General features: G+C 43.8%; 1 protein-coding gene across 4 annotated transcripts; it reads right to left on the reverse strand.

Moving 5' to 3' along the window:
• Positions 1-31,315: 31,315 nt before the first annotated feature.
• On the reverse strand, positions 31,316-60,729 carry LOC112252636 (protein LSM14 homolog A). Of its 4 annotated transcripts, none has more exons than XM_024424064.2 (10): positions 60,520-60,729; positions 52,858-53,021; positions 44,594-44,786; positions 40,640-40,774; positions 38,632-38,919; positions 37,557-37,736; positions 33,759-33,924; positions 33,567-33,608; positions 33,161-33,398; positions 31,316-32,891 (listed from the first exon to the last, which is right to left on the reverse strand). In XM_024424064.2, the coding sequence occupies exons 1-10, from the start codon at positions 60,638-60,640 to the stop codon at positions 32,838-32,840; spliced, it is 1,581 nt and encodes a 526-aa protein (XP_024279832.1). In that variant the 5' UTR covers positions 60,641-60,729; the 3' UTR covers positions 31,316-32,837. The 4 variants fall into 4 exon arrangements, with proteins under 4 accessions (XP_024279832.1, XP_024279833.1, XP_024279834.1 ...); XM_024424065.2 differs by having other exon boundaries at positions 44,627-44,786; positions 60,520-60,728; XM_024424066.2 differs by having other exon boundaries at positions 38,749-38,919; positions 60,520-60,728.
• Between the last annotated feature and the right edge of the window lie 840 nt (positions 60,730-61,569).

Here is a 61,569-nt window from a genome sequence, read left to right on the forward strand (position 1 = left end):
CACCTAGAGGAATAGATAACTCAGGGTTTAGTGGGATGGGAGACCCAGGGCCTAAAATTAGGGCAAGATATTTAGCGTGTAGCACTGAGGGAGCTGACTGCTTGCTAACTAAGGCTGTGGACCAACTGAGGGCAGAGGCTGCAGACCTACCGGGGAAAATACCTTATAGCCTGGCGGAACAGTAGACGGAGAGCCGACTAGAGCTGGAGACAGCAAAACCAGAACGACTGAAGGCTGGGAGACAAGTGCTGATAACATTGGGCCAGACAGGGAAACTGATTCTGGACTTGACAGGGAAACTGACTCTGGACCTATCAAGGAAAATGACTCTGGACCTGACAGGGGCAACGACTGAGGGATAGGAGAGCACAGCTAGGACAGCAGGAGACTGAGGACCTAGTGCTAGCGAATGAGGGCCAAGGGGGGCTAAGGACTGAGAACCTAGCACAGATAACTTTTGGCCCAGCAGGACAGGAAGCTCTAAGCCTGGTAGGCTGAGGAACCGTGGAGACAGCAAGCCTTGTACAACAAGCTCTGGGCCTAGAATGGAAGGAGGTCCTAAACCTAGCAAGCTCGGCAAGTGCCTACCAACTAAGTCAGGGGGCTGCGATCTGAGCAGGGCAGCAGACTGCAGGCCTGACGGCGAAGCAAACATGGGGCCTAGCTGGGTAGGGTGCCTATGGCCTGGCAGAGCAGCAAACTTAGGACCCACTAGTGCAGGAGACTGTGGACCTAGAACGGCTGAGGACTGGGGGCCTAGCGCTCTGGCTGGGGTCTGAGAACCCAAGTCAGACAAGTTTAAACCTGCAACTGGGGCCTGAGACTGAGGGCGGCCCCTCTGGTTCGTGCCATGGTGGAGATCTTTGTGGGCTATACTCAGCCTTGTCTCAGGGTAGTAAGTTGGTGGTTTGAAGATATCCCTCTAGTGGTGTGGGGGATGTGCTTTGGCAAAGTAGGTGGGGTTATATCCTGCCTGGTTGGCCCTGTCCGGGGGTATTGTCTGACGGGGCCACAGTGTCTCCCAACCCCTCCTGTCTCAGCCGGCAGGGCTAGTGTCGGCAGGGCTAGGGTCAGTCTGTTATGTCTGGAGTATTTCTCCTGTCTTATCCAGTGTCCTGTGTGAATTTAAGTATGCTCCCTCTAATTCTCTCTCTCTCCCTCCCCTTCCAGAGGACCTGAGCCCTGGGACCATGCCTCAGGACTAGCTGGCCTGATGACTCCTTGCTGTCCCCAGTCCATCTGGTCGTGCTCCTGCTCCAGTTTTAACTGTTCTGCCTGCTGCTATGGAACCCTGACCTGTTCACAGGACGTGCTACCTTGTCCCGGACCTGCTGTTTTCGACTCTCTCTCTAGCACACCTGCCGTCTCTAACTATGAATGCTTGGCTATGTAAGGCCAACTGACATTTATTCCTTAGTTGCTGACCTGTTGCACTCTCTACAAACGCTGTGGTGATTATTATTATTAGACTCTGCTGGTCATCCATGATAGTTTGAACATCTTGGCCATGTTCTGTTATAATCTCCACCCGGCACAGCCAGAAGAGGACTGGCCACCCCTCAGGATACTTATAGCATAGACACTTTACACCTGCCAAGTAGGCAGAAAACTGAAACTCCCCTACCGGAAAAGAGAACTCTGATCCTACTGGGAGGCAAATGTGTTCAATTATAGCCATGGTATAAAAGGAATAATCAACTCGGGGCTCTAAGCGTTCTCTGGAAAATAATGCATCTCTGTATATGGTCAGTTCACACTTTCCCCGTCGTTCATTATTTTCCATAGCACAACGTATAGCCCTGTGTTCATTATCCCTTGCATACAGTGCATTCTGCAAGTATTCAGACCCCTTGACTTTTTCCTCATTCCGTTACATCCTTTTAAAAAAAATGGATTTTAAAAAATGGCCCTCAATCTATACACACACACAACACCCCATAATGACAAAGCTACAAATGTTAGCAAATTCACAAAAGAACATCTCATTTACGTAAGTATTCAGACCCTTTGCTATGAGACTTGAAATTGAGCTCAGGTGCATCCCGTTTCCATTGCTCATCCTCGAGATGTTTCTACAACTTGATTGGAGAACACCTGTGGTAAATTCAATTGATTGGACATGATTTGGAAAGGCACACACCTGTCTACAGTTGAAAGTCCCACAGTTGAAAGTGCAAACATGTCGAAGGAATTGTCCTTAGAGCTGAAGGGACAGGATTGTGTCGAGGCACTGATCTGGGGAAGGACACAAAATGTCTGCAGCATTAAAGGTCCCCAAGAACACAGTGGCCTCCATCATTCTTAAATGGAAGATGTTTCAACCACCAAGACTCTTCCTAGAGCTGGCCACCCGGCCAAGTTGAGCAATCGGGGGAGAAGGGCCTTGGTCAGGGAGGTGACCAAGTACCCGATGGTCACTCTGACAAAGCTCCAGAGTTCCTCTGTGGAGATGGGAGAACCTTCCAGAATGACAACCATCTCTGCAGCATTCCACCAATCAGGTCTTTACATTAGAGTGGCCAGACGGAAGCCACTCCTCCGTAAAAGGCACATGACAGCCCGCTTGTAGTTTGCCAAAAGGCACCTAAAGAACTCTTGGACCATGAGAAACAAGATTCTCTGGTCTGATGAAACCAAGATGAAACTCTTTGGCCTGAAAGCAAAGCATCACTTCTGGATGAAACCTGGCAACATCCCTACGGTGAAGCATGGTGGTGGCAGCATCATGCTGTGGGGATGTTTTTCAGCAGCAGGGACTGGGAGACTGGTCAGGATTGAGGCAAAGATGAAAGAAGGAAAGTACAGAGAGATCCTTGATGAAAACCTACTCCAGAGCGCTCAGGACCTCACTGGGGCAAAGGTTTACCTTCCAACAGGATATCGACCCTAAGCACACAGCCAAGACAACGCTCAATGTCCTTGAGTGGTCCAGCCAGAGCCTTGACTTGAACTGGATCGAACATCTCTGGAGAGACCTGAAAATAGCTGTGCAGCAACGTTCCCCATCCAACCTGACAGAGCTTGAGAGGATATGCAAAGAAGAATGGAAGAAACTCCCCAAATACAGGTGTGCCAAGCTTGTAGCATCATATCCAACAGTCTCAAGGCTGTAATCACTGCCAAAGGTGCTTCAACAAAGTACTGAGTAAAGAGTCTGAATGCTCAATATGTAAATATGATATTTCCATTTTTATTTTTTTAAATTAATCAGCAAAAATGTCTCAACCTGTTCATGCTTTGTCATTGAGGTATTGTGTGTAGATTGATGTATGGAAAACATATTTGATGCATTTTAGAATAAGATTAATGTAAAAAATGTGGAAAAAGTCAAACTGTCTGAATTCTTTCCGAATGCACTGTATCTGAGAAGTGAAATGTATTCATGGATGCCAAGGGAAACCAGATTCCCCAAATATTTCATCAATAATAAAATGTATTTAAAATGTTGTTCTTCTCTCTCTGTGTTTTCATAACTTTCCGTCAATTCGCAAGTGGCTGATGCTCACCAGAGAAATCCTCAGAGCGAGCGAAACAACTCCCATCTGTCTCAGTATGTGTAGCCCATGTATCTGATAATATCTGGAACAAAAGAGTATAACATGTTGACACCATAGCATTTGATTGATTGATACCAGCAAGTACTTGGCCTACTTTGATAAAACATTTTGAAAATAATTAGCCAATCAGTTGAGCTGAGCTTTGGGTTGTCCTGGTGAATCTCACCGAAGATATCACATGAGTGAGGTTAACAGCACCCCTCTGTCTCAGTATGTGTAGCCCATGTTTCTGATAATGTCTGGACCAAAAGAGTAGAACATGTTGCTACTGTAACATTTGATTTATACCAGGAAGTATTTGGCCTCCCTTGATAAAATAAGAAAATAATTAGCCAAATCAGCATTGAGCTGAGCTCAACTGTGGGTTGTCTTGGTGCAGCAAAACACCCCCCAAAGGAGGCCAGTTTGGATGTGGCTTCAGACCAATCAAATCACTTCCTAAGCAAAACAAAAAAAAAAGAAAAACATGTCTGTTCCTTGTCGGCTTATGTTGATGTCTGGGAGTAGCTAGCTTTCTAAATCATTCCTTTCCTAAACCATAGATGGAGACGGGGATTTGGACTTGTGGTTTTGACTTAATTCTCTGTACAGGCCAATGATTATGGCGATTCGGATCTAACCATGATTGAAAATGTTGTGCCACTGGCTTGAAATGATTAAAAGTCACTATGTAGCCTAGATGTAGCCTAGTAGCCTCATGTTAACTAGCTAGCTAGCTAACTTAGCTGGTTCACTGTTGCCCATGCCAGGAAGATAGGCTACCTAGCTAAAATGCTTGCTAGCCTATGACAACAAAAACTAATAGTAATGTATGACAGAGTCATAGACCGTTTTTGCCAGTATGAAAGACAGGAGGATGGCATTGACATTCAATTAGTCTACAAGTAGGGTGAGTCAAAATGTTCTGCGCAAACAATTGTCAAAGACTCCAATCCCCCCTCGCCCATCTTTTTACTAACCTGTACCCCCGCACATTGACCCCTGTATATAGCCTTGTTATTTATTTTATTGTGTTACTTATTTTACTTTAGTTTCGTACATTTTTTCTTAACTAAATTTGTCAAAAAACTGCATTGTTGGTTAAGGGCTTGTAATTAAGGATTTCACTGATTTAATCTTTCACTGTTGTATTCGGTGCATGTGACAAATCACATTTGATTTGATCTCACTTTTAAAGTTTCAAAACATCAATATTCTTTGATGGCTAAAACCATGATTTGGGTCAAACAGTAAAGTGCATTATCCTTGTGTAATGAAAGTGTCTGCCCAGCCCCTGGGCTAGATTCGCAGGGGCCTGTTCCGCTGGGGCCTGCTGCTGCTGCGAGCCATTTGTTGTGTGCTCCGGGAGATTTTAAAAAATCCAATACATAGCTTTGGAAGCAACTATTGTTGTTCTCTTCCTGTGAGTATGCTTTTAAAATGTGTAATCTCTTAATATTGAGCTGAATAGCAACTATTTTACAACAGACTTTTGATATGGCTTTTAGATTGCCATATCGAAATATTGCGAGAGCATAGGATAGCAGGCTACAACTGCATTTTTTTTAGGACATTTCATTTACTGTTAGATTAATACACGACTAGTAGCAGTGGGTATTATCTTTAGAGTTAGGGATGTAGCTAATTTGTTTTGTGTTTAAACGTGGTGAATAAGCCACAAAAGTAGCCAATGATATTTGTTCACATAAACATGTAGGCAAATTCATCTCTATTGAACAAAATTCAGAAAATAATGGAGCCCTATTTCAACAGCAAAATATAACAATAAAATGTGTCAGCTCACAACTCACTGGATTATCTTGCACATCAAAATATTTTGAATAATGCATTCCTGCTTGGACTTGTTAGATGACTTATTTATTTAATAGTGTACCATCTTAGTAAACTCAGCAAAAAAAAGAAACGTCCTCACACTGTCAACTGCGTTAATTATCAACTAACTGAACATGTGTAAATATTTGTCAAAACATAAGATTCAACAACTGAGACATAAACTGAATAAGTTCCACAGACAGAAATGGAATAACGTGTCCCTGAACAAAAGGGGGGGTCAAAATCGCAAGTAACAGTCAGTATCTGGTGAGACCACCAGCTGCATTAAGTACTGCAGTGCATCTCCTCCTCATGGACTGCACCAGATTTGCCAGTTCTTGCTGTGAGATGTTACCCCACTCTTCCACCAAGGTACCTGCAAGTTCCCAGACATGTCTGGGGGGAATGGCTCTAGCCCTCACCCTCTGATCCAACAGGTTCCAGGCATGCTCAATGGGATTGAGATCCGGGCTCTTCGCTGGCCATGGCAGAACATTGACATTCCTGTCTGAAATCACACACATAACGAGCAGTATGGCCGGTGGCATTGTCATGCTGGAGGGTCATGTCAAGATGAGCCTGTAGGAAGGGTACCACATGAGGGAGGAGGATCTCTTCCCTATAATGAACAATGTTGAGATTGCCTGCAATGACAAACCGCCCCAGACCATGACGGACCCTCCACCTCCAAAATCGATCCCGCTCCAGAGTACAGGCCTCTGTGTAACGCTCATTCCTTCGACGATAAACGCGAATCTGACCATCACCCCTGGTGAGACAAAACCGCGACTCATCAGTGAAGAGCACTTTTTGTCAGTCCTGTCTGGTCCAGCGACGGTGGGTTTGTGCCCATAGGCGATGTTGTTGCCGCCGGTGATGTCTGGTGAGGAACTGCCTTACAAAGGGCCTACAAGCCCTCAGTCCAGCCTCTCTCAGCCTATTGCGAACAGTCTGAGCACTGATGGAGGGATTGTGCGTTCCTGGTGTAACTCAGGTAGTTGTTGTTGCCATCCTGTACCTGTCCCGCAGGTGTGATGTTCAGATGTACCGATCCTGTGCAGGTGTTGTTGCACGTGGTCTGCCACTGCGAGGACAATCAGCTGTCCATCCTGACTCCCTGTAGTGCTGTTTTAGGCATCTCACAGTATGGACATTGCAATTTATTGCCCTGGCCACATCTGCAGTCCTCATGCCTCCTTGCAGCATGCCTAAGGCACGTTCACGCAGATGAGCAGGGACCCTGGGCATCTTTCTTTTGGTGTTTTTCAGAGTCAGTAGAAAGGCCTCTTTAGTCTCCTAAGTTTTCATAACTGTGACCTTAATTGCCTACCGTCTGTAAGCTGTTAGTGTCTTAACGACCGTTCCACAGGTGCATGTTCATTAATTGTTTACGGTTCATTGAACAAACATGGGAAACAGTGTTAAAACCCTTTACAATGAAGATCTGTGAAGTTATTTGGATTTTTACGAATTATCTTTGAAAGACAGGGTCTTGAAAAAGGGGCATTTCTTTTTTGCTGAGTTTAGTATATTACACTGTCTAAAGCACTGCCAATTATTTTATAAGGTAAATAACATTTTTATTGCGTGACCTCCCAACAAATTAATGGTGTGATCAGGTCGAAACTTAGTGTTTGCAGGTTCCAAGGCAGCAGATGGTTGAACCTTGGGCGCCTGAGCGTCTGCCTCGACTAGCAGGGGATCCCCACTGGGAGGAGAGGACGACTCCTCAATGGCAACCAGAACAGGCCCCATGGCAGCAATTGGGTGTGGCTCCACGATTTGAGCGGTAGTCTTAACTAGGGCTAGTTGACGCTCTGGCTGAGGGGGGCGCAGAAGCAAACCCAGCACTTCCTTGGCCGGGGGTTCTCTCTCTTAGAGAAGCTAATAGATTAACTTTCTATGAGCTCTCTCCCTCTCTCCGCTCTGATAGACATGGGCCGGCAACTCTCATCTCTCCAGCCTTGCACTTCATTTATTTCTTTATAGAATCCTATCTGTGCGAAGGGTTCTGGAGGAGCTGCATCACCCCTGATAAATTGAAAAACATTTGCCAAAGTTATAGATAAACTGCTGTCGGTTCATAAATATACGAAATCATTCAGAATAGCCTACTACACCATGAAAATGCCCATCCTTTAGCCACAGAGGATCAAAATACTATTTTTTAAAAGTTGCCTAGCTGTGGATTGTGTGGCCCAATAACAAGGCATAGCCTAGTCGGGAACACGTGGCAAATCATTCAGTGAACAGCATGCACACAAAACAGGCCTTTCGCTAATATTTCAAATACAATCACGGGAAAACACAGGTTGGAAACCAAACGGCGCCTGCTGAAAAGAGAAGACTAATCTGTCTGCTCTAGGCTAACAAAATATTTGATCAACTTCCAAATATCGTTTTACAAAGTTAAACAAGAGCGAGATATAGGCTTTTGTCACGAACACATCGGCCATCAAATCAAATCAAATCAAATTTATTTATATAGCCCTTCGTACATCAGCCGATATCTCAAAGTGCTGTACAGAAACCCAACCTAAAACCCCAAACAGCAAGCAATGCAGGTGTAGAAGCACGGTGGCTAGGAAAAACTCCCTAGAAAGGCCAAAACCTAGGAAGAAACCTAGAGAGGAACCAGGCTATGTGAGGTGGCCAGTCCTCTTCTGGCTGTGCCGGGTGGAGATTATAACAGAACATGGCCAAGATGTTCAAATGTTCATAAATGACCAGCATGGTCATATAATAATAAGGCAGAACAGTTGAAACTGGAGCAGCAGCACGGTCAGATGGACTGGGGACAGCAAGGAGTCATCATGTCAGGTAGTCCTGGGGCATGGTCCTAGGGCTCAGGTCCTCCGAGAGAGAGGAGATAATTAGAGAACGCACACTTAGATTCACACAGGACACCGAATAGGACAGGAGAAGTACTCCAGATATAACAAACTGACCCTAGCCCCCCGACACATAAACTACTGCAGCATAAATACTGGAGGCTGAGACAGGAGGGGTCAGGAGACACTGTGGCCCCATCCGAGGACACCCCCGGACAGGGCCAAACAGGAAGGATATAACCCCACCCACTTTGCCAAAGCACAGCCCCCACACCACTAGAGGGATATCTTCAACCACCAACTTACCGTCCTGAGACAGGGCCGAGTATAGCCCACAAAGATCTCCGCCATGGCACAACCCAAGGGGGGGCGCCAACCCAGACAGGATGACCACATCAGTGAATCAACCCACTCAGGTGACGCACCCCTTCCAGGGACGGCATGAGAGAGCCCCAGTAAGCCAGTGACTCAGCCCCTGTAATAGGGTTAGAGGCAGAGAATCCCAGTGGAAAGAGTGGAACCGGCCAGGCAGAGACAGCAAGGGTGGTTCGTTGCTCCAGAGCCTTTCCGTTCACCTTCCCACTCCTGGGCCAGACTACACTCAATCATATGACCCACTGAAGAGATGAGTCTTCAGTAAAGACTTAAAGGTTGAGACCGAGTTTGCGTCTCTGACATGGGTAGGCAGACCGTTCCATAAAAATGGAGCTCTATAGGAGAAAGCCCTGCCTCCAGCTGTTTGCTTAGAAATTCTAGGGACAATTAGGAGGCCTGCGTCTTGTGACCGTAGCGTACGTGTAGGTATGTACGGCAGGACCAAATCAGAGAGATAGGTAGGAGCAAGCCCATGTAATGCTTTGTAGGTTAGCAGTAAAACCTTGAAATCAGCCCTTGCTTTGACAGGAAGCCAGTGTAGAGAGGCTAGCACTGGAGTAATATGATAAATTTTTTTTGGTTCTAGTCAGGATTCTAGCAGCCATATTTAGCACCAACTGAAGTTTATTTAGTGCTTTATCCGGGTAGCCGGAAAGTAGAGCATTGCAGTAGTCTAACCTAGAAGTGACAAAAGCATAGATTAATTTTTCTGCATCACCATCACCATCCAGTGAGCTGCACATCATTGGGTGAGTTAGTGAAACTGGAAAGCATTTTTTCAGACTATAATTTCCACCTCATATTGTAGCCGACAATATGTGTCCCCACACAACTAGGCTCAAACCGTTGCGCGTGGCACCTACTACCATACCCCGTTCAAAGGCACTTCAATCTTTTGTCTTGCTCATTCACCCTATGAATGGCACACATACACAATCCATGCCTCAATTGTCTCAAGACTTAAAAAGTCCTTCTTTAACCGGTCACCTCCCCTTCATCTACACTGACTGAAGTGGATTCAACAAGTGAAATCAATAAGGGATCATAGCTGTCACCTGGTCAGTCTACGTCATGGAAATAGCAGGTGTTCCTTATGCTTTGTACACTATCTATATAGGCCATTGTTACGTACGCCTCTTGGACGGAACGCAACACCCTTCTACAATTCAACTCCCCCGTGGAGTGAAAAATGTATGTGATTGTAGGTGCAGGTAAGGATGAGAGGCAGAGCATATTACCGTTTACAGGGAATTTATTTCTTTAACACAGTAATGTGAAAAGGGGCTGGACAGAACCAAAGAAAATCAAGTAAAAGTTAAAGTCCCCTCTCCTACCTACATATTTTAGCACCCCCTGGCAGGCTAACCAAAATACAGGGGGTGGTCCGCCCAGGTCTTAGTTTGGGTAGACAGTAGATACTACAGGTTATGTATGTCCGCAGGCCTCTTGCCTAAAAACTCTTAAGGTGACTCCCCCCCGGGAACAAAAACAGATCAATTACTAACTTAAAGTGACAATTTCAATAATCACAAACACAGTCCTTTTGGCATGCAGACACCTCAGAAGTAGCAGCTACAAAAGACTTTCAACAAAACTGTTACTAGGCAACAAACAACACAGGACATCAAAGAAGCTCTCTCTTCCTGACAAAGGAACACGGGCTTTTATCCAGCTGGAGAAGGAGTTGGTAATTGAAAACAGCTGTTTCCCCTGACGAGAGGGAGGGTTCAGAGCTCCAATCATCGATGGGGCCGACCAATCAGCTGCTTAGAATCCAGGAAGCCATTTCCTGAAATACACACATACAAACCCAAAACAACACAGAAACTGGGGAACGTAACAGCTATAATGAAGGTATACAATTGGAACTGTAGGCTACATAGCCTATCATTGGAGACACATTCACACTATAGATAAGGTGTCAACATATTGGGGAAGAGAGGCTAATTACTGCTGCCAGTCACGATTTATGACCTCTCTCCAGCCAGCTAGAGATCTTATCTAGTAGGCCACAAATACAGTGAGCATGTGCAAGCTCACCAGGCAGTCGACAATATTCTACTGACTTAGCTGAAACATAACACACTTTCTTGCAGTAATAATAGCAATCACATAATAATAGTCACACACATGCAATTGTTACATTAGCTGGCAATTCTGTCCTTAGGTGATAGTATGCATTAGCTGAACAGGTAAACAATGCCAACATCTGGCGACAGAACACTATGTTTAAAAAAAATATATATTTTAAAATGGAACCTTTATTTAACTAGGTAAGTCAGTTAAGAACAGATTCTTAATTACAGTGATGGCCTACCAGGGAACAGTGGGTTAACTGCCTTGTTCAGGGGCAGAACGACATATTTTTTACCTTGTCGGCTCGGGATTCTATGTAACAAGATAACCAACACTAGTAGGTTTCAGTAGCATGTATTAATCATCATCAACAATATGAGGCCCCAACTTACATTGCGGCACGCACAGTTCTATAAAACACACAGAACTTGGTCCACAGCCAAACTTCTCCTTCATCTTTGTAATCTGGTTGGCGGATCGCATCCAGCTTTTAGGTGCATACACCGCCACCTACTGTACTGGAGAGTGAGGCCAGTCACGGCCAACCTACTGTACATCAAATTCTCTCCATTAGTCCGGTTCCTCTAAGAATTTGAAAAATAGCCCTAAACACCACCACCTAGACTCATTAAAAACCCACTACCCCATTCCACTACTTTGAAACTATCTGCTCCTGCACCATGCCAACGGCTCGGGAGGACGGGACACCACCCCTCAACACGCCCTGTAACTCTTCTGAAGTCAAATCTTGTATACCCAAATACATCTTTGCAGCTGCCACCATAACATCTATTTTCTGTGATTCACATTCCATTTCTGCGATACAGTTGATAACCATTGCTATGAATGCTAAGGAGCCAACCTTACTGAAGCATAAATCACTCGTTGACCTATCCCTCTGTGCTGGCACAGATCAACTACTCACAGGGATCCTCCCAGGATCCCTCACCCTTGACCCACCTTCCTCTGCTTTCTTCACTGTCTCAGCATATGACACCTTCTGCACTACTCTGACTCTAGCCACTTCAACCTGCCTCTCTTGCACCGGACACTTCCGATCCCCAGCAACATGGGCACCCCTACAGTTAACACCACAACTTTATCCACCAAAGCTAAACAATCCTCTGTCCCATAAACGTGGCACCTGAAACACTGCAGTGGATTCGGCACAAAAGCTCTAACAGGACAACTGATATATCCTAACATGAGCTTGTCTGGTAGAAACTGACTCAAAACTCAAAAAGGACTGACAGTGACTACTCTGTTTCACCACGCTTTACAGCAGGTCTGCAACGCACCAAACGGCGGGCGTCACAAACACCAACAATCTTCACCTTCAATTGCTCCAACTCCACACTTAAGGCTACCCCAGAAATCACTCCTTTCAATGGTGCTCTATTCCTAAGAACAAAGGAAGAAAGAGATCTTGACCAAAGTTGCGTGACACTGGGCACCTACTCCCCCTCGTCAGAAAAGACACAAACAAATAGCACAAGTCCCCTACTTGTTACCTTCACTGATTCAACTGCACCCAAATCCTTTCCCACCCACCCTGAAACCACAAATGGATCTGCCAAAAGGCAGGGGTCCACTTTCTCCAAAAATGTCACTTCTATTGGACCATATTCTTCTTTATCATGTCCAAACTCAGCAGTCCTCACCGCAGGTACTTCATCCTCACTCTCGTCAGGTACCATCTCTGATCTACTGGAGCACAAGCATTTCGCTACACTCACATTAACCATGTTTATGTGACCAATACAATTTGAAATCAACTGTACATTTCGGTGTTCCTCAAGGTTCCGTTTTAGGACCACTATTGTTTTCACTATATATTTTACCTCTTGGGGATGTTATTCGAAAACATAATGTTAACTTTCACTGCTATGCGGATGACACACAGCTGTACATTTCAATGAAACATGGTGAAGCCCCAAAATTGCCCTTGCTAGAAGCATGTGTTTCAGACAAAAGGAAGTGGATGGCTGCAAACTTTCTACTTTTAAACTCAGACAAAACAGAGATGATTGTTCTAGGTCCCAAGAAACAAAGAGATCATCTGTTGAATCTGACAATTAATCTTAATGGTTGTACAGTCATCTCAAATAAAACTGTAATGGACCTCGGCGTTACTCTGGACCCTGATCTCTCTTTTGAAGAACATATCAAGACCATTTCAAGGACAGCTTTTTCCATCTACGTAACATTGCAAAAATCAGAAACTTTCTGTCCAAAAATGATGCAGAAAAATTAATCCATGCTTTTGTCACTTCTAGGTTAGACTACTGCAATGCTCTACTTTCCGGCTACCCGGATAAAGCACTAAATAAACTTCAGTGGGTGCTAAATACGGCTACTAGAATCCTGACTAGAACCAACATTTTTTATCATATTACTCCAGTGCTAGCCTCTCTACACTGGCTTCCTGTCAAAGCAAGGGCTGATTTCAAGGTTTTACTGCTAACCTACAGCATTACATGGGCTTGCTCCTACCTATCTCTCTGATTTGGTCCTGCCGTACATACCTACACGTACGCTACGGTCACAAGATGCAGGCCTCCTAAATGTCCCTAGAATTTCTAAGCAAACAGCTGGAGGCAGGGCTTTCTCCTGTAGAGCTCCGTTTTTATGGAACGGTCTGCCTACCTATGTCAGAGACACAAACTCGGTCTCAACCTTTAAGTCTTTACTGAAGACTTATCTCTTCAGTAGGTCATATGATTGAATGTAGTCTGGCCCAGGAGTGGGAAGGTGAACGGAAAGGCTCTGGAGCAACGAACCGCCCTTGCTGTCTCTGCCTGGCCGGTTCCCCTCTTTCCACTGGGATTCTCTGCCTCTAACCCTATTACAGGGGCTGAGTCACTGGCTTACTGGGGCTCTCTCATGCCGTCCCTGGAAGGGGTGCTTCACCTGAGTGGGTTGATTCACTGATGTGGTCATCCTGTCTGGGTTGGCGCCCCCCCTTGGGTTGTGCCATGGCAGAGATCTTTGTGGGCTATACTCAGCCTTGTCTCAGGATGGTAAGTTGGTGGTTGAAGATATCCCTCTAGTGGTGTGGGGGCTGTGCTTTGGCAAAGTGAGTGGGGTTATATCCTTCCTGTTTGGCCCTGTCCGGAGGTGTCCTCGGATGGGGCCACAGTGTCTCCTGACCCCTCCTGTCTCAGCCTCCAGTATTTATGCTGCAGTAGTTTATGTGTCGGGGGGCTAGGGTCAGTTTGTTATATCTGGAGTACTTCTCCTGTCCTATTCGGTGTCCTGTGTGAATCTAAGTGTGCGTTCTCTAATTCTCTCCTTCTCTCTTTCTTTCTCTCTCTCGGAGGACCTGAGCCCTAGGACCATGCCCCAGGACTACCTGACATGACTCCTTGCTGTCCCCAGTCCACCTGGCCGTGCTGCTGCTCCAGTTTCAACTGTTCTGCCTTATTATTATTCGACCATGCTGGTCATTTATGAACATTTGAACATCTTGGCCATGTTCTGTTATAATCTCCACCCGGCACATCCAGAAGAGGACTGGCCAGCCCACATAGCCTGGTTCCTCTCTAGGTTTCTTCCTAGGTTTTGGCCTTTCTAGGGAGTTTTTCCTAGCCACCGTGCTTCTACACCTGCATTGCTTGCTGTTTGGGGTTTTAGGCTGGGTTTCTGTACAGCACTTTGAGATATCAGCTGATGTATGAAGGGCTATATGAATCAATTTGATTTGGTTTGATTTGATTTGAAAGATAACAAAATGCTAATAACAGTCCTATAGTGTCTTAAGCCTCAGTTTGTTGCAAAACCGTCTGGCCTTGTGACTCATCTGAAGCATCTGCAGCCTGTATGGTACAGTTAACTTCCTCAATAAGGAAGTAGCATTAATACTGGCAATTATCACAGTTAGTCATCAAGAGTCTACTCTCTCTGGCCTCATACTGGCAGGTAGGCTAAACCACAAGTGTCACGCCCTGACCGTAGATTTCTTTGTATGTTTCTATTTTTTAGTTTGGTCAGGGTGTGATGTGGGTGGGTATTCTATGTTGTATGTCTAGGTGTTGTGTTTCTATGTTTAGGCCTTTTATGGTTCCCAATCAGAGGCAGCTGGTTATCGTTGTCTCTGATTGAGAACCATACTTAGGCAGCCTGTTTTCCCACTATGGGTGTGGGTAGTTGTTTTCTGTCTTTGTGTGTCCATCCGAGGCACACATTGGCTGAAACCAGGAGGCTGTGATAGACAGCTGAGAAAGGAAAAGTCACCCTAAAGGGACTGTTGGGAAAGTCACGTGCAGAGGCATGGCCTTTTTACACAGATTGTCTGGTCAAACACAATCTTATCTTTTGTTGACATTACAACTGGAAATGAGGGTATAATAGCTTAAATAGGGGAAAGTTGATACAAAGAAAATGAAACCCTGGTATTAGTGATTACAAACATATAAGATATAAGTAATGCTATTTGTAGATTAGGACTCAGGGAGCAAATTTCAAAATATACTGTAAATACGTAAGAGTAGGTTGCAGTCTTTGTCAGTTTGCAAAATATTTCACTGAATTAAGAGACAGGTGAAGAGAGGTTATATAGTAGTGAATGTGTTTACTGTTGTCAATCACTAGGCTACATTATATCAACTGTGAAGTAGTTTACGTGTCAAGGAGAGAAGGATAGACAACGGTAATACTATATGGAAATAGTATCAACATCAAACAAAACCTTGAGACACAGAGTGAGCATGAGAGAGGCGCGGGATTCCCCCAGCATTTCCCTACGGCTCCATTTTGGCCTAATGCTGCATTCATAACCAAGTGGGAAGGTGGTAATAGCATAGTGTCCCATTTCATTCAAAAGTAGGGATCACCTGACCATAAGAACATGGACAGTGCCACAGGAAAAGCTGCAAGACATCAGCGAGGGGCCTATTTGAATCAGGGGAGCAGCAGAGGTAAGCCACCCTAAAAATAAAGCTGCATTTCCCCTGGTTGTGAAACTTAAAAAGGGAGAAACATTGCATTTTCCCCTAGTTTGAACGAAAAGCAGTGATAGTGAAGAATCATTGATGAATTAATTCCATTAATATTAAGTTAACTATGAATAGACAGAGACAGGGCTCCACAGCTTTGACTAGTAAAACCCCTTCTGTCTATGGCCTCTGCCTGGTCTTAATTGAAAGAGTATAGGCTCAGTATATACCACAGAGGGAACCTTGTTCTTTCTCAGCTGGGACCTGTATAAAACGGTTAGCATGTTATTTCTATGACTCACCGGTGACATGACTGATATTCCGTGAGAAAGTTGGATACTGATATTCCGTGAGAAAGTTGGATACTGATATTCCGTGAGAAAGTTGGATACTGATATTCCGTGAGAAAGTTGGCTCCTTCAAAACAAGCTTGAATCGTTATAGGGTAAGAAGATACCATCTCTTTTTTTGGCCTCACATAAGTACTCTGAAATGATTCAATAATGCGACTATGTTTGAAATACCAACACCAGACAATGAACAAAAAACGTTTCATAAATGTCCTTTCATTTAATCACGGATATTTCTTGTTGTACGACAACCGTTGTTACATAATTACAACCAGTGCTATTGGAAATACGCCCCATGTTATGTAATTAATGATAGCAGCATGGTACGTGGAGAAAGTATGAGGTCATGTTCATCATGTTCATGCTGTGAAGGTGCCTTGACAGGTTTGTTGGGATGATCTCTTGGTCAAGTCCAAAGGTGGACATTTCATGAGGGGACCAGACTGGAACAGAACAATACCGGGTGTGAGGTTGCAAGGTTTTTCAGACTAAACACAGGCATGTCTCTCTTACCTGGTTACCATGGGGACATGTACTGTACATGTCAAAACATGGGACAATATTGTCATACCCTGATCTGTTTCACCTGTTCCTGCGATTGTCTCCACCCCCTCCAGGTGTCGCTTATTTTCCCCTGTGTATTTATCCCTGTGTTTCCTGTCTCTCTGTGCCAGTTTGTCATGTATGTTTAGTCAACCAGCGTGTTTTTCCCGTACTCCTTTTGCTATTCTCCTTTTTTTCCAGTCCTTCCGGTTATGACCCTTGCCTGCTCTGGACTCTGTACCCACCTGCCTGACCATTCTGCCTGCCTTGACCACGAGCCTGTCTGCCACCTGGACTCTGATCTGGTTTTGACCTTTAACCTGTCCATAACCATTCTCTTGCCTACCCCCTTTGGATTATTAAACATTGTAAGACGCCGACCATCTGCCTCCTGTGTCTGCATCTGGGTCTCGCCTTGTGCCTTGATACAATACTCCAGTTCTAAGAGAAATATTCCACCACCAACAACAACAAAAATATTTATTCCATTGTTTTGATTGAGTTAGGAGTTAGGGGAGGGTACATTAAAGGAGTAAGTTAGTCAGTCCCCCCCACCCCCCCACATCTGTAACTGCTACAGCTAGCAGTGCTTGAGGGGAAGTGACAAGTGAGGGCAGTTAGTGAAATGGTATAGATAATTATCTGTCAACAACTTGTCAAGTCATCATGGTACACCGACAGCAACATCTCACCAGTCAAATCAGTCATACAGGTGCTTTATCTTTGCAACATGCAATCATTCTCAAAGAGTCTTTGCAACCGAGCTGTATGTCTGTCTCATTGCAAGCCTCTGTAATAATAATAATAATAAATTATTATTATTATACCTTTATTTCAACAAGGAACACAGACTGAGACCAAGGTCTCTTTCACAGCTGGGCCCTGCGTATACATGTTTACACATACAGTTTAGTTACAATGATTAACAAACTACACAAGACAAACAAAATTATCACAGATAACAGAAAAAAATACATTTACACACAGGTTATTCCCCGAAAAGCACAAGAACTTGCATTACCAGAAACAGTTACAAGCAATACAAAAATAAAAATCCTCCAATAAATATTTAAAATGGGCGACAGGGAGGCAAGAGGCTCAAGTTTAAGTTGAGTCTGCAGGCTATTCCATAGGCAAGGAGCTTAACAGGAAAAGGCAGCCATACCCAACTCTGTGGAGATCGCATGGGCCTCAAGTGTAATCCATGCTTCAGACCTGGTTTTAGGAATTATAATTCTAATGTTGATGAGTGATGATAAATAAGAAGGTAGCTTATTCAGAAGTCATGGGACAAAGTTCCTTTCAATGAGACGTGCATCTCAGGTGTCTCAATAACAGTTACTGTCTTACTGTCTGTCACACCCATTTAGAATGCGAGAATGACATCTTCAAATCGGCAAGCGTATGTTGGAATTGCTTTGGAATGTTTCCACCTGATTTCCAACTTGACGGTATCCAGAACTTAAGCCCAATGTGTTGGCACCAATGAATCACTAATGAATCAACAAAGACAAATAGGAGATAGAATAAGGCAATGGTATACTTGAAAGATAACAAAATGCTAATAACAGGCCTATAGTGTCTTAAGCCTCAGTTTGTTGCAAAACCGTCTGGCCTTGTGACTCATCTGAAGCATCTGCAGCCTGTATGGTACAGTTAACTTCCTCAATAAGGAAGTAGCATTAATACTGGCAATTATCACAGTTAGTCATCAAGAGTCTACTCTCTCTGGCCTCATACTGGCAGGTAGGCTAAACCACAAGTGTCACGCCCTGACCGTAGATTGCTTTGTATGTTTCTATTTTTTTAGTTTGGTCAGGGTGTGATGTGGGTGGGTATTCTATGTTGTTTGTCTAGGTGTTGTGTTTCTATGTTTAGGCCTGGTATGGTTCCCAATCACAGGCAGCTGGTTATCGTTGTCTCTGATTGAGAACCATACTTAGGCAGCCTGTTTTCCGCACGGTGTCCCCGGTTCGCCAGCACAGCCCAGTGTGGTCTGTTCCACCCGCCGCACTTTCCGGGCTACTGGGAGTATCCAGCCAGGACAGGTTGTGCAGGCTCAGTGCTCGAGACCTCCAGTGCGCCTCCACGATGCACCAGGCCTCCTGTGGCAGCCCCACGCACCAGGCTGTCTCTCCATCTCCTCCGTCCAGGTGCTCCCTCCTGTCCAGCGCTTCCAGAGTCTCCCTCCTGTCCAGCGTTACTGTCTTACTGTCTGTCATTCCATTTAGAATGCAAGAATGACATCTTCAAATCGGCAAGCGTATGTTAGAATTGCTTTGGCCCACTGGTGGAGACCACCAGTGGGCCAAGAATCCTGCACTGTGAGCTGTTCTGGCTCAGCCAAGAATCCTGCACTGTGAGCTGTTCTGGCTCAGCCAAGAATCCTGCACTGTGAGCTGTTCTGGCTCAGCCAAGAGTCCTGCACTGTGAGCTGTTCTGGCTCAGCCAAGAGTCCTGCACTGTGAGCTGTTCTGGCTCAGCCAAGAATCCTGCACTGTGAGCTGTTCTGGCTCAGCCAAGAGTCCTGCACTGTGAGCTGTTCTGGCTCAGCCAAGAATCCTGCACTGTGAGCTGTTCTGGCTCAGCCAAGAATCCTGCACTGTGAGCTGTTCTGGCTCAGCCAAGGCTCCTGCACTGTGAGCTGTTCTGGCTCAGCCAAGGCTCCTGCAAAGTTACTTACTGCTTGTGTCAACACTAGGTGTAATTGCAGACTACCAGTTTAGATGTTTTCTCCCACTCGTAGGATGCATATCATGATGATGAGTTAAAACCTTTTCCTCAGTCAGTTCATTGTAAAACATGAACTCAGCTCAGAGACAGAATTCCACTTCCTTCATACTCAGACACCGGCTGTGATGTGTGGGGCAAGGTAATCTTGGTTAACCCAGAACTAATTTCATACTCACACAACGGCTGTAATTTGGTCAGATCCTGTTTACCTAACCTGTCCACAAGAGATTAGAGGCAAGGAAGAAAGAACAAGAGTCTGTTTGAGCTGAGTTATTCAGGAGAATGGAAGGTTGTCGATCTGAGCTCAGTGTGACAGGATGAAGGGAGGAGGCTAGAGCCAAGACTGTATCTGTTAATAACAGAAAGATATTCTTATTCTTAGAATCAGAAACAGTCAAAATGTCAGGAGTCTGGTAATGGGTATTGAATGGCACATCCATGAAAGAGTATATATAATTCTTCAACAGAAAGGGAGACCTTCAGCAGAAAGGCCTAGACTCAATCTGTTATTTACATAATCTGGATAACATTACTGCAGTAAGTAAATGTACAAGTAGTAAGAGTACGTAGTCTATGAACTAGAGGACGACCGATTAATCGGCATGGCCGATTAATTGGGGCCGATTTCAAGTTTTCATAACAATTGGTAATCGGAATTTTTGGACACCGATTATGGCCGATTACATTGCAAACCACGAGGAGACTGCGAGGCAGGCTGACCACCTGTTACGCGAGTGCAGCAAGGAGCCAGGGTAAGTTGCTAGCTAGCATTAAACTTATCTTATAAAAACAATCCATCTTAACATAATCACTAGTTAACGACACATGGTTGATGACATTACTAGTTTATCTAGCTTGTCCCGCGTTGCATATAATCAATGCGGTGCCTGTTCATTTATCATCAAATCATAGCCTACTTCGCCAAACGGGTGATGATTTAACAAGAGCATTCGCGAAAAAAAGCACTGTCGTTACACCAATGTGTACCTAACCATAAACATCAATGCCTTTCTTAAAATCAATACACAAGTATATATTTTTTTACCTGCATATTTAGTTAATATTGCCTGCTAACATGAATTTCTTTAACTAGGGAAATTGTATCACTTCTGTTGCGTTCTGTGCAACAGAGTCAGGGTATATGCAGCAGTTTGGGTCCGCCTGGCTCGTTGCAACATTTTATTTCTTCTCCAACACTGTGCTTTTGCATTATTTAAAACCAAATTGAACATGTTTCATTATTTATTTGAGACCAAATTGATTTTATTGTTGTATTATATTAAGTTAAAATAAAAGTGTTCATTCAGTATTGTCATTATTACAAATATATATATATATATATACACACACACACAAATCGGCCGATTAATCAGTATTGGCTCTTTTTGGTCCTCAAATAATCGGTATCGGCGTTGAAAAATCATAAATCGGTTGACCTTTACTATGAACAGCCATAAGAGTCACAGAGATTGTTAGTTGTAGTATCTCCATGGTCTGTCAACTGCAAAAAGTCAGTAATAGAGAGAGTGGAGATGAAAGGTCATGATACTAATCAACTGTTACAATATTGGCAAGGCACCAACAAGCGTGCGCACACACACACACACACACACACACACACACACACGTTTTACTATCCTTGTAGGGACCAAATAATTGATTCACATTCAAAATCCTATTTTCCCTAAAGCTAACCCTAAAACGAACCCTAATTTATGGTCCCTATCAGGATAGTAAAACCAAACACACACGTAATACGTTGCAGCGTCTCTTCAACCTCAGGAGGCTGAAGAAATTTGGCTTGTCACCAAAAACACTCAAACTTTTACAGATGCACAATCGAGAGCATCCTGTCGGGCTGCATCACCACCTGGTACGGCAACTGCTCCACCCACAACCGTAAGGCTCTCCAGAGGGTCTGCACAACACATCACCGGGGGCAAACTACCTGCCCTCCAGGACACCTACACTACCCAATGTCACAGGAAGGCTAAAAAGATCATCAAGGACAACAACCACCCGAGCCACTGCCTGTTCACCCCGCTATCATCCAGAAGGCAAGGTCTGTACAGGTGCATCAAAGCGGGGACCGAGAGACTGAAAAACAGCTTCTATCTCAAGGCTATCAGACTGTTAAACAGCCATCACTAACATTGAGTGGCTGCTGCCAACATACTGACTCATCTCTAGCCACTTTAATAATGGAAAAATGTATGTAATAAATGTATCACTAATCACTTTAACCAATGCTACTTTATATGATTACATACCCTACATTACTCATCTCATATGTATATACTGTACTCTATACCATCTACTGCATCTTGATGTAATAAATGTATCACTAGCCACTTTATACATTGCCACTTTATATAATGTTTACATACCCTACATTACTCATCTCATATGTTCGGCCATCACTCATTCATATATTTTTATGCACATATTCTTATTCATTCCTCTACACTTGTGTGTATAAGGTAGTTGTTGTGAAATTGTTAGGTTAGATTACTTGTTAGATATTACTGCATGGCCGGAACTAGAAGCACAAGCATTTCGCTACACTCGCATTAACATCTGCTAACCATGTGTATGTGGCCAATAAAATTTGATTTGATTTGAGTCTCCGGTCAACATGAATAGTTTCCCAGCTCTTCGGATGCATGATGTCATGGGGTAAAAGGTAAACACTGTAGGCTAGCTTGGTTTACTCTAGTGTGTACTTTTCTCACACTACAGCCATAGCCGTGAGAAGTCGGGGTGCTGAGGGTGATGCAGCAACCCCTTGATAAATCGGAATGAAAAAAAATATACACACATTATTAGATTGTGAACCAGGCCTTTATTACTCTGAGTCGTTGTGTTTTTTCAACTAAATCAGTGAAGTAGGCCTTTATTATTCCTGGTAACAGGGGCAGGCCAGTAGAATGGTGATGGAGGGGCAGGCCAGTAGAATGGTGATGGAGGGGCAGGCCAGTAGAATGGTGATGGAGGGGCAGGCCAGTAGAATGGTGATGGAGGGGCAGGCCAGTAGAATGGTGATGGAGGGGCAGGCCAGTAGAATGGTGATGGGGGCAGGCCAGTAGAATGGTGATGGGGGCAGGCCAGTAGAATGGTGATGGGGGCAGGCCAGTAGAATGGTGATGGGGGCAGGCTAGTAGACTGGTGATGGGGGCAGGCTAGTAGACTGGTGACGGAAGGGCAGGCTAGTAGAATGGTGACGGAAGGGCAGGCTAGTAGAATGGTGATGGAGGAGCAGGCTAGTAGAATGGTGATGGAGGAGCAGGCTAGTAGAATGGTGATGGAGGAGCAGGCTAGTAGAATGGTGATGGAGGGGTAGGCCAGGATAATGGTGAAGGAGGGGCAGGCTAGTAGAGTGGTGATGGAGGGGCAGGCTAGTAGAATGGTGAAGGAGGGGCAGGCTAGTAGAATGGTGAAGGAGGGGCAGGCCAGTAGAATGTTGATGGAGGGGCAGGCCAGTAGAATGTTGATGGAGGGGCAGGCCAGTAGAATGGTGATGGAGGGGCAGGCCAGTAGAATGGTGATGGAGGGGCAGGCCAGTAGAATGGTGATGGAGGGGCAGGCCAGTAGAATGGTGATGGAAGGGCAGGCTAGTAGAATGGTGATGGAGGGGTAGGCCAGGATAATGGTGAAGGAGGGGCAGGCTAGTAGAGTGGTGATGGAGGGGCAGGCTAGTAGAATGGTGAAGGAGGGGCAGGCCAGTAGAATGTTGATGGAGGGGCAGGCCAGTAGAATGTTGATGGAGGGGCAGGCTAGTAGAATGGTGATGGAGGGGTAGGCTAGCAGATTGGTGAAGGAGGGGCAGGCTAGTAGATTGGTGAAGGAGGGGCAGGCTAGTAGAATGGTGATGGGGCAGGCTAGTAGAATGGTGATGGGGCAGGCTAGCAGATTGGTGAAGGAGGGGCAGGCTAGTAGAATGGTGAAGGAGGGGCAGGCTAGTAGAATGATGATGGGGGCAGGCTAGTAGAATGGTGATGGCGGGGCAGGCTAGTAGAATGGTGATGGCGGGGCAGGCTAGTAGAATGGTGATGGGGGCAGGCTAGTAGAATGGTGATGGAGGGGCAGGCTAGTAGAATGGTGATGGGGGCAGGCTAGTAGAATGGTGATGGGGGCAGGCTAGTAGAATGGTGATGGGGGCAGGCTAGTAGAATGGTGATGGAAGGGCAGGCTAGTAGAATGGTGATGGGGGCAGACTAGTAGAATGGTGATGGGGGCAGGCTAGTAGAATGGTGATGGAGGGGCAGGCTAGTAGAATGGTGATGGGGGCAGGCTAGTAGAATGGTGATGGGGGCAGGCTAGCAGAATGGTGAAGGAGGGGCAGGCTAGTAGATTGGTGAAGGACCCCCTTGGGTTGTGCCGTGGCGGAGATCTTTGTGGGCTATACTCAGCCTTGTCTTGCTGTCCCCAGTCCACCTGGCCATGCTGCTGCTCCAGTTTCAACTTCCACCTCACTGTGCTGCTGCTCCAGTTTCAACTGTTCTGCCTTATTATTATTCGACCATGCTGGTCATTTATGAACATTTGAACATCTTGGCCATGTTCTGTTATAATCTCCACCCGGCACAGCCAGAAGAGGACTGGCCACCCCACATAGCCTGGTTCCTCTCTAGGTTTCTTCCTAGGTTTTGGCCTTTCTAGGGAGTTTTTCCTAGCCACCGTGCTTCTACACCTGCATTGCTTGCTGTTTGGGGTTTTAGGCTGGGTTTCTGTACAGCACTTTGAGATATCAGCTGATGTACGAAGGGCTATATAAATAAATTTGATTTGATTTGAAGGAGGGGCAGGCTAGTAGAATGGTGATGGGGGCAGGCTTGTAGAATGGTGAAGCCAGCAGTAGAACACAACAGATAGTTGTCAGGAATCCAAAATAGACACAGTTCTTAAAGGAAAATGGGATCTGTGCCACAATAAATATCTGAGCTGAAGTTTGCTTTTCCTGATTCAGGGTTCACACACACCCACCCCCCCCCCCTCCCCTCATTACACAGCAGATCTATGGAGCAGTGATTCGCGTCAACTGATCTAAGCAGACACAGTTCCTCTCTCAGCCTACAGCAGAAGCATTTGGCTACTTCAGTACTCAGTTGGCAGGAGTATTGCCTTTCTAATCAGTACATATGTTTCTGAAGGTGTTTGTCATGTCTGCCCATATGCCTTGTACTGGATGCAGCTGCAGTATACTGTTGTATGATCTATCTTTCTGGTCTGGTAATGAGAACTGAATGACTCCCCCATCCCCTCCCAACAACACCTGCCTCCTAATAGGGAACATTGGTCAACAGGAAGGGAGACCTTCAACTGAAAGGCCTAGACTCAATCCCTTATTTATATAATCCCTGAAGCATTACTGCAGCCAGTAAATGTACAAATAATAAGAGCATGTCTTCTATGAATAGCCGTGAAAGAGACACCAATTTAAGTGGTGTGTCACAGAGATTTTTTTGTTGTATCTCCACGATCTGTTAACTGCCAAAAGTCATCGTTGCTCAACCTCCTCTAATCCAAGGCGGACTACTGGTGCCATCTGCTGGAGTGCTGGCATTTGTCATTGACTCTGGGAATCTGAGAAAGAGATCAATTGTTTGCATTATATGCCCACCCATCCACCCTGACCAACCACCCTAAGGTTCGTTTTCGCCTTAAGTAACCTTTAATCTTCTGTAAACATACCAAAAGTAACACATTATACTAATTTGAATGTCCCGGATTTACTTTACTATGTCACGTCTAGTCTATGAGACCAGTCTGGTCAGTCAGTTTATCCCGCTGATTATGAACAGTGTATCATTATTGCACATGATCAACAAGACACTTGAAGTTCGCAGGCGGGGTCACGAGACCATGACTGACTCACATTTTCCAGCACTCCTTCCTTCTGCCCAGTTTCTCTGTTGTTGCTACGGAAATCAAGCTTATTTTTTTACCATCCCTGTATAAGCCTACACCTTTCAAACCAAGACATTTTTTCACCAACTTTTGCTTCACACCAAATTTTTGCCAACTTTACTTTATAAAAACTAAGCAAAAAAAAGAAACGTCCTCTCACTGACAACTGTTCAGCAAACTGAACATGTGTAAATATTTGTACGAACATAAGATTCAACAACCGAGACAAAAACTGAACAAGTTCCACAGACATGTGACTAACAGAAATGGAATAATGTGTCCCTGAACAGAAGGGAGTGGTCAAAAGTAAGTCACATGACTTAGTATCTGGTGTGGCCACCAGCTGCATTAAGTACTGCAGTGCATCTCCTCCTCATGGACTGCACCAGATTTGCCAGTTCTTGCTGTGAGATATTACCCCACTCTTCCACCAAGGCACCTGCAAGTAGCCCTCACGCTCCAATCCAACAGGTCCCAGACGTGCTCAATGGGATTGAGATCCAGGCTCTTCGCTGGCCATGGCAGAACACTGACATTCCTGTCTTGCAGGAAATCACACACAGAACGAGCAGTTTGGCTGGTGGCATTGTCATGCTGGAGGGTCATGTCAGGATGAGCCTGCAGGAAGGGTACCACATGAGGGAGGAGGATGTCTTCCCTGTAACGCACAGCATTGAGATTGCCTGCAATGACAACAATCTCAGTCCGATGATGCTGTGACACACCACCCCAGACCATGACGGACCCTCCACCTCCAAATCGATCCCGCTCCAGAGTACATGCCTCTGTGTAACGCTCATTCCTTCGACGATAAACGCAAATCCAACCATCACCCCTGGTGAGACAAAACCGCGACTCGTCAAAGAGCTCTTTTTGCCAGTCCTGTCTGGTCCAGCGACGGTGGTTTTGTGCCCATAGGCGATGTTGTTGCAGGTGATGTCTGGTGAGGACCTGTCTTATAACATGCCTACAAGCCCTCAGTCCAGCCTCTCTCAGCCTATTGCAGACAGTCTGAGCACTGATGGAGAGATTGTGCATTCCTGGTGGGACCCGGGATGTTGTTGTTGCCATCCTGTACCTGTGTGATGTTCGGATGTACCGATCACGTGCAGGTGTTGTTACACATGGTCTGCACTGTGAGGACGATCAGCTGTCCGTCCTGTCTCCCTGTAGAGCTGTCTTAGGCGTCTCACAGTACAGACATTGCAATTTATTGCCCTGGTCACATCTGCAGTCCTCATGCCTTCTTGCAGTATGCCTAAGGCACATTCATGCAGATGAGCAGGGACCCTGGGCATCTTTCTTTTGGTCTTTTTCAGAATCAGTAGAAAGGCCTCTTTAGTGTCATAACTGTGACCTTAATTGCCTACCGCCTGTAAGCTGTTAGTGTTTTAACGACCGTTCCACAGACAAGTCTGGAAACTCGACTTGATATATCAATAATTATGTCCGATTTTTGTTTGCACTAAATCTCCGTTTGGATAGCCTATTGGTTAGGCTACAATTAGGCTGGGAAATGCTAAGTTGAGCTGTTAGAGCTTCCTGTGATCATCTTGTCTCGTTTGCTCATTTATTAGAACATGCTGCCATGTTATCGCCTACAGCAGGTATTCCCAGGGGCAACGTCAGGGCTGTGGAATTGGGATATATATATATACATATATTTTTTTAGACCAGAGAAAAGTGCCTCCTACTGGCCCTCAAACACCACTTCCAGCAGTATCTGGTCTCCCATCCAAGGACTGACCCAGATCAATCCTGCTTAGCTTCATAGGCTAGCCAGCAGTGGAATGCAGGGTGGTATGCTGCTTTACATATAAGGACTACTAGAAAGATAAGATAGATAGACAGATATGGCAATCAATGAACAGCAGGGTAGTAGTAAATATAATCAATAATAATTTTAGCAGCAGCATAGATGTGAGGGGAGCAGTAGTTGTTTGCCATTTAAGTGTTATGGCCAGGGGATAGAAGCTGTTTGGGTGTCTGTTGGTCTGAGCCTTGATGCTACCCTACCGCCTGCCAGATGGGAGCATAGAGAACAGTCCATGTCTCTGGTGGCTGGAGTTTTTGGTAAATGTTCCTGGATGGCTGGGAGTTCAGCCCCAGTGATGCGCTGGGCCATCTGCACCGCCCTCAGTAGGGCCTTCGAGTCGAGGGCGCAACAGCTGCCATACCAGACGGTGATACAACCAGTCAGGATGCTCTCGATGGTGCAGCTGTAAAAGTTCCTAAGGATCTGAGTGGCCATTCCATATTGTTTTTAGCCTCTTGAAAGAGAAGAGGAACTGTCGTGCCTTCAAGACTGTGCTGGTGAGAGAGGACCATGTTAAGTCTTCAGTGATGTGGACCCCCTCCACTGCAGCCCCATCGATGTGGATGGGAGTGTGAACCCGCCTCTGTTTCCTGTCGTCTGCAATCAGCTCCTTAGTATTGCTGACGTTCAGGGAGAGGTTTTTGTCCTGGCACCACACTGACAGGTCTCTGACCACCTCCCTGTATGCTGTCTCATCACCGTTGGTGATCAGGCCTACCACCATCGTGTTGTCGGCAAACTTCATGGTAAAGTTGGAGTCGTGGGTGGCCACACATTCATGGGCAATGTGCCCTCAAATTTTTGGGGTCACTGACCAGATTGTAGGTCATGTGAGCAAAGTCTTTAACATTGTGAGAATTTTGTGCAACTTCCAACACGCATTTACAGTGAACACTGTACCCTTACAGTTTTAGACAGTAGTCAATATGCTATTGTGGCTATTTGAGCATAATGTAGGCCTACCAACAAAACCAAAGGAGTAAATCCCATAACATTTTCACATGTAAATAGCTTTTGATTTCTATGATATAGCCTACAGTAGCCTGTATGTGGTGTTCAATGCAGGCCTACATTGCATGAGACTCTTAAAACATGTTTTTACATTATGAAGGGCTTGACATTAATTTATGATTTAAATTTTTTTTTTTTTTTTTTACATGGTCTGTAACACCATGGGCCAAATAGGTGACTAAATTGCATTGTGGTTTCTTGCATCATACTTTATTAAATAAATTATTATTACCATACAGAGAATTAGACAATGTTGGCAACCACCTGCCTATTGGATAATTTGCATATTCAAGCCTGTCTCAAAATACAACACTGCTCCTCAATTAAGATAAGCTTTTTACCTGCTTGGCTTTTCAAAGAGAGCTTGACATCTAGCACACATTTTGTGATCTTGTAGGAAGCAGTAACTCCATTACTTATCTATAACTGGGCTAATAACTCGCTAACTAGCAAATAATAACAAATATAAAGTTCCAGAGTTCCTTATCATGGCTGTGATCATTGTATACAGAGAAGAGAAATACCAGAATTCACTGTCAACGCTCCACATTCTTGAACACTGGTAGGCTGGTCGTGCCCTCCTTACTCTCCTGTTATCACGAAGGTATCAATATCCTGTCCCCTTTGCCATGTGTACATCAAGTGTATCCTCAACTCTGAGAAGACCAAACTAACCCTTTGATTAAAGTATATTGATATTATGGACACAGATAATATAAAATCCAATAATCATGAAAAAAAAAGATTAACTACGACTGTTATCGCTTATATTCCTCGTATAAGTTGATCAATACCACCCAGGGACATAGTAAAACTCGTACATACACTGAAAAAAAAAGTGTTCACTTCAAAATGCATCAAATTCCCTTTCAATATCCATATATCCGTGACAGAATTGAATGTTCATTTCTCTAGCGATAAGCTGTCGCCCACTCCAAGCTGTATATTAATGATCTGCCTTCTGTCTGTACTGGGTCTGAAGTTCAAATGTATGCAGATTATTCAATGATATAGGTGCATGTTAAGAGCACACAACAAGCTGCACAAGAACTCACTAATTTAAATGGTCCAGGTTACAAAGTGGCTCAATGACTCATGTTTGCATCTCAATGTGAAAAAAAAGACAGTCTGCATGTTCTTCACAAAGAGAGTAACTGATGCTACGGAGCCAGATGTCCACGTGTCAGGGGAGAAGCTCCAGGTGGTATCAGATTTTAAGTAGCTTTGCGTCATACTTAATGCCAACCTCTTAAAAAGCAGATGAAAAAGCTAAAATAACAATTCAACCCAGCTAATTTTCCGATTCATACCACATTGTTTGACTAGAGGTAGCAAAACTGAACTTCAATGCTGTGATACTCCCCCACTCAACACACTGCTTGAATAGTTGGGCCTCAACTTTACACATTAAAACCAATTCAGTCGGTCTACAAACCGGCTCTCAAAGTCTTGGTAGACAGCCCAATAGCCATCACTGTTACATCCTCAGAAAGAATTGCGCTCCTGAGTTGGGAAAATCTTGTGTAATACACCACACACACACACACACACACACAACACACACACCTTGTATTCAAGATCTTAAATGGCATAGATCCTCCTCCACTTAGTACTTTTGTCAAACAGAAAACCCAAATCCATGGCAGCAGATCTGAGAGGTTTCTCATGACAGACCTCAGGTCTGCCGAGAGGTGACTAATAGTTCCCTTAAGGAAAAACACCTTTAGACAATCTTTCTCTGTGAGAGCTTCCCATGTCCAGAACACTGCCACCAGACAAACTGTACCACCTATCACATCTTCACAAAAAAACAAAGACGTAGCTAAAGGACAGAGTTGTGAACATAATCCCTAGCTGTGTATTGCTGCTTTCCATGTTCTGTAGTTTGTGAGGTGTGGTAACACTTGCTTTTATGCATCTTGTTTTGTTGCTTTGTGGTATTACTGTCTGCGTGCTAACATTACATGTCATCTCGCTCTGCATGTGCTCACTGCTTGTAGGTATTGTTATTGTAATTGTTTTTAATGAACTGCCCAGGGACTGCGTTTGAAAATTTGCTGGCTAGCTGAAACTGGCACTTTTACTGAAACGCTGATTCATGTGCACTGTCCCTGTAAAAGCCTTTTTGTATGCACATTTTAAACTAAATAAGTGATATTTCCTGGGGAAAGAAAAAGGCACCACATTGTAGTAATGACCCAGCTGTCTAGCAAACGTTCGCTGCTGAATGAAGGGAAGTGAGTATTCAGCAGTAGCTAGCTACCTACCCGAGGCTCATTACGGTGCATCATTATGCAGATTCTGTTGCAAAATGAAACAGTTCACCCCAAACAGAAGAAGCAAACAAGTTTATATTGGACAAATCCAGGGGGGGGGTCCCTTCCCGTTTGGTTCTTAAACTGTAAAATGTTTCTGTCATGAATACACCCCTGGTAATCACACACACGGATGAAAACTTTTATTGTTTGCTTTGAATAAAAAACCCAGTCCACTGAGGCCCACAGAATAGGACGTCATGCTGGGTTTAGAGACAACTGTTAGAAAAATGTACCCTAATAACAAGCTTAAAGTCTGTATGTAATTTATATTTGATGCTCAAACAAACTACCCCCAGCACAGACATTTTAGTAAGTTATTGCATTGTATCCTTGCTGTGTCATGAGTGGCTTGAGCCAGACCCTCATGCAGGCTTCTGTGCAACAATGAGAAATGGAGATACAGGACAGCCCTTTGAACTAGGCACTTGATCCTATGGGTGAACCTAAACTGTGTTGCCTTGATTCCTCATCTCCCCAAAACACATTGGTGCAGAAGAACAGAGGTTCCTCCCCTCTGATCTTCTGCTCCAATATGTTTTGAGAAGACAAGAGGAAGTAAAGAATCAAGGCAACACAGTTTAGGTTCACCCCATCCCACCACCCATTCTACTGTACCACCCTTCATCTTAAACAAGAGAATTTTAAGGCTACGTTTATACAGGCAGCCAATTCTGTTCTTTCTCAGAGCTGCTCCAAATAACAATTAGTGAACATCATAATTGGGCTGCCTGTATAAAACACAACCTAAGACACTTGAGCCCCCCCCATCTAACACTTTGACAATCAATATTCTTTCTGTATGTTGGTCTCATTTTAAATTAGTGAAAGCTTTCAAAATCTTAAAGGGGGCAGAATCCAACACACTTTGCACTACAGTGCATCAAAGCCAGAGAATAAGTTTAATTTGACTATTCACTCCGTTATTTGTTCAAATGTAGTATTCTAGTTATTCACTGGCATTAAGGCACAACAAGAAATTATTCTTAACTCCCTGAGGACACTAAAAGAAAATGCAATACTGAACTTGTAGTTAAGACCTGTTCACACAGGGGGGTCAGGTACCATAACATCGTCGGTATCATCCCAAATAGCATCCTATTCCCTGTAAAGTGAACTACCTTTGACCAGAGCCAAGCAGTGCACTATATAGGACTGCCATTTGGGACTCACCAGGTCATCCACAATTAGCAGAACTGGAATACAATCTCAGGATTAACACATTAACAGAAGACACCATTATATAAAACTTCAATAGTAAAAAGTGCAACTGTGTACATTTCCTGCAAGATATAAATTCCCAAATCTAGCTAGTATTTTCTATTTAAATCATGCCTGGCCAAGATAGCATCAGACATTCAGTCAAAGTTCATTACTTCCCATCAACCAATCTTCACCCAATTTGTGCCCAATCATTCAAAACCTCCAAAATATTAGCTTCAATATTACTATGTAACTAATACCTAATAAGCTAAAACCAAAAGGGCTCTACAATTAATCAAATATTTTAACCAATTTTTAACTGAGCAATTAGGTTGACATCACTTGTGTAGCTTAGCAAGCCACCAACCGCCATGCAGTGCCATGGGACAGAGTCAGAGGCATCGAATCAAGAGTTCAATCAGGGTATTGTTTCTCTCCGTCAGACATCTCAAGTACGGTTGGTGGGTCAAATTCTTTCTGGCATTCTGGTTTCTTTTGAGAGGAACGAGGATGTGGAGTTCAGGAGGAGGTTAACAAACTGACTGACAAAAAGAGGTAAAAGGGAATAACAATTTGGAAAGCTCCTTAGAAATGTTGGAAACTGAAATGTGACCTAAATGTCAGGAAGAAGCATACTTAGATGGCCTGCTTTAGCGAGCTCTTGTAGCAGTTTACATAGATTACGCTAGAGATATAACCGTAGCAAACAGCAGCACTGTGCCTCCAGTTACACAATACCAGTAGCCTCGAGTACAGGGCAACCTACAGAATTAAAAAAAAAAGAAAATGAAGTTCTGACCTATGATCCATCTTTCCCTATACCTAGTTATGCAACCAGAGTTAAACTATGTCACCAAACAAGAAGAGTATAGCCAAGTTCATCTAGCACCATCACTAGTGAAGACGTGGAAGTAAATAAAACAGAATATCATTTACAAAAAGTTGATATCTAGCTAAAATCATAAACGCTGTCATTGAGGACACGGATAGCTAGCAGACTAGGTACAGGTACAGTTTGTGTGGTTGAAAAATACACAGAAAGCTGTGACAGACCCCACTGGCTATTTTGGTACATTACAGGTTTCCCCAAAAAATGAAGCTGTGTCAGCGATCCTCAGTCATTCGGCCTTCTACACCTAACAGAATATCATCAAATACCTGTTACAAGAAGAAAAAAAACCTCATTGCTGAAAAGGACATCCCTCAAATATTTTTATACACAATTTAGCCACCTGGAAATTGTTTTGAAGATATCAATGGATTGCATCATTTCCATTATTAAAAGATATGGAAAAGTGGCATTCAAAACAGTCTACCCCCAGTGATGTTGACAAATATACAATCTTTTAGTCAAAAGTATAAAACAAACTATTTCTAAAGATGAGCCGTCACCCCTCTGGATCTGTCCTCCATGCAGCCACCGGTATCCTTCAGGAAGGAAGGGGAAAAATTAGACAGCATTTTGATGACTTCATTATGGTTAACACCGTTATGCACGTGCATGTATGGTTAACAGAGTTATGGAAAAGTGCTTGATCTTTCGCATTTGCTATATTGTGAATTTCATTTGTAAACTCTATAATTAAAAGCATTACAAGGGACAACTTAACTCTAGAATTTTGCAAATGTATTCGTTGATGATACCTTTGGCCACAATGGCATCCATCTATACAATAAGTAAAAAACATCTACATTACCCTGTACTCAAAGTTCTCTGAAAACTCCCATCCTCCCTGGCTTGTTGGATTGAATCCTCCCCTGTAGCCGTGGCTTCCGCGGGGGGGACCGAAGGACCCTCTGCTGGCGGAGCGACCCCTGCGGAAGCCCATACCACCACGCCCGCGGTAGCCCCCACGGGCCTGACCCCCACGCAGGGGGATGCCGAACGTCTCAGAGTTGATACGCCGCTCCTCAGCCCAGGTCTGCCTCCGCTGCCTGCCAATCACAATTTAGACACTCAACCGGGGGTTGGAGGACACCGACAGTACCTGATTGAATCCACAATGGTCCTACATACAGTATACTACATATATCAATAACGCCACATTGTATAGTATCAAAACATTAGCATGGGATAGAACAGATCTGAGAGAAGAGACTCACAGTGGGAAACCAGAGCTTCCTCCAAGTTTTTCTGCAGCTTTCCTGAAAAAACAGAATAGCTCTTTATCACGTATTGCCTAAGGGAAGACAATATTGTATTGTTAATTCTCAAACTAAATCTACAAGATAGAAGGGACAGAGGTTACCGCTATAAAAACATTGGGGCGAGAGATATGGGCAGTTGTCGCCTACCTGCTGTAATCACAGGAGACTTTGTCGAAGAAAGACTTTGACTTGTCGTAGTAAACTTGAAGTGTTGGTGCCTCCAGCCCTTCATCAGCGTTGCCCTTGCTGTTCTGAGTCTCCACACTGGAGTTACCCTTATCCTCCACGTTCACTGCTGCCTTCTCCGTCTCATCTTGAGAAGAAATGGACATCAAACACATTCACTCCACAATGGCCATTTACTGTTCGGCACATTTATTTATTTAACTAGGCAAGTCAGTTAAGAACACATTCTTATTTACAATGACGGCCTATCCCGGCCAAACTCGGACGACGCTGGGCCAATTGTGCACAGCCCTATGGGACTCCCAATAACGGCCGGATGCAATACAGCCTGGAATCAAACCAGGTACTGCAGTGACAGCTCTTGCACTGAGATGCAGTGTCCTAGACCACTGCACCACTCGAGAGCCACACATGGAGTTCTCAGCCAAATAGATAAAGTATCCATCCAGGCTGCCCTGAACAAACTACATTTTGGTGGAATTTAGGTATTTGAATGTACCAGAGGCCATCAGAAATACACAGCGAAATAATCTCCCAGATTGGAAAGATGTGGTAGAGAGTCTACAATTTAAATGACTAACAATTCATACATTTTCAGTATTAGGTATTGTCTAGACTTATATGATCAAGACTCGCATACAGGCGTTCAAAAGTTCGGGGTCAGTTAGAAATGTCCTTGTTTATGAAAGAAAAGCTAATTGAATATCTCGTACAATGCTGTGTACTACTCCCTTCACCGAACAGCACAAACTGGCCCTAACCAGTGTAGGAGTGGGAGGCCCTGGTGCACAAGAGCAAGAGGACAAGTACCTTGGTGTCTGGTTTGAGAAAGACGCCTCACAAATCCTCAACTGGCAGCTTCATTAAGTAGTACCTGCAAAACACCAGTCTCAACGTCAACAGTGAAGAGGTGGCTCCGGGATGCTGGCCTTCTAGGCAGAGTTCCAAAGATAAGGCTCTCAGATTGGCCAATAAAAATAAAAAGATCAAGATGGGCAAAAGAACACACTGGACAGAGGAACTCTGCCTAGAAGGCCAGCATCCCGGAGCCACCTCTTCACTGTTGACGTTGAGACTGGTGTTTTGCAGGTACTATTTAATAAAGCTGCCACTTGAGAACTTGTGAGGTCTCGGTTTCTCAAACGCGATACTCTAATGTACTTGTCCTCTTGCTCAGTTGTGCACCGGGGCTTCCCACTCCTTTCTATTCTGGTTAGAGACAGTTTGCACTGTTCTGTGAAGGGAGAAGTACATAGCGTTGTACAAGATCTTCAGTTTCTCGCATGAAATAGCCTTAATTTCTTAGAACAAGAATAGATTGACGAGTTTCAGAAGTGCTTTGTTTCTGGCCTTTTGAGCCGGTCATCGGACCCACAAATGCTGATGCGCCAGATACTCAACTAGTCTAAAGAAGGCCAGTTGTATTGCTTCTTTAAACAGAACAGTTTATAGCTGTGCTAACATAAGTGCAAAAGGGTTTTCTAATGATCAATTAGCCTTTTAAAATTATAAACTTGGATTAGCTAACAATGTGCCATTGGAACACTGGAGTGATGGTTGCTGATAATGGGTCTCTGTACACCTATTTAGATCTGCCATTTCCAGCTACAATAGTAATTTACAACACATTTCTGATAAATTTAAAAGGACAAAAAAAAAAAAAAAAGATTTTCAAAACAAGGACTTTTCTATGTGACCCCAAACTTTTGAACGGTTGTGTGTAATACAGACATTATATTCAGAAAGTATTTAGACCATGACTTTTTCCAAATTTCTAAAATGGATTCAATTGTCCCCCACCCCAATCTACTCCATAATGGCAAAGCAAAAACAGTTTAGCAATTTCTGTAAATGCAATATTTGTTTCCAGCCCTTGCCTCAGTACTTTGTTTAATCTCCATAAGAAGCGATTACAGACTCGCGTCTTCTTGGTATGACGCTACAAGCATGGCACACCTATATTAGGAGAGTTTCTCACATTCTTTGCAAGTTCTGTCAGGTTGGATGTGGAGCATTGCTGCACAGATATTTTCAGGTCTCTCCAGAGATGTTCGATAGGGTTCAAGTCCAGACTCTAGCTGGGCCACTCAAGGACATTCAGAGACATGTCCCGAAGCCAAAACACAGGCATGCTGTGTGCTTCAGGTCATTGTCCAGTTGGAAGGTGAACCATTGCGCCAGTCTGACGTTCTGGAGCAGGTTTTCAATAAAGGATCGCTCTGTACTTTGCTCCGTTCATCTTTCCCTCGATCCTGACTAGTCTCCCAGTCACCCTTAGGCTGAAAAATATCCCAACAGCATGATGCCATCACCAAAGGAATGTGCCAAGCGTCACGCCTGGAGGAAACCTGGCACGTCAGGCCAAAGAGCTCAATCTTGGTTTCATCAGACCAGAGAATCTTGTTTCTCATGGTTTGATAGTCTTTAGGTGCCTTTTGTCAAACTCCAAGCGGGCTGTCATGTGCCTTTTACTGAGGAGCAGCTACCGTCTTGCCACTACCATATAGGCCTTATTGGTGGAGTGCTGCAGAGATAGTTGTCCTTCTGGAAGTTTCTCCAATCTCCACAGAGAAACTATAGAGCAACAATCAGGTTCTTGGTCACCGGCCTTTCTCCCCCGATTGCTCAATTTGGCTGGGCTGCCAGCTTTAGGAAGAGTCTTGGTGGTTCCAAACTTTTTCCATTTGAGAATGATGGAAGGCCATTGTATTCTTGGGGACCTTCAATGCTGCAGATATTTTGGTACCTTTCCCCAGATCTATGCCTCGACACAATCCTGTCTCGGAGCTCTTCGGACAATTCCTTCGACCTCATGGCTTGGTTTTTGCTCTGACATGCACTGTCAACTGTGGGACAGTCATATAGACAGGTGTGCCTTTCCAAATCATGTCCAATCAATTTAATTTACCACAAGGACTCCAATCAAGTTGCAGAAACATCTCAAGGATGCTTGACGGAAACAGGATGCGCCGGAGCTCAATTTCAAGTCTCATAGGAAAAGGTCTGAAAACTTGTGTAAATCTGGTATCTGATCTCTTATTTGAAATAAATGAGCAAATGTCAAAAAACATAAATCCACTTTAAAAGACACCTTTTATAAACTAGTCAAGTTTGCTGTTCGTCAATCAAAGCACAGTAAGTAACCTATGCGCCACCGCTCTGTGGCTGCATATGAAACAAGTGAAATAAAATAAATGTGCCAGAAAATAAGTTGATTCACAGACAATGAGAGCATCATGTGCTCTCCCGCCATGTGTAAAAAAAGTTTTTTTATTTTTTTAAAGTGACTGCAAAGACAGCACACACTGGGAGGGGGGACAAACAGAAGACTTTCAAACCAGCATTGTTTCCCTGTCATTGCTCACTTTGTGACTAACAGGCTCCTGTCCTATCAATACATTGAATGATAGGCATCTTCTAGCGGGAGAGGGCTCGGCTGACTTTTCTGACTAGCGAATTGACAAGTAGTCTCGTTAATTGAAGTGGAAAAAGTAGCCGGCTGAAAATTAGTTTGTAATCGTCTGTTTAGCCGACAGACCGCACTAGTGGAACACCCTGCAACTTGGCTACATTGTGCCCAGGCTTGCCTCCTGTTAATCTCGGTCCCCTGAACACAATCACCGGCCATGTTTTGTCTGTCTGAAGAAACCAGCCTTGCATGCATGACCTGTCCTCAAAAACACTAGGCTAAATCGAGCTCCTTCACCCATAAGTGTTGGATCAAATGTTATGAGGGCCTGATCTGTACAGTTCTGGTACCTTTTAGTTTGAGCTTGCTCTGGAACTCCCTGTCAATTTCTTCCTTGTCGAACTGGGCGTTGGCACTCTCAAAGTCGAAGTCCTTCTCGAACTTCATGGGTCCGTCTCGGCGCACGTTGAAGCGGCCCCTGCCGCGTTGTCTTCCCCCACGACCACGCCTCTGAGGTGGGGGGCCGCCAACTGGGAAACAGGAAGAATAGACAACATTACCACCAGAAACATGTAGTAAACACCAAACAATACAATGATGCCACAAAATTATAATAAGTTACACCAAAAGCAGTGCCCCTTGTTCAAAACCGAACCATGAAGAATATGAATAAACAAAATGCAGGAAAATGTCCACTATAGCATAGATTGGTAGTTTGCTGTGCTTTTATCTACCAATTGACAGAATAAAGCAATGGCTTGCCATCCATCACAACAGAATACTTAAAATGTCACCCTAACAGATTTATACAAATAGAAATTCCAGCAGCATATAAAGCATGAATAGCATTACACATCCATACAACATATTAAAATCGGCAAAATATGGCATAACAGAATTACCATAACACACACGAAACAGAGCAGTGATCGCCATCTCAACTTGTCAATCTGCACAGCAATGCAGACAGTTGCAAGCAATGGACCACCATGTAACCTACTACAGCACACAGGATGGTGGAGTTGTGTAAATGAACGTGGGCTTGACAGTTTAAGTAAAAGTCACTACGGCATGCAGAGTCTGAAACGGCATGGAGCTGAGCACAGAGGACGGTTAGAGCAGAGGTGCTCAGTTAACCTGCAGGCCGTTGACTGGCATCCCTGCCTTCACCTTAGAGCAGTGTCTGAGCAGCAGCTACGAGTGCTTTCTGGGCCTGGAATGGTACAGTCCATTAGTTTAGAGAGCTCAGCTCAACTTTAAAAGAGATTTAGCCCCACACTATAAACTACCTATAGAAACAGGCAAAAGTTGTTAAAATGTTGAAACTCCGACAGACTGTTAAGAGTTACAAAAAATGTCAGGGGTCATTTTTGTTTAGGGGTTGCAGCACAACAAAACACAGGTAAAGCCTCCGATAGGTCTCACCTACGGAGATAAAGATAGAGTTGGTAAGCCCTGCAGTGGTATAGCGTTGGTGAGAAATGGGCGCATTGCAGGGCACACCCCAGGCCTGGTTACTGCGGGCCCCACTGACGGTCTCACCCTGGTGATGGTGCTGCTGCTGGGCATGGCCGGCGGCTGGAGCCGAGGGGGTCGTTTGGCCTGGAGCGGGACTCCTACGGCCCAAGCTGGGAGTCGGAGCGTAGGGGGCCGACGGGGCTGCCTGTTCTGTGGGGCTCTTCCTCAGGGGGTCCAGGGGGGGGCTGGTGTGGCCTGGGTGAACAGAGGATTAGTGTTACTCAACACATGAATCAGACTCACTGGTTCGTCAAGAGTTACACTTCATGGATATAAAGCTTAAGTTATTAAACGCGTTGAAGGTTGTGTGTTGTGAAAAGCAATCCATAATTTTAGAGAAGAGGCAAAAAAATAAGACAGTGATAAGGGGGGGGGGCCTAACATACAGTACCAGTCAAAAGTTGACACAGCTACTCATTCAAGGGTTTTTCTTAATTTGACTATTTTCTACATCAAAACTATGAAAACACATTTGGTTACTACATGATTCCATAAGCTTTTATATTGAGATTCTTCAAAGTAGCCACCCTTTGCCTTGATGACAGCTTTGCACGCTCTTGGCATTCTCTCAACCAGCTTCATGAGGTAGTCACCAGGAATGCATTTCAATTAGTTAGTTTAATTTCTTTCCATCTTAATGCGTTTGAGCCAATCAGTTGTGTTGTGACAAGGTAGAGGTGGTACACAGAAGATAGCCCTATTTGGTAAAAGACCAAGTCTATATTACGGCAAGAACAGCTCAAATAAGCTAAGAGAAACGACAGTCCATTACTTTAAGACATGAAAAAAATCCAAGAGCTTTGAAAGAGTCTTCAAAGTGCAGTCGCAAGAACCAGAAAGCGCTATGAAGAAACTGGCTATCATGAGGACCGCTACAGGAAAGGAAAACTGAGTTACCTCTGCTGCAGAGGATAAGCTCATTAGAGAGTTACCAGCCTCCAATTACAGCCCCCCCAAAAATGCTTCACAGAATTCAAGTAACAGACAAATCTCAACATCAACTATTCAGAGACTGCGTGAATCAGGCCTTCATGGTCGAATTTCTGCAAAGAAACCACTACTAAAGTACACCTATAAAAAAGGAAACCCAAGCAATGGACATTAGACAGGTGGAAATCTGTCCTTTGGTCTGATGAGTCTAAATGTGAGACTTTTGTCTTTGTGAGATGCAGAATAGGTGATCAGATGTGTGCTTCCCACCGTGAAGCATGGAGGTGATGTGATGGTGTGGGGGTGCTTTGCTGGTGATACTGATTTATTTAGAACACCTCCATTTAACCAGCATGGCTACCACAGCATTCTAAAGTGATACGCCATCCCGTCTGGTTTGCGCTTAGTGGGACTATCATTTGTTTTTCCAACAGACCAATGACCCAACACCTCCAGGCTGTGTAAGGGCTATTTGACAAGGAAGGAGAGTGATGGAGTGCTGCATCAGATGACCTGGCCTCCACAATTACCCAACCTCCACCCAATTGAGACAGTTCGGGATGAGTTGGACCGCAGACTGACAGGAAAGCAGCCAACAAGTGCTCAGCATATGTGGGAACTCCTTCAAGACTGTTGGAAAAGCATTCCCGATGAAGCTGGTTGAGAGAATTCCAAGTGTGTAAAGCTATCAATGCAAAGGGTGGCTACTTTGAAGAATCTGAAATATTTGTGTTATTTCATAGATATTTACAATGTAGAAAATAGTAAAAATAAAGAAAATCCCTTGAATGAGTAGGTGTCCATGTGCCACAAGAAAGGAAATATTCAGGTTAGCCATCCCTTGAAAGAATATGACCATGTGCTCTACAGATGAGTTGTAGGGAGTGAATAGGTTAAATCTACAGCTAGTTTCAAATGAGTTTGTTTCACCAAGGTGAGTACGTAGAACAAATCAGTGTTTCTCTTCCTCGTGTGTTTCCTTTACCTTTAGATACAAGGACAGTAGCGGTACCCAGAGAGTGTGAATCAGTGGGGAGAGCAGCGCCAATAGCACTGCTCTGGGACTGGGTTGCAGCGGAGCTTGTGTCGCTCCCAAAGGAAGAGGGCGTCACTGATCTTCCTGTATGGAGGGGAACAGCAGGTGTAGCGTATTGAGGTCAAGAACTGCACAAGTGTGAGGAGTCCTCTCTGATTCTTTCAATTATTATTTTTGATATCTCACGTGCGATTCACCCGAATCTCAAAGAACCAATTACAAATGTCAGTTGGTCGAAAGGTGAATGAGGTGAGCCCCTCCCATTATTAGGAGAGACTCACCTGTCCTATGGTAATTCTCACAAGAGTACTTCTAAGCTTTCCTCAGAACGAAAATATATGTTTCGCAAGTGCCGCGAGGTTACACCACCGAGAGCAGAAATTTCAGCTCTAGTCTTTTGTGTTGAGTAACTTACCAAAAACATGTTGCTTTGTCTCGTATTAGCACAATATGCTATTAGCCCACTAGGTGAACACTAGCTAGAAAACACAAGCCTTAACGGATAAACATCAACTAGCACACACACACGTTACCAATACTTATAAAATGGGCCGCCGTACCCATGGGAAATAAACATGCTCAAGCAGCTCTAACTAGACAAGCGAGTTGAGGTTTACTAAATACTGGCCAGTGCTACCTTAAGCCACACCACTAGTCGTCACAATGAACGCTAGCTACAACCATCTTGCTATAGCTAGCTTAGCTCCCATTTTCTAGTTCGCCTAGCATTAAGTTGCTTTGTGCCTACTAACTGAACCAGTCCCACCACACCGTGACCCAGTCTACAAGACTGCCTGTAACAGGCTAGCTAAGGCAGCAAGTCTGGCTGTACCGCTAACCTACACTGGGCAAAACGCTCACATGGCCTACCTCAGCTAGTGCAGTTATTTTGTATGGTTTAGATAACGCTGTCATTTTTATACTTACCGACTCCAACTACTAGGTTCTCAGGTTCAAGAGAGTCAAAAACCAGGTCAGCTACAGTATCAAGGCCAGGCTTGCCACCACCTGCCCGGCAGATCTAGATATAATGGCAACCCGGTCTCCAATCTCTCTATGAGCCAAGGTGTTGCAGCTGGGAGAAGGGCAGTTCTCTAGCACCAGTGCTAACTGAGTGACCAGCAATGTAGCATGCTGCAAACCCACAGTCCAACTTTTCACACAGAGATCAGTGGGGAAGCAGTCCCATTTAGCTGATTTCCCTGTAGGGAAGAAGGTGCGCCAGACCTAGGGGTACACCCCAGCGCCTGTGTCCTGAGCTGCCACCTCTCAGGTGGAACAGACCGGACAAAGCGGACTGTTGTGCCTTTTACTGAGTGGCTTCCGTCTGGCCACTACCATAAAGGCCAGATTAGTAGAGTGCTGCAGAGATGGTTGTCCTTCTGGATCTTTCTCCCATCTCCACAGAGGAACTCTGGAGCTCTGTCAGAGCAACCATTGGGTTCTTGGTCACCTCCCTGACCAAGGCCCTCCCCGGATTTCTCAGCATGGCGACCAGCCCTAGGAAGAGTCTTGGTGGTTCCAAATTTCTTCCATTTAAAAATGTTGGCGGCCACTGTGTTCTTGGGGACCTTCAATGCTGCAGAAATGTTTTGGTACCCTTCCTGTCAACTATGGGACCTTATGTAGACAGGTGTGTGCCTTTCCAAATCATAGCCAATCAATTGAATTTACCACAGGTGGACTCCAATCAAGTTGTAGAAACTTGAAGGATGAACAATGGAAACAGGATGTACCTGAGCTCAATATTGAGTCACATAGCTAAGGGTCTGAGTACTTATGTAAATTAGATGCGTTCATTTCTAAAAACCTGTTTTCGATTTGTAATTGTGGGGTAGTGTGTCAATTGATGAGGATTTTTTCAAATGTATTTAATCCATTTTAGAAGGCGGCTGTAACGTAACAAAATTAGAAAAAAAGGGGGTCTGAATACTTTCCAAATGCACTGTATATTTTTTAGGTGGGGGAAAATAACTCAATATTCTTTTTAAAAAAAAGACTAAAACCAAATAATGTACAAATTAAAAATTGACCTTCAATCAGTTTCTTGATTGTGTCCAGCTTGATAATAAATCACTCAGCTAGACAGTGAGGTAAGAGTCATTCATCTTGATAGCCCCTCGATGGCCAGGCAAGTTCTGGTTAGCGGAGATCATTCTCGTGCTGTACTACAAGCCCTGGCAACTCCCGTTATGCGGGGGGGATCTTCTGACCCAAGCAAACAAAGATTTCCACCCTCACTCAAACACAATGGCCTTCTGGGCCTGGCCCATGAGGTCAAATCTGAATGTGACAGGCCTGCCTCAGTCATTGACTATCCAGAGTGTCAGGGCCCTTTCTACACACTCACTGTTTGCAAACAAGTGGTGCATTTGAGAAAATGTGACCAAAAAAAATAGCTTTTTGCAGGTCCCTATTGCTTTCTCCTCAGTCTTTCTAGACACTTTTGGCCTGTCATATAGGCTTTGGAAAATAATTGGTAAAAACTTGTTTCAAGAAGGGGGTGCGTCGTTTACGTCCAGTTTTCCAAGCCCCGCCTTGGGATCCGACTATTGCACAGCATCTTTTTGAGCCGCTGGAAAGCATGAAAATTAAGTAGTTCTCCTTCAAGATCGCTTCACTGGTCACCCTTAAGTCCACAAAGCAAGTACGTGAGCAGCATGCGCCGTCAGTTCACCATTCGTGCCTACAGTTTGCCCCAGGCTTTTCCCCGGTTTCAATTGTCTCACCTTGGAGCTTGTGGCTTTCCACCCACCACTTCTACAGAAGAACTTCACCATTTGTGTCCAGTACGCATTTACTTGAATACACCAAGAGCGTCGCCAAGGGGAGGCCACACTCATCAACAGTTATCACATTTGATTGTGAACGCTATTTTATTGGCCTATAATAACAAGGGATTACAGCCGCCGGACAGCCAATTGGCTCTCTCCAGTAGAGGTATGGCTACCTCTTGGGCACTGTTCAAAGGGCATCTACTTACAGGAGATTTGCGATGCAGCTTGTTGGGAATCCCTGCATACATGCCCAGGTTCTACCAGCTAGACATCACTGCAACTTCTTTGGTACATAGTGTCCTCAGTGTCAGGGCCTCTGAGGGTTGATATGTTAAGACTACCTGGCTTTGGAGAGCATGTTTGCAATAATGGAGTTGGCCATATCCCAAGTGCAATATGGGGACAAATAATTGAGAGAAATCAAGGTTACTTTCATTACCACGGTTCTCTGATATTATGAGAGAGATATTCCCCAACTTGTAAGAGCGTGACGAAGTTTGGCATGCTCGAGAATCACCACAGGGTGAGCAAGTAGCTCCTTATTATGAACGGAGGAGTTCACCTCCCTTCGACTGGTCTGTCTAACAGACGTGTGTAAATGGTTCCTCAAGATTCAGCTGAATCCCACGTGAGATCTCACTCATAATATCAGAGAATCAGGGTTACAGAAGTAACCTGACTTGCCTCATTGTTTCCTGATTTGCTTCCTGACCTGTGACCCTTGGCTGAGTACTAGCAGCATCTTCATAATGGAGCGGAAATGGCGAGTACTATCACACTGAATATCAAATGTGTAAAACATAAGGTAGCCGACAGTCTACGTGACTCTTTTGGCATAGTGGAGCCCAGTCAAACCTTCTGCGTCTGAAATGCCCGGCTTGATCCAAGAGCCATGTGGCAGCCTGCAACCCTTGGAAAGCATACATGACTGTCACTTCCTGACAGAGCTTAAAACATATCTACCTGCATTTGACAGGTAGATCGCTTAATGCATTAGCTTGCATTTGAAGGTATAACGTGACTGACAATAAGCTTTAGAACACAGTTGACATTAGTAAAGTATGAATGACTAATATCAGACCTTGAACACACTAGTGATTAACCTAGCTAGCGGTCCCTTCCTTACCATATCCAGGCTTTGTGTTGCTGTGGCTCTTACCGTCACCAACGGTGCCAAACTGCATTGACACCAGGGGGCTGGTGTTACACTGGCTGTACAGGGGCACAGGAGCTCGGTTGAACAGGCCGTTGGAGCCCACCGACTGGAATGGAGCTGAAGTGGCAGCAGGAGCAGGTGGAGGGGCTGAGCACACAGAGGACTGGAGGGGAAGAAAGCAAGAAAGGGAGTTGAAGCCAAATGTCACTGCACAGGTGCACATTAGGGTTGTGCATCTCTAGTTTCATGAATGAGTCAATACGCATCTAGATGCACGGGCTTTGATACTTTTTAGATTGAAACGATCTGGTACGATTAGTGGAATGAATTGATGCACTAACATTTTTAGCATAAACACCTTAATTTTCAATTTTAAAATTAATATTTGCTGCCTATGAGAGTTCAGGAGCTGGGCCTCTTTGTGCTGCATCTGTCTGAGATTACTTCTCTAAGCTGAGTGACCGTGTGTGTGTGTGTGTGTGTGTGCACCGGAGCCGAGCCATTGGGCAGACCACCCCACATTCAGATTAGGAGTGGGAAATATACAGTATGTTCATCCCCCTCATTTTTTATATCTATTCACCACCTGATTAACTTCATAATTTTTTTAGATTGAAAATGTTGAGCTAGTACCATGTCAATATTTTTTTGAAACCATCTTGGCATTTAGACAGTTACTATAATGCAGCTTTGGATATGACCTGTCTCGAAAGCAAATAGTTTAGAAGTTTACAGAGCTTCTCCCGCTCGGACTAATGAATGAGAAATGATAGCGGTCCTTTTTGAAATTCTTATTCATGTAAAAATGACCAAATACACTGACTGTTTAAAGCAAAACTTCCAAAGCTTTTTCTTATGGTGAACCTGAATAATCTAAATAAATAAAAACCCAGCAAATTACATTGGTTGTCACTCTAATAATGCCTATGATTTGACATTGCGAAAGCAATTTTATAAGCATCTGAATGCTGAAGGTGGCAAATGTACAAATAACCTATTAGGCCCATCTCTCGTTGGCGCGGGCATCTGCATCTCCCACACCATTGCTCTGTCAGCCATATGCATAAAGTTGGATAGGCTACTGAACTGAAGGAGAGGACGCATCATTTCAGTCAACAGATGAGTTATTTCCAGAACAAGACCATATGGTGACCCGATTCAGGAAACTAGGCGTATGCCGCAAGTCTGGACAGTTGTGAAGAGGGCACAACAAAACCGATTCTCCCTCTGGAGACTGAAAGGATTTGGCATTAAGTCCTCAGATCCTCAAAAGTTTCTACAGCTGCAGCATTGAGAGCATCTGGACTGTTTGCATTCTTATCCATATTTTTTTAAAACTGCATTGTTGGTTAGTAAGTAAGCATTTCACTGTTGTATTCGGTGCATGTGGCTAATAAAATTTGATTTGAAGTCATGACTTCACAAGGAGAGCCGTCTGAACCTAAAAAATAAATTTATCAAAATGCTTTTTTTGGAGGCAAAAATGCCTTCTAACATGTGAACTGTCATGTGCCTTAATAACAAACTTATGGCATCTAAATACAAATAATATTGTTGAATTACTAGAGCCTAGTTGATTTAGCCAAAGACAGACAGGAACCTTCCCGCTAGCCATGATTGGCTGAGATGAGTGGGCTGGACATGCTGGGAGATGAGTTTCAGATTGGTCTGCGGTGTAGCATCTTGTGTCTATAAAATGAGCTGCTCGTTATGAGTAGATAATCCTTTCTACTGCAGTTTGAAAGATGAAATTAGCCATGGAGAACTGCAAATATGTTGCTACTGCTCTCAATAACATTACTGCCCCGAATTTCAGGCGCTATCGACAAAGGTCAGTGGGAAAAAGTTGTGATGGACTTTGTGCCATGTCGACTCTCTGAAAATGAATCAGATCGATGAGGAAATCCCTGATTTAGGTAAAAACATTCATTGGAGACATTGTCAGAAGACTCCAGTGATGGGGAAGAAACGGCGATCAACAGTGTTGTCACGGAAGAAGTTGACACAGGCCAAACAAGTTGTGCAAACTAAACGGAAACGACCAAGGACATCTTATTTAATAAAAAGGGGTTGCAGTCTGCTGTGAAGCTTTCATCCATTGAACCGCGTAAGAATTTAGCTACAGTTTCAGATATGTTTCTAATTTCGCCAGAAAGTTGTTTCATTGCAAGTTAAAGCTTGCCGTTAGCTAGCCAGATGGAGTTTGATGGTTGGCTTGTTAACCAAATAAGTTCCATCTTTAGCTAACTATGACAATTGGTTTGTATTACAAGTAACACTACTATGGATTACAGTTCATTTTTTAGCTAGCCAACATGACATATCTAAACAAGACCAAGTTAGTTTGCTGTTAGCTAGCTAGCATTAGATGGCTGGCTAGCTAATATTAACTTACTTGTATTAAGTGCATGTGTAACGTTAGGAACGTTCCCAGAATGCCATTTAACATTGCTAGTTATAGGTTCAATGTTAACTAGATATTTGTATCTGGGATTTGTCCTTCAGGATCTGTAGAACACACCTGACCTCTCCACCAGTCATACTAGGAGAACGTTCTAATGCTTCCCATCAACAAGAGAGCTGGCCCAAACAAGCAAAGGCAGCAGAGCAGTCAACGACATGTAGCATTGTCACTAACTACAGAATTGGGGAAACGCGTGAGGACCTGAATTGTGTTAACTGCAGTGGCCAAAACAAGAACAAGATTGTGCACTGGTATTGTGCCTGGTGGACCATGCACAAGCTCCACCATAGTCTTGGACCTTCACTTCCTGATCACAGGCCACACCAAGTCCGACTGGTGCTTCAGCCTTAAGTAGCGCTTCAGAAAGACCCAAGTGAACACTGTCGGAGATGGCTGGTGTTGTGAAGGGCAGCACCGTGACAGGGGTCAACATCCCACAGCTAGTTGGACTGGAGGATGGTACAGTGCTGGTGGAAAGCTATGGCGGGCAACACCTGACTCCATACTTCAGACCACTGCCACAGATCAAGCAGTACCAGCACTTCAGGGGAAAATAATTGTCATTGCATTGTATGAGGTTATTATTCTGCTCTAAACTTGGGAGGTCAATTGATGTTGTGCAGGGTTGTAAATGTAGGATTTTTTTGTGATTGTTCCGTTTCACAGCTTCGATGCTCTGGAGCCTGGTGTTGTCGCCAAGGAGCGTTTGGACTGTCAGGACCAGGTTTCAGCGCGACGCTGACATCCTTCCTCCCATAGATAGTCTGCCTGTACAAGGACCACCTGGACTGGACACAGCTAGACAAACTTATCTTTGAGAAGATCAGGGAGTTTTGTAACGAAGAGGCAATCGACGTCACATGCCCAGCATCAAAGTCAAGGGCAGGACAGAAACAGGCTCTCCAAATACAGATTCCCTTGTTCATGCGCGGTTCGGACAGACCAGTCATCAGCAGTGCCTCTATTCTAACACTGCTGCTCAGCCACTTTACCCCTGATTGTATGCATATCATCTATCAGGGATATCGTTATTGTACATACCGGTACTGTATATTATTTGTATTGACACCATTTTTGAAATTGCTGCTATGCAAGTAACCATTTGGCTGTGCCGTTTACACCTTTTGTAGAGACCCATTCACTTAGCAAAATATTGGTATATAAAATGAATGGTCGTAACATGACTTTGTGACATACAACAATGTGACCGTATCAAGTGTCAACCACAAATATGGAGGATGCATCTGTTTATGTACATTTGCACCTCAAATCATGTTTCAACTCAGGTTGCATGGCCTTATCACATAGTATTGCATATACAAGTTGTGTAACAGTATATCAAGTATGCTAATGTACTGGTGTGAATGCATTTTCGCAGTGGTGTAAAGTACTTCAGTATTTTTTTTTTTTTTGGGGGGTATTTATATTTGACAACTTAACTACATTCCCAAAAGAAAACAAACAAGTAGTTTACTACATACAGTGGGGAGAACAAGACGATGCAATCTCAACCACACTGCCCTAACCCATCTGGACAAGAGGAATACCTATGTGAGAATGCTGTTCATCGACTACAGCTCGGCATTCAACACCATAGTACCCTCCAAGCTCGTCATCAAGCTCGAGAGCCTGGGTCTCGACCCCTCCCTGTGCAACTGGGTACTGGACTTCCTGACGGGCCGCCCCCAGGTGGTGAGGGTAGGCAACAACATCTCCACCCCGCTGATCCTCAACACTGGGGGCACACTAGGGTGCATTCTGAGCCCTCTCCTGTACACCCACGACTGCGTGGCCATGCACGCCTCCAACTCAATCATCAAGTTTGTGGACGACACTAGTGGTAGGCTTGATTACCAACAACGACGAGACAGCCTACAGGGAGGAGGTGAGGGCCCTCGGAGTGTGGTGTCAGGAAAATAACATCACACTCAACGTCAACAAAACTAAGGAGATGATTGTGGACTTCAGGAAACAGCAGAGGGAACACCCCCCTATCCACATCGATGGAACAGTAGTGGAGAGGGTAGCAAGTTAAGTTCCTTGGCATACACATCACAGACAAACTGAATTGGTCCACTCACAGACAGCATCGTGAAGAAGGCGCAGCAGCGCCTCTTCAACCTCAGGAGGCTGAAGAAATTCAGCTTGTCACCAAAAGCAAACTTCTACAGATGCACAATCGAGAGCATCCTGGCGGGCTGTATCACCGCCTGGTACGGCAACTGCTCCGCCCACAACCGTAAGGCTCTCCAGAGGGTAGTGAGGTCTGCACAACGCATCACCGGAGGCAAGCTACCTGCCCTCCAGGACACCTACACCACCCGATGTTACAGGAAGGCCATAAAGATCATCAAGGACAACAACCACCCGAGCCACTGCCTGTTCACCCGAGCCACTGCCTGTTCACCCCGCTATCATCCAGAAGGCGAGGTCAGTACAGGTGCATCAAAGCTGGGACCGAGAGACTGAAAAACAGCTTCTCTCTAGGCCATCAGACTGTTAAACAGCCACCACTAACATTGAGTGGCTACTGCCAACACACTGACACAACTCCAGCCACTTTAATGATGTAAAATATATCACTAGCCACTTTAAACAATGCTACCTTATATAATGTTACATACCCTACATTATTCATCTCATATGCATACGTATATACTGTACTCTATCATCGACTGCATCCTTATGTAATACATGTATCACTAGCCACTTTAACTATGCCACTTTGTTTACATACTCATCTCATATGTATATACTGTACTCGATACCATCTACTGTATCTTGCCTATGCTGCTCTGTACCATCACTCATTCATATATCTTTATGTACATATTCTTTATCCCCTTACACTGTGTATAAGACAGTAGTTTTGGAATTGTTAGATTACTTTGTTATTACTGCATTGTCAGAACCAGAAGCACAAGCATTTCGCTACACTCGCATTAACATCTGCTAACCATGTATGTGACAAATAAAATTTGATAACACTGCCGATTTTGCAGGTTTCCTACTTACAAAGCATGTAGAGGTCTAATTTTTATCATTAGGTACACTTCAACTGTGAGAGGGAATCTAAAACAAAAACCTAGAAAATCACATTGTATTATTTTTAAGTAATTAATTTGCATTTTATTGCATGACATAAGTATTTGATACATCAGAAAAGCAGAACTTAATATTTGGTACAGAAACCTTTGTTTGCAATTACAGAGATCATACTTTTCCTGTAGTTCTTGACCAGGTTTGCACACACTGCAGCAGGGATTTTGGCCCACTCCTCCATACAGACCTTCTCCAGATCCTTCAGGTTTTGGGGCTGTCGCTAGGAAATATGGACTTATGTGGATTTTCTATTGGGTTCAGGTCTGGAGACTGGCTAGGCAACTCTAGGACCTTAAGATGCTTCTTACGGAGCCACTCCTTAGTTGCCCTTGCTGTGTGTTTCGGATCGTTGTCATGCTGGAAGACCCAGCCACGACCCATCTTCAATGCTCTTACAGAGGGAAGGAGGTTGTTGGTCAAGATCTCACGATACATGGCCCCATCCATCCTCCCCTCAATACGGTGCAGTCGCCCTGTCCCCTTTGCAGAAAAGCATCCCCAAAGGAGGATGTTTCCACCTCCATGCTTCACAGTTGGGATGGTGTTCTTGGGGTCGTACTCATCCTTCCTCCAAACACAGCAAGTGGAGTTTAGACCAAAAAGCTCTATTTTCTTCTCATCAGAACACATGACCTTCTTCCATTCCTCCTCTGGATCATCCAGATGGTCATTGGCAAACTTCAGACGGGCCTGGACATGCGCTGGCTTGAGCAGGGGGACCTTGCGTGCGCTGCAGGATTTTAATCCATGACGGCGTAGTGTGTTACTAATGGTTTTCATTGAGACTGTGGTCCCAGCTCTCTTCAGGTCATTGACCAGGTCCTGCCGTGTAGTACTGGGCTGATCCCTCACCTTCCTCATGATCATTGATGCCCCACGAGGTGAGATCTTTCTTGGAGCCCCAGGCCGAGGATGATTGACCGTCATCTTGAACTTCTTCCATTTTCTAATAATTGCGCCAACAGTTGTTGCCTTCTCACCAAGCTGCTTGCCTATTGTCCTGTAGCCCATCCCAGCCTTGTGCAGGTCTACAATTTTATCCCTGATGTCCTTACACAGCTCTCTGGTCTTGGCCATTGTGGAGAGGTTGGAGTCTGATTGAGTGTGTGGTCTTTTATACAGGTAAAAGAGTTCGAACAGGTGCAGTTAATACAGGTAATGAGTGGAAAACAGGAGGGCTTCTTAAAGAAAACTAACAATTCTTACTGGTTGGTAGGTGATCAAATACTTGTAATGCAATAAAATGCTAATTAATTAGACAATATGATTTTCTGGATTTTTGTTTTAGATTCTGTCTCTCACAGTTGAAATGTACCTATGATAAAATTAGAGACCTCTACATGCTTTGTAAGTAGGAAAACCTGCAAAATCAGCAGTGTATCAAATACTTGTTCTCCCCACTGTACATTTTCCCTGACTCCCAAAAGTAGGACACATTTTGACAGGAAAATTGTCCAATTGACACACTTTTCTAGAGATCATCCCTGGTCATCCCTACTGCATCTGATCTGGCAGACTCACTAAACAAATGTTTAGTTAATTATGTCTGAATGTTGGTGTGTGCCCCCTGGTCAAAAATAATAAAACGAATGTTGGATAGGGGTTATAGAATTTCTTTCACATGACCCATCAATTTAGACAAGCGTGTCTGGGTAAGCATGTAATATTTATAAAATATTTGTTTAGCTGGAATTTCCCTATTGTAGGCTACTACCACTTTTAGTCTTAATCTTCACTACACTACTCACTGTTTAGCACATGACCTCACATGTGAATACTTAAAGATAGGTGGAGCTGGCTTAAGAGGGTGGGAACAAGGCTGAATGGTGTAGACAAAGGAGAGCTATCCAGTAGGTCCCAAAACAGTCAACGGCCCTTTTCTCAAAAGTAAGTTTATCAACTTTCAAAGCAGAATTACTTTCCCATCGCTCTTCAAAAATGCAGTGTATTATAGACACACCATTTTGTAGCTATGTAAAACTAATTTCAAATTTTGCTACATAAGACCCATTCAGTCACATGCCTAAAAAAAACTATGAACCTGCACTTTGTAAAATTTGAAACCGGTTCTGACTGATGCATGTTTAATTTGTATCGGTTTGGGCTCCCACAGACCGATGCATTCATATCGTAAACATTTGAACCGGGGACCAAGGCAAATCGTATCGGTACATCGCTATGTGTTACGTTCCCCAGCAAGAAAACCAAAATGTAGCTCAAACAGAAGAGGGTACAAACAAAGTCACCGACCAATAACCGAAACAGGTGGGGTTTTAAGATGGGTTCTGAAAGACACTCATGGGGGTGTCCACTGAAAGTTGGCGAGTAACAACGAACCTAAAAAGACACCCACTATGATGGCCCACTAAATTTGCCCAACAAGAGGCAAACAAAAAGGCACAGGTGAAACACCTTCACACCAATGAGATAACCAGCACAGGTGTAACCATACTGACTAACGGTGACAATCAGTGCACCCTATGTGCTAGAGAGCTAAAGTCCAACCTCAAAACATAAATGGAGAAACCAAAGCCTGTAACATGAATAATGCTTTCTATAATAGAATGCAAATTGACACTTAGCTGATTCTTGACTTTTACTACATATGTCTGTTTTACAAGGGTGTACTTAGGATATTGAAGTACTTTGTGGTTGGGAGAAGCTGTACCTGGACGATGGCAGGGTCCTGCGGGAAAGAGCATGTTGGCTTTGGCGGCTCACACACAGTCAGGTCCTTGATGTCACTGCCTCTGAAGATTATGTACTCAAAGATCTCATCTCGGGGCGGGATGGGCCTATCAGTGGGCCGATCCTCAGTGCCAAAAGACCGAACTAAATGGGGAAAGACAAAGCATTCAGTTAGCATAAGCAGTGACATGACATGCAATGTGTAGCCAAAATGTACTTTGAAATCAGGTGTACTGTTGGACTGAGGGGGAAAAAAAAAAAAGTTGGTCACCCGCTCGCAAAATAAATTTAATAATTGCACCCACACTTTTTGCGCGCCTCAGCGAGCGTCTGCGTGGCCAGGCGCTAAAATAGAAATTGGTTTGATTTGTGACGCGCAACGCCCTGCAAGTCTGGCCTCTCCCATCTCCTCATTGGTTTTTAGAGCACATACCCACGTGGGTGATTGAAAATTAACTTTAGGTCCACACTCTAGTCGGTTATAGTAATGCTGTAAAGTTGGTTTCCAACCGCCATATAAAGGCCAAAGAAAAAGCCTGAAGGAAGGAGGAGAGAAGACACATTTTTTTAATTTTATCTGTGGATTAATTGTCGGAGTACAGGGTGCATTTCAGGTAAAATAACAACCCAATGTTTATATACCAGGACAAAATTAGCTAGCTAGGGGACTTTAAGTAGCAACCACCTAGTAGACCATGTATGGTAATTGCTGGTGGTGAAGTAGAACAGAGGTAAAGAGGGAGTTTACCTAAAAGGGATTTGTAGATGAACACATACAAATGTATCTTTCTGTACATATAAAGTAAGGTCCAACCTACCATTTGGTACTATGCACGATGGTGGGTGAGTGACTTGGCATTTGTGATAAAGCGCAAGAATGCATGATAAACAGAGTCCAGTCTCTAAGACGGAGGAGGCTGCATGCATATAAGACAAGTCACCATAATCAAATTACAGAGAAAAGTAGCCTGAACAAGCTTCTTTCTAGCCATAAGCAGGAAGCAAGCCTTAAGAAAAAAATTATATTTTAATTTAAGCTTCGTCACAAGATTATCCACATTGTCCTTTTTAAAGTTAACGTGTCATCCAACTGAATACCTAGGTATTTGTAGGATAACACTTTTTCGAATCCCTAAGTCACCAGATCTGACAATGCTAACGTTCTCTGGCAGAGTTCTAGCTCTGGTAAAAGGTCATGATTTTAGTTTTTGTACATTCAAGACCATAAAGGGAGGCCTGCAGTGAATGAAAAGCAGTCTGGAGCTCTTCAACAGCCTGAACCAGACAAGGAGCACATGAATATATAACTAGCATCTGCATATAGATGTAACTTTGCTGGTTGCATCCCATTTCCCAAATCATTAAGAAAAATTGAAAACACAAGCTAAAATTTAACCCTGGGGCACATCTCTATTAATCGCAAGAAAGCTAGACTTGTGATTATCGGTATGTTGGTCAGTATATACTGACAAAATAAAGTAAACACTAGCATAGTGTCTTAATATGGCATTGGGCCACCATTAGCTACAGATTGTATGCCAGATAGTGTTTTTTAACCAAATATTGTGTCAACTACTGGGTGTTACAGGTAGGGCTCGAAATTAAAACATTGTTAGCACTGGTGCTCCAACTTCAAAAAGTTAAGAGCACAACATATCTTCTGGTGCTCCTAGATTATTTGCATTGATTGAGATATAGCATATTCGAATTCTAGATACTTATGTTATGCACTAGAAACTAATTCAACCCTGTAAAGATGTTTGTTTTTTACAAAAAGCTAAAATTACATTTCAACCACAGGTTTTTGTATTAAGTCAATTGTGGAATATTATGTTTGTACAAAAGCACTACCTATGTATTAGTGTTGTCAGTGTTATTTTATTTACCTGTAGCCTAATCTGACTGATTTACCGTCAATCTAATTAATTCTAACAGCTGATCGGCAATTGCGATAGAGCTGTGACTGCTTCCAATTTCATTGTGGTCAATCTAAACATGGCCATTAATAATTGAATAATAACAAGGCTACAGCCTAGAACTTCAGTTTGTAACCTTCCCACTAGCCATGATTGGCTGAAATAATAAGTGGCCTGGACATGCCGAGAGAAGAGTTTGGATTGGTCTGCCGTATAGAAGGCTTTTGTCTATTTGAGTTGGTCAGCCTGTTGGTAAACTCAGAGTGAATGTAAGTAGGGTATTATGCCCGATGATCACATGCAGTTATACTCCAGTTAGCAGAATGCATGATTGCAGTGCTTAAGAGAACATAAGTACACCCGAAATACACTGCTCAAAAAAATAAAAGGGAACACTTAAACACCACAATGTAACTCCAAGTCAATCACACTTCTGTGAAATGAAACTGTCCACTTAGGAAGTGACACTGATTGACAATAAATTTCACATCCTGTTGTGCAAATGGAATAGACAACAGGTGGAAATAGGCAATTAGCAAGACAGCCCCAATAAAGGAGTGGTTCTGCAGGTGGCAACCACAGACCACTTCTCAGTTCCAATGCTTCCTGGCTGATGTTTTGGTCACTTCTGAATGCTGGCGGTGCTTTCACTCTAGTGGTAGCATGAGACGGAGTCTACAACCCACACAAGTGGCTCAGGTAGTGCAGCTCATCCAGGATGGCACATCAATGCGAGCTGTGGCAAGAAGGTTTGCTGTGTGTCAGCGTAGTGTCCAGAGCATGGAGGCGCCACCAGGAGACAGGCCAGTACATCAGGAGACGTGGAGGAGGCCGTAGGAGGGCAACAACCCAGCAGCAGGACCGCTACCTCCGCCTTTGTGCAAGGAAGAGCATTGCCAGAGCCAAGCAAAATGACCTCCAGCAGGCCACAAATGTGCATGTGTCTGCTCAAACGGTCAGAAACAGACTCCATGAGGGTGGTATGAGGGCCCGACGTCCACAGGTGGGAGTTGTGCTTACAGCCCAACCACCGTGCAGGACGTTTGGCATTTGCCAGAGAACACCAAGATTGGCAAATTCGCCACTGGTGCCCTGTGCTCTTCACAGATGAAAGCAGGTTCACACTGAGCACATGTGACAGACGTGACAGTCTGGAGACGCCGTGGAGAACGTTCTGCTGCCTGCAACATCCTCCAGCATGACCGGTTTGGCGGTGGGTCAGTCATGGTGTGGGGTGGCATTTCTTTGGGGGGGGCCGCACAGCCCTCCATGTGCTCGCCAGAGGTAACCAGACTGCCATTAGGTACCGAGATGAGATCCTCAGACCCCTTGTTAGACCATATATGCTGGTGTGGTTGGCCCTGGGTTCCTCCTAATGCAAGACCTCATGTGGCTGGAGTGTGTCAGCAGTTCCTGCAAGAGGAAGGCATTGATGCTATGGACTGGCCCGCCCGTTCCCCAGACCTGAATCCAATTGAGCACATCATGTCTCGCTCCATCCACCAACGCCACGGTGCACCACAGACTGTACAGGAGTTGGCGGATGCTTTAGTCCAGGTCTGGGAGGAGATCCCTCAGGAGACCATCCGCCACCTCATCAGGAGCATGCCCAGGTGTTGTAGGGAGGTCATACAGGCACGTGGAGGCCACACACACTACTGAGCCTCATTTTGACTTGTTTTAAGGTCATTACATCAAAGTTGGATCAGCCTGTAGTGTGGTTTTCCACTTAATTTTAAGTGTGACTCCAAATCCAGACCTCCATGGGTTGATAAATTTGACTTCCATTGATCATTTGTGTGATTGTTGTCAGCACAGTCAACTATGTAAAGAAAAGTGTTTAATAAGAATATTTAATTGATTCAGATCTAGGATGTTATTTTGGTGTTCCCTTTATTTTTTTGAGCAGTGTATCACACAGATAAAAAGATTGTTAGCAAAGAAGCTAGCAGCCAAACACACTTCGGAAGCAGTAAGGAGGGTAGTTCATCATGAGCGTGTTATGCAGCGATGCTGACTAGTCATTGATCATGTTATGAAGTGTGCGTAACGCTTAGAACGAATACTGCTAAAGAGAAAGGAGACCAATTATACATCACCTAAGCCCTTGATGAAAGTGCGCATACAATCATACTTGAAAACATTAGATGTGACACACTGCCTGTCCAAATCAGTGTTCCATCTTCACTAGAATTCTATACTAGCACACAATGAGCAAAAATTTGTTTGTTTCATTAACCTTCCGACTTGGTCAGAAACACAGGGGGACAGATGCGAGTACCAAAATAAGTTATGTAAACCATTGCCAAAAGATATTTAGTCTGGTTGACTGAATACTTACTTGAGACTTTGTATCCAACTTTGTTGTAACAATAACAATTTGGCAAATATAAGAGATGAAATTTAGTCTACTTCAAAATACACACATTCAAGGTAAATATGAAAGTAGTTTAATTAGGATATAAGCCATATAAATTTGTTTTCATGCTCAGGTTGTTTTAAACTCGTTTTTCACTCTCAAAATGACAATTGTTCATAGAGAACCAACTAAATGTGATCCGAGTCCATGTCAATGGTTAAAATCACATGAACCTTTTTTTTTGGTCTGAAAGAATGTATATTTGAGTGTAATGCCATCATTGTAAATACAAATGTTCTTAACTGACTTGCCTAGTTAAAGCAAATTTAAAAAATAAATAAATAAATAAATATATATATATATATATATATATATCCACCCTCAAGAAGTTTAACACAACTGGCTACACGAAGTGTTAGACAAATGCACGCACCACTGACAGCCACTATATTGCTGGAAATTAATTGGCAGATTGTGTTAAGTTTGGCATTTTAAGACAATAGTGGCTAACCAGGGGTGGAATTATGTGAATATTGCATTGATTAAATAGTAGATGGGAGCTTGCAGTGTCAGATACTTGTGAGGTTTGTTTATGACTGCTTGAGAAGGAATACATGGAAAAAGTGCATATAGTTCCGGAAATGTTTAGTGAGTTAGTCGTAGGTGGGCTGTGAAAGGGAGATACCTAGGCAGTTGTCCAACTGAATGTAGTCAACTGAAATGAGTCTTCCACATTTAACACCAAGCCCTCTGAATCAGAGCTACCGGTAGCATGCGATTTACCTGTTGGAGACCCCGGAATAGATTCTACAAGTGTCTGGAACTATTGGAGGGATGCAACACCCTTCCACAAAACATTCCATAATTTGGTGGAAAACTGTCTCAGGCACCGCTCCCAGAATCTGCTATAATTGTTCAATTGGGTTGAGATCTGGTGATCTACCTTTACAAGTGACTGAGACAGACACTAAACCCTCTATGCTCCATTGAAACACCTCTCAAATTCACTGACCTCTTATGTCATAGTAGCCAAAATAAATGGGAAACTGGCCATTTTTAGACTTCACTCCATGATGAGATGTTAAGTGCGTAATTAACTCAGGAATCACACCTGTGTGGTAAAGCTTGTTTTCAATACACTTCGCCTGCAGTCCAAACACTTAAGACATACCCATGTCCACTTACCCTTGCCATACACCCTTGGGGGAATCCCCGTCGCCATCTTGGAGGGCAGTCCAATTGATTAGCCAAGCAAGGCAAGTTTGCAGCGTAAGCCCCCCAGCCCTCGTTTTTAGTCAGCTCTGTGAGTGTACAATTATGTTCACGCCGGGGCCATGAAACTCCCCATAATTCAATTTGCGACGATTGTACATCCGCTACATAAAAACAATGGAGAAGTCAACATACATGTGCTCCTAATGCACATGACGGCACAAACAAGACCCGTAAAAATGTTTGGTTATCTTTTGGGAATTGTAGAAAACATTTTCCGTCAGAAGTTCCAGCTAAGAAAGCTAACGTTAGTTATCTAATTAATTTGCTAGCTATCTTACAGTAGGCATATGTTAATTATATTTAATGTAAGTAGACATGCACTCATAATTGACTGTAGCGCATATAAAAATCACCCACAAGCTACCGGTGAGGAATTTTTAGCCAAAGGTGGTACATTTAAAATTAATTAATTCCTTCCTCCCTCTTTTTTCCCTTTACAAATCAATACAGGTAGTACATATAAATATACAAAGGGGCTAGGGGGTACAATATCACATTACACAAGGACCTTAAGGGACATACATACACTTATTCTAACAGCTTTTTTGTTAGTAGAGTATTTAAAAATTGTCTTAATACAGTTCAATTTCTTTTTGTAAGGTAAAATGTGGTGTTTTGTTTGTATATTTACATTTGTGAATACTTCATATATATATCATATAGTGGTTGGCAGGATAATATTTATTAATTTTTAAGGAAACCTTAATTTTGTTAACAAGTAGGTATGTGTGGCAACAGCCAAACTTTCTCCCAACAGATATCAATAAATCCATTCCAATAAGGCATGACATAAGGTATAGATAAAACATCCTGCTGAAACAAAGGTTCGTATCGCTCTGTTGAATGGACCAAAAGAGAAATAAATATTTCCTACTGATGAGTCAACAGGGTCAATGAAAGGTAGGTTCTGAGGGTCAGGTCTTGACACGCAAAAGCTTTAGGTGTTACAGGAACCTTGTAAAGTGATAAGAATTCCTTATAACTAAGTAAAAGAACCTCTACATTTACCAGTTGGCTCACCAATATATTATTTCAGAACCAATATTCTAAAAACAACTAAGTATTTTTATACAATAGAGCCCAATTATTCCATGTAATATCTCTGTGGAGAAAAATTAGGCTTATAACATAACAAGAAAACCTGCCAATGAAAAGCAGAACATTTCACTGGAACTGTGTCAATATTATAATAGCAAACCAACATGAAGTTAAGGCCACCAAAAGTAGAGAAGACATGAGGAATACAATTCCACATAGAAGTGGGTTCTTAGGTATTGCTTTATCCAATTGATTTTAAAAGCAGGATTTAAGGTAGTAAAGTCCAGAAAAATTCAGCCCACCATTCTCATAAGTGTTCATTACAACAGTTTTCCTAAATGTAATGGGTACGGTTTCTCCACAGAAAGTTTTTTAAAAAGCATCTGGTCTATCTCCTTCCTCCCTCTCCCTGCAAGTGTATACTCGTCAGACGTCATCAGAAGTGTCCACTTAATTTGAGGGGATAGGGTGTCCTTAAGTGTTTGGACCGTAACCCTTGTATCCCTCATTTACTCAAGTGTTTACTTTATTTTGGCAGTTAGCTGTATATAACCAAAACTCGTTTGGTTTGCAGCTTAGATACTAATTTACGGGTACCAGTCCACCCCCCCCCCACCCCTATCCCCAACATTTTTTTTTGCCGGCTGGCAAATTCCCGAAATTCAGCATCACTGACGTGGAGTTGCTTGTGAATGTTAGCGATGCAGTTGTCGCGCTGAGTCACCGTTTGTTAACACAATATGGCAGGTTTACATGATACTCTCAGCTTGTACTTGAAATAAACATGTTTAACTAGCTCCATCACCAGGTAACTTCTTAGGTTTAACAAGCCAACACTACTAGCTAGTTAGCAAATTGGCTGGCTGACTAGTCAATTAGCTAGCTTCCTAACGTTAGCTAAGTAGACACCTTTTTCAGAACAGCATAAAAACAATTAGTCACAGTGTGATGAAATGACGTTTGCTTACAGGCATTCTCTGTAACGTTATGTAGTTAAACGTTATTTGGTTGGTGCACAACATTGCGGACATTTGCATGAGTTAACGTTCTTTACCTTTTGCAAGTGCTACAGTCGAATTCTCAGTGTCAATAGTGTAGAGAATCCCTTCGTAACGAATCTCGGCCTTAGAAATTAGGCTGATTTTGCTCCCGATATAAGGGGTTCCTCCACTCATGATGGCTTCAAAATCCAACTAGATCCCTCACTGAGCGTTTCTTTGAAGCATGTATGTGGCTAGCCCTTTTTGTGCTTTTGCGTGCTATTCTTCGATGAGGTTTAACTGCGGTTGGTATCAAATATGTTGCATTACCGCCACCTACTAGACTGGAGTACAACTCCCTTATACTTTGCTTGAAAAAATAAACAAATACCCTACAATCTAACACTGCACTCACAATTATTATATATATATATTTTTAAATAACACCACCCTACTCCACTATTTACATCTATTTAGTCCTACCTCATGCCAACAACCTGAAATGATGAGACATCACAACTTAACACTCCTGAGTGGCTCAGTGGTAGAAGGCTACTGTGCAAGAGGTGTCACTATCTGGCTGTGTTTGGGAGTCCCATAGGGAGGTGCACAATTTGCCCAGCGTTGTCTGGGTTTGGCCGGAGTAGGCCGTCATTGTAAATACTAATTTGTTTAACTGACACTCCTAGTTAAATAAAGGTTAAAAAAAGAGGAATTGTTTTCAAATTAACACACCCTGTGACTCTTCTGATGTCAAGTCTCGCTCACCCAAATGCCACCACAAGCTCAACTTTCTGTGACTTACATTCCATCCCTGCAGTACAGTTGATAATCATTGCTATAAATGCTAAAAATCCAATCTTACTGAAACATACAGTTGAAGTCAGAAGTTTACATACACTTAGGTTGGAGTCATTTAAACTCATTTTTCAACCCCTCCACAAATTTCTTGTTAACAAACTATAGTTTTGGCAACTCGGTTAGGACATCTATTTTGTGCATGACACAAGTCATTTTTCCAACAATTGTTTACAGACAGATTATTTCACTTATAATTCACTGTATCACAATTCCAGTGGGTCAGAAGTTTACATACACTAAGTTGACTGTGCCTTTAAACAACT

The sequence above is a fragment of the Oncorhynchus tshawytscha genome, linkage group LG06, assembly GCF_018296145.1.
Source record: "Oncorhynchus tshawytscha isolate Ot180627B linkage group LG06, Otsh_v2.0, whole genome shotgun sequence".
NCBI classification, from domain to species: domain Eukaryota; kingdom Metazoa; phylum Chordata; class Actinopteri; order Salmoniformes; family Salmonidae; genus Oncorhynchus; species Oncorhynchus tshawytscha.

What these genes read in the sequence shown, in the direction of transcription:
- LOC112252636 (XM_024424064.2), bottom strand. Translation starts at nt 60,640, where the DNA reads ATGAGTGGAGGAACCCCTTATATCGGGAGCAAAATCAGCCTAATTTCT. An exon ending in TACTGTCCTTGTATCTAAAG is followed by an intron (nt 38,920 to 40,639) that starts GTAAAGGAAACA and finishes CTGTTCACCCAG; the next exon opens with GCCACACCAGCCCCCCCCTG. An exon ending in GAGCAAGCTCAAACTAAAAG is followed by an intron (nt 33,925 to 37,556) that starts GTACCAGAACTG and finishes TTTCTTCTCAAG; the next exon opens with ATGAGACGGAGAAGGCAGCA.